Here is a 60,948-nt window from a genome sequence, read left to right on the forward strand (position 1 = left end):
TTTCTGAGCCAGAAACAGTATTCTGAATGACTGTACCACAATCTAACACAATACTATTCCCCACCTTACTTCAGACCTTCAACGTGCTTTTACGTTTTGATTCTTACACTTTCTCTCTCAAACCTCTCTCATGCCTGCAAGTTTGCTAGCACAATTTGGGTGAAAAATTACTTTCAGTCAGCCCATACAGTACTCTGCTCTCGTTCCACCTCTCCAGAAAATCCTTACCTCCTCTTTTGTCCTTGTCTCCTCTCTCAGTATCATCAGCATTGCAGTTTCTCCCTGGGATATTGCCAGTCTTCATCTCTTCACATCCTGGAAACTGCTGCTGTTCACAGTATGCACCTCAGTCCTCCTCCACCGTTGAGCAATAAAGAGCTTTTTGAGGCTGTAGCTCTTCTGTCAGGAGAGCAACATGTATAGTTTTCTGTGATTGAAAGCAATGTGACAGGCTTTTGTGGGTCTCTGGTCAGAGGGCTGGGGATTGTGGATCACTGAGGTGCAGCTTCAATTTCTAATGGTGTCACTCATTTGACTTCAGCAGTGGCCGCGCATGGAAAACTGCAAGCCATCACATCCATTAACCTGGAAAATATCTGTTTTATATTCAGAATGAAATATTAATTGTAAAAATGTATAGAGATATGGCTGAGTACTCTCAGATCTCAGGCACACACACCTTTTCATGTTAGATACACCTTTCCCTACCTCCACGTACCCGAAAGGGAGTTCAGTTAGGTTTCTTTCCTGATACAGTTGGAAAGCAGAGAGGAAGGTGCATCTTCCTGGCATCAGAGGATCATGGGCCCCTTTTGCCCCTTTCCCTGCCTCAGCAGTCACCATCGGCTGGACCCCCAACCCTTCTGTCCCCTCCTCGCTTTTCCAAACCACCACAGGAGCCACCAGGGCTACACACCTTGCAGCTGACCCCACCACTGAGTGTCTGCTGGCCAGCCAGTGGCCTTTCTCCAGAAAGGCATTTCTAACTGGGACCTGCTGACTGCAACAAGTGTTTTTCACTGGGAGGTTATGATCGCAATAAGAAAGACATCCAGATTCTCTAAAGTATCATTAAAATACCACTTATTAGAGCTAACAGTATAAAGAAAGAGAATAGTATAGTAGTTCATCTTATATCCCTTTAGTTGCTGGGAACCTCAAGTTGTGCAGCACTGGACAGGCCTCCCATCCACATGCAGCATGCAATGTAGACCCCACTGGTAGGAAGGATTAGTCCATTCTGGTCATTTGAGGATTTTCTTAAAAGAAAATAACTCAATTTGTATTTTGTACCTCAGAGAGGATGTTTGTATGAGAACTTGTTGCTGCACTGAGGTAAAGGCAAAGCCATGCAGGTGTGTAATTGCTGATACGAAGTGCGAGCTCCCTGCAGGCTCCTCCATCACCATCACCCGGCTGTGTCTGCCCTGCACGGAGGGAGATATGGAGCATGGCACAGGCCTGCAGGTGATGCTGTATGCACAGCACTGACCGACGCCTCCACAGGTTCACTGTTACATGGATCACTAATCCTCGATGCATGGTCTTCCAGTCAGGATCTCTGTGGGAGTCCATACAGGTAGTTTGAGATCTCCATCAGTCTGGATACATTTTGAAAGGGCCTCACATTACTAGCAGTTATTCTCTGTAGAGGGGGATTTAGGGTATTAATATGGAGTGTGTTGTTCATGCGGATAAGGTAAGTGTCTTTAAGGAGTCCCTACATTGACATTTTGACAATATAGATGGATGGATCAATCAAATTTTTATTATTTAAGAGAAATGAATTGCACAGACATAGGCCGAATGAAAAACCAATCAGCAAGCTTTAATGTTCAAAACGTTAGTCGGAGCTCAGCTGGAACATAATCGATACCTCTTATGAAGGAGTCTTTGGCCTACCAGGCTGCATCCAGCTTCAAAATGAAAGAACCACTGAGATTTATCTGTCATGCGTGATATCTTCTCCCAGAGGTTCTTAGTTACGAGACATCCTTTGATAACAAGATTGCTATAGTCTGACTACTAATTCCATTAAAGTCTATTATTGCACTACTATTCCACTAAACTCCAGAACGATGCTAAAGTTTATTGAAATTCTCCACTGGCTACATAATAATTGTCTTAATTTATCAACAGCAAAAACATCTCTGTCTTTTAATTTTCTTCTCCATGGATATTCCTCATTTTAGTGTCCTTGCCATTTCACTAGCTGTTTTTGTAATTTAATTTCTCTAATGAATGGAGCTGTAGCAAAGAGTCACTTGTGTAGTGTTTGGGCTAATTTAAGACTCCACTGAGACGATCAGGGGCCAACTCACAGGCCTCGCTGCAGAGCAGACCTTTCTCATCACTGCTTTTATGTCTCCCACCTCCTCCTGTCCCACAGGACCTTGGGATGCTAGCACTGACTTATAGAAAGCTCTTCTGCAAACCTAGCAAGTTAATGTCTTTACAAAACAGGAGAAATAAACATGGAAAGCCAAGCAAAACTTTTCATGGAAGTTAATAAATCATACTTACTCCATATAGCAACATTCAAAGCCACTGCTTTCTGAGGACAGCAAAGGTAACCTCTTACCTCATCAGCGTTGTGCTCTAAGAAGGATCTTTTTGACTGTTCTACCCTTGAAGTAAACATGGCAGAAATTGTCATTCCCCCTGTCAGCTAGAAGGACCATCTGGCACTGCATTAGGACAGTCTTCTATTAAATTCACCAGCATGCTAATTATAGGATGACTAGTGAATGGTTAAACTGCCAGATGCTATGAAAATATATCACTGTCTTTTTATGTGATTAGGCAAACATTTAATTAAACCTGCAGCTGCTGTGTCTGCTTTACCTACGAACATATCTAAACCATATTCACCTGTGGGAAAGATGGAGTTGTTGTCTTTCAAGAAGTAAAGCAGCTTAAATGCAACTTTGCTGAAACATACAGCATGTATACATGTGATTTAATTAGGTATGCCGATAATTTCATCAAAACTAGTTACAGACTCTTCCACTTCAGTTCTCTGGATTGTGCTTCCTGACCCCTGAATAACCTTTTAGTGCTCTTGCAAGCTTTGAAAGCTGGATTATTTTAAAGGTTTCAGCAAAGCCACGTTAGAAATGGCAATATACAGCCACAGTTAATAATAGATGACCCTACTACTGCTTCTGATTTTGAAATCCCTGAATACATAGAAACAATCTGCCAGTCATGGAGGGAAGCTTCTAGCTTCTTCTTGCAGAAGCCACCCCTGTAGCGCCCGCACTACCAAAAACTTGCCATGCAAACCCAATATTGGCATCTCCGGAGCTGTGTTCAGTGCTTCAGAGCCTGCTTGGAGTGTATGGTGTTTGACAGGGAAAGCAGAGAGAATATATTTGTGGCCATCTCTTGCAGTTTTACTTATTCTCCATGTTCATTAATTTGCATTTGGAGTGCCATGTCCTCTTAGACTCTCAGTTTTGCGTGCACACGAAGGACCTCTCTGGACTGGGCCTGAAATACCAAGAAATTACATCTTATAAGAAGCTCTAGGACCTAGAAACTGGGAAAAACAAAGCACTTGCAAAGTGTTACGTTTGATGGCTCTGGAAGTTATTCCTCTTTTCCTATGGAAGACATCAAATTTGCTGATTTTCCAGGCATGCTGCTGAAGACATTTATGAGAGAAGGTTTTCAGAGGAGGTAGAGACATGCTTTCCAGCTGACAGCAGAGGTAGATAGCTGGCTGGCTGAACTGCTGAATTTTAACTTAATGGTATTTTTGCGTAATTTATTATGGCAGGTCCATAGAGCCTTAGAAACTGATCATGATTATCTTAAACTTAAATAAATAAATAAATGATGGATCGTTGAACAAACTGGCACTCAATTTCAGGAGATGAACCTGAGGCACATCAAAGGCAAGCTCCCAGTGCCAGAATCAACTGCAGTTTTACAACTATGCTAAGCTATGCAATTATCTTAAACCACAATGATCCTGTTGGATTTGCTGGGGGAAATTTAGCATCAATCTCCTTACAAAAAACAAACAAACAAAACCATCACTGCATTTTCATATTAGCACAGCACAAGGCAGTGGCAGAAGTGAATTATCATCTATGTTCAGAAGAGCTGCTGCAGTGCTCGTTGCCTCACAAATAAATCAAAGTGTGTAATTGTTTATCTGAGGAGCTTGTGTCTACACAGCACAATGACCTGTAGAGATTGTGACCAATAGGAAGAAACTTTGATTGCCTAAAGCAGTGCTGGTTAAGTCAGCATTTTACTCTGGTGGGTGTGTAGCCCTGCTGCTTTCATTTATTGTTAGACCCATTTTTCCACTTATTCACCCACCTCTAGGGAAAAAGGACTGCAAGAGCTAACTCTAAACCAGATAAGGGATGATGATGGCAGAAAACTGTTACCAGGGCTAGAAGACAGAAGACAACAACAACAACAACGTCAAGGAAAACAACAAAAGAGGTGGGTGGCGAAAGCACTGGGAAGAAAAAAACAAGGCAAATTGTAACATTCCTTTTAAACCAGTAGGGAGAGACAGCAGGCAGCAATGTAATAGAGATTAATGATGGCAAATCAATAAATAAATAAATAATGAGATTGCCATTACCCATCACTCAACAGCATTGATCATTGTCAGAGAGAGCAAAATTTCTTTGGAGTTTGCTTCTCTCTTAGCTGGGCTGGAATCCAGGGGAGAACAGAATCAGAGGCAGCTTTCACTTGAAAGACAATTTATTTATTAGCCAGGCAGAAAATCCTATTAAAAAGAGAGGAATTTCCATGATTGTGCTGCAGTATTAATTTTCAAGTAAGTATTCTGCCAAAAAAACCCAGGGTGTTTTGCATAAGATGAAACCATAATTTTGGATGGGACCTTGAGCAGGAGGTGGGGCATGAATTTTGCTCCCCAGGAGAAGTCCCAGGAGGCACTTTGACTTGAAAGACATAAGATTCCTTCCCTGCCAGATGTATATATATATATATAATTTTTTTTTTTTTTTTGGTGGATTAAACTAACAGCATCCAATGGAAATGTCTGCTTCCTGGCAGTGAGTGAGGGTGTGTAATCTTGGGTATGACTCGTGTCACTCCCTTTCTGCTCATTTGTGCCAAGAGCTGCACATCCCAGTTCAGCACCAGCTCACAGGCGGAGGCACGCTGCCGTGCCTGCCCCTAGCCATCTCTGTGGGAGGGGCTTGCAGGAAAAGTAGCTAACAGACCTATTAGACCCTCACCTGCACAACGTGGTGAGATGAGAGATCTCGTCTGGAAGGTTTTGCCATGGAGAGGCTTTCTATGTTGTGACATGCAACAGACAATTACCTGAAAGGAGGATGGAGCGAGGAGGTGGCTGGTCTCTTCTCCCCAGTAACAAGTGATAGAACAAGAGCTAATGACCTCAAGCTGCACCAGGGGATGTTTAGACTGGATATTAGGAAAAATTCCTTCACCAAAAGGGTGGTCAGGCATTGGAGCAGGCTGCCTAGGGAAGTGGTGGAATCACCCTCTCTGGAAGTGTTCAAAACCACGTAGATGAGGCCCTTAGTTACATGGCTTAGTGGTGGACTTGGCAGAACCAGGTAACAGTTGGACTTGATGATCTTAAATGTCTTTTCCAACTTAGTTGATTCTATGATTCACCTGAGTTGAAGGTTGGGTCTGTTTTGCAATGTGAATGGACCAAACATTCTCACTTTGAGCACCTTGCAGAGCCACAGCACGGCAGAACCCCTACAAACATAGACCTACATGATCTGTTAGCCTCTCCTGTTTTGACTTGTACCTTCCTTTGCACCACACATGCTGTCAGTTACTGCATCTCGGCTGCAGGGTGGAAAATTCCATCCAGAGGAGATATATCTTCTATAAATTGCTTAATTCAGTCATAAAGCACTCATATGACCATCTCACAAGACATTTAACTGGAAGAAACCCCGCAAGAATAGTCATGTAGAGATGATGAGGTTTTAACTCTGCAGTGCCATGACCTTTTAGCTGATGGGAAAGAGCCCAGAAAGAATTTCTTGGGAATTGATTTTCCTTTTTAATGTTGCTAATAGCAGATGTTGATAATAAAGATTAACCTACATATCTCTAAATAAAAATGGCATGCCCCTACTGCGGTTCACTTGCAGGAAAACTGCTCCAAATACCTTTCTAGACTAAAAGAGAAATATGATATGCAAAATAATTATTGTAATCCATCAATTTCACAGAAACAAAGCAGAACAACAAACAATTATAATCGTAAATTGAATCATAAAATGGAAATATGCCAAACTATATCAGCTGGGCCTTTTTACTTGTCTGTTGGCAAAATAAAGAGGATTAGGGGAATGACTCATCTGTTGATTGGAAATCTACTTTAAAAGAAATTCAAACAACAACATTTAATAAGCAATAACTCACTGTGCAAAAGCTCTGTTCACTTGCAGCTTTGGTCCCCAGCTTGTAAACTGTAGATGGCCTGGAGCAGCAAACCAACCCAGCTCTGACGTCAACCCCTCATTACCAGGTTGTATCTGCTTGTGATTGCTATGATTCTAGTAAATGGGCTCATATTGGCAACAAGAAAAGAAATGTGGTGTATTTGCATAATGAGTCCAAAGGAGGGGCATGAAGATGATCAGAGGGCTGGAGCACCTCTCCTACAAAGACAAGCTGAGAAAGTTGGGCTTATTCAGCCTGGAGAAGAAAAGGCTCCAGGGAGACCCTTAGAGCAGCTTCCAGTGCCTAAACGGGCCCTACGAAAAATCTGGAGAGGGACTTTTTAAAAGGACATGTAGGGATAGGACAAGGGTAATGGCTTGAAACTATTCAGATTAGATATAAGGAAGAAGTTCTTTACTACGAGGGTGGTGAGATAGTGGAAGAGGCTGCCAGAGAAGTGGTATATGCTCCATCCCTGGCAGTGTCCAAGGCCAGGTTGGATGGGGCTTTGAGCAACCTGTTCTAGTGGAAGGTTTCTCTGCCCATGGCAGGGGGGTTGGAACTAGGTGATCTTTAAGGTCCCTTCCAAACTTGCGATCTTGTGATGAAATTCTGTTTCTGCTGTAGCTGTCAGTGACAATTTTATCCCTGGCTGCAGGCGCTGATGAGGGCTCCAAACCCTGCAGCAGTTCTGGGCAAAGCCATCCATGCTGGGGAGCTCCTGGCAAACTGCCTGTCCATCATCTCATCTCTACCTTGGGCTCATTCAGCGCAAGCTGCTGCTTTGTCTTCATCTCACAAAACCCTGATGCACCAGACACCTCAGCAAAACTGAAACTTCACTCTGCTCAGCAGTCTGGTGAGGACCTAGGTAACAGGTTTGTATACGTGCTGTGTGGTTGTGCCTCCACTATGCATAATTGCACTGTGTTGCTGTTTGGCAAGTGCCATCTGGTTTTCATTTTCTTTCACAGTATAATTCATCACCTCCACCCCCACAGATTTACACTGCAACTGCCTTTCTGCTTTCAAGACGATTTCAGCTACACTGAGTGTGTTTTGATTTATTTTAACTGAACCCAGCAGACACTACCATCTCCTTTCTCCTTTGAATTAAAAGGAATTTGCAAATTTTAGAAAGATAGAACTACTCATAAAATCTTCACTGCTAAAGTACTAAGATGCGAAGAAGACAAAAGGACCAACCGTAAAATATCTCTGCTCACCAAAATCTAGGAGAATACTCTGGAGAAACATCTTAAGCACATTAAAACCCATCAAAGCTATATAAGCAATAAGAATAATAGTGAGTTATTAGAAGATGTGCAGAGAGGAAAACATCTGTTATAGCTCAGTAGAAATTACTTGCTTAATACTTCTTGTTGTGGCTCAAATTACTACTTCTGTTTACAAAAGACTGGAATCTTCTTTCATTAAAAGCTATTTTTTGAAACTGACATTGTGAGAGGGTACTCTGGTTTGTGTTGTATGTGTATCTGTGTACAGGCAAGGTGAGAAAAAGGAAATTTAAAGCTAAGAAGAAGCAAAAGACAGAGCTGATTAGAGAAGTAACAAAAGTGAGTACCTGACAAACCAGGAAGAATGTTTTATTGTGGGTTCTTGAGACTTCAAGTGAACAGTTTTCTCCCCTTAAGCACATACACTGGAAACACCATCAGACATAGCTATAAGGAAAACTGTAAAGAGAGACTGAGCTCCAAAGAAGCAGCCCAGGTCTGGTGACAGGATTGTTTTCTTTCTCTGTAACACCAAAAGCCCACTTTGCACTTTAATTTTACAAGCTTCTCAGCTATGTCTGAGGGTTCACTTTGCACAATAGTTATTTTCATTGAGTGATATTGTGTGCCGAGGTACTGTGAATTGTGACGAGGATTACCAGGTTAAAGGGACAATCTCAGAAACATTACTTTACATGCACATACACACATTAAAAACCTTATTAAGTCTACTAACTCAAGCACGCAAAAGCCTAGGAAGTGTCAGAATTAATGCTGTCTGTGTTACCCTAAATCTGTCCTTTTCCCACATGCATCATGGCTACAACCTTTAATAACATGATCTCCAAATTAATTTCTCCCCATGGCTCCTGTCTTTTTCAGTGTCCTCTACTGGATGCTCCTCCTCCAGCTCCCCATTCCTTGGATGTCTCCAGGCTCACTGCACAGCCAAACATCCACATATTTTCCACAGGAATAACAAGTGGAAGTTACCTCATGCAGACGACATGCCCTTTGCTGAATTTAAAGCCATATTTAGTAGGAAGGCATTAGAGTTTCTCCATGTTTTATAAATCTTCTAAATAAGTGGAAAACAATATACTTTCTTAGAAGTCACTGATTTTAGCAGAAGATAAAGCAAATCCATTGCGTGGATGATTTCAGCCTGGATAGTTCACCTTTGGAGATCAAAAGCAAGCAAAACCAGCATCTAATAAAGGCAAATGTTGGAAAGTTTCAGCTTGGTGACACGATTGGCTTTCCCTATCACACAGCTGGTATTGTGATAAGCCATTGTCCCTGGGAGTTTCTTCAGCAGCCTTGTTGAAGAAGAGGAACAGGACACTGGAGTCTTGGGTCTAAACATTGTTTCCCAAGTAAGATTCCTGCAAAGAACTGGGAGGAGAAGTTCAGAGTCAGTGTTATTCCCCCTCCCCATCTATCCCCTTAGGGTGGTCTGTGAGTGAGTGGGGTTGCTTCACAGCAAGAGCCGCCTGTGTTGGGCACCTGGAGACCACTCCAGGCTGCATAGAGGCACCCATGCTCCCAGCGGGTGCAGGAGCAGCAGCCAGCTTCCTCTTTTCCTTCATTCCCTTCCTTTGTGGAATGAATGGGAAAAAAAGGGACCAACACAAGGCTCCAGGTCTGCTTTCACCCCTTTAAAAAACTGAGGCTAGGCAATTAAGCCAACTGCAGTAGCTAAATTAGTCTTAGCCCATAACAACAATGAAGCAACCCAATCCCACAATTTCTGGGTTGCCAGTGCTGCTTCAATTTTACCCTTCATCCCTCCCCCACTGTGTCTGATTATCTATACAAAAGGCTAATAAATTCTCTGCTGAATTTAAAAAAGCAGCAGCATTTGCATTTTGAACACTCGGCTGCTCAGGATTCAGCCCATTTAATTATTACGCTTCAAAGGATGTACCCAGTTTTGCCACTCGCCCTCACTGAGGAGACATGGGCTAGCGAGGGATGAGCAGTGGGATTACTGGCTGCTCGGCCTGCTGGTGTTTGTTTAAATATCACCAATTGCCATTCCTGATTTGAAACCTAATCTACACTTCAGATTTGAAATCACTATCCCAGGGATACCTCTATCCTGGTGCTAGCTCTTTAAATATATGCACCAGTAATCACATTTAATTTGACTAGGCTTGCATAAAGCTTTATCTAAGAAAAGGGATACGTTTCCAGCCTGTCTCATAGACTCATACTTTCATTAAATGCAGCTGTGAACTACTTAATTTTGAATGCTTTATATACTTGAATTCACCTCTAACCAAATTATAGTGAAAAATAAATTCTTCCACAGGCTAACACTTATGTTTATAATAAAACTTTTCAGAAGTTGCTTGGAATTTCCTATCTTTCAATTTTTCTACTGTTTCTATTATCTGTAACGAGCTCATGTCAAGCTCTCTTGGCAAGGCACAAGCTTTTATCTCATGTATTGGGTAGTGCCAAGCACTTTTTTTCCTTTTGAAATAATTATGGGATTTGAGATTTTTAGATCAAGCTGCAAATCTTTCTTCTCTGATAAAGATTTTGGGTCAAGCAGCTATTATTCCTTTCCTAGCCGAGATGGAATTTCCCCCTAGCAGAACAGTGAGAACTGAGGATGTTATAAAATCCATTAAAACTCATATAGTGGAATTAACCCAGCCAGTTAGACTGGTGCAGTAGCATTTCTTGGGACACCTGAGCTGATCTAATGGATCCCTCCCACCAAAACAGACCTCCTTTTGAAACCATGGAGGTTTCAGATTGGCTTATATGTCTTCTGAATTCTATACTGTTTTTCTTTTACCCCAACCCATTTCCTTGGCAATAGCCCCCAGGGCAGAGGCTGTCTCTGTTGCATGCATGTACAGTGCAAACACAGCAGGAAACTGCTGCTGATATTGGGTGGCTTAGGCAGTTTTATTATAGAAGCATTTGTTACTACTCTTCTCTCCCAGCATGCCTGTGACCAAACTAGATCAATTAAAATTAAAATAACATACATATATATGAACGTTAAATTCTATATACTGCATCTGCTGTATACACATCTCCTGACATATTTATCTCTATAGATGTGTTTGTGTTCAGGAGATGCAATACCTACAACCTGAAATTTGTTATGTGACTTCTGTTTCTTGAGCAAGCTGGGATTTGCTGGGGGAGGTAATATCCTTTATTATACGTAGTGAGATAGTTGTTTAAGAAAAAATTACACGAGGCCTTGCATACTCAAAAGTTTGTCTCCCATTTTAATCTGCCACAACTGCGCTAACAAGAGGTACTATTTTTTCCCTTGCAAATGTTGCTGTGCTTGTGTCTGCAGATAATTAAGGGTTTTGTAACAGTGTGTGATTGCTTCCTCTGTTGGAGAAGGAAGGTGATGCTCAGAGAGCAGCCATCATGACTGAAGGGCTCTTGGGTTCTGTGCAGAACAGGAAGGGCGCTGGGAGCAGACACGTGGTGCACTGGACCTTATATGACTGCTCTGCAGAGCTGCATGTGTCTGAGCACCTGGCAGCCTTCCAAGCACAGTCTGGTGGCTGGCTCTGCTTTAGGGGTGGCCTCTCCAAGACTGCCAGTGAGCCTGCCTTTGCAGATGAGCTGTCTTTCTTTGCAACACTGGCTTAAGAGACTTTTTTAACATAAGCCACTCCAGTACTGTCAGGGTTTCCCAACTTGCAATCCATCCTCCTCTCCTGTACTCTGCTGGGGATCTGTGTGCAGGGATGAAGACTTGTGCATTGCTATAAACTGTGTGGGGATAGAGAAAAGAGCAACTAGAAGGCAGCAGGCCAGAGAGAATGTAAGTCCATGCTGGAGGCCATGCGTGGCAGCCCTCTGCAGCTGGCTGAGCTCTGGAGGTAGATCCGCATGGATGGGCTGGGGATAGGGCTGGGTCGCCATGCTGGGAGCACTGGCCATGCAATCTGGCCACATCCAGGGTAGTGGTGGCTGCTGCGTGTGCATAGAAACTGCAGGGTCTGTAGACACCGCATGAAGCACTTGGACCACCCCGAGGGGCTTCCTCATCACCAGGGTGACCCTCTGCTCCTGGGAGAGCTGGGGAGGACCTCCCAAATGGTGCTCTAGTGGTATGCCTGAAATCTGCTATTAATAACAGCAGCTTGACTCTATTAATAGCAACAGCTTAATTAATAAAAGGTGTTTGATAAATATTGGCTGTGACCTTTGTTTCCTCCTGACTTAATGGTGTATGAGAAAGAAGGAAACCCACTACAAAGAGATTGGGCAAAATAAAGATCAGGAGCTCTGCTGCCCCATGTGTCCCTGTAAGAACACACGCCAGCATTTTCAAATTAATTGAAAGGTGACACCTTAAAAGTTATCCCATATATTTTTAATTCTTCCAGCTCATTATCTCTCTTACAGGTGATTCAAACTTTCTTTCTCCTGATTGTGCCTGGTAGCATTATCCACCACAAAGCCCCATTAAGGCAACACCCTGGAGGCATATTATAGCAACCCTTAGTTATAGAATAATCTCCCACTATTATTTTGTAGGGTTTTCATTCCTAAAAGCTCTGAAATTAGGCTGGGCATGAAGTAGGTTGCTGCAAACCTTATTACAGTGTGGAATATGCTAGGGACATTACTGTGGGGATCTGTTACAGGCTGCCTGATCAAGAGGACTCTGGATGAAGCTCTCTACAGACAGATAGGAGCAGCCTCACGCTCGCAGGCCCTTGTCCTCATGGGAGACTTCAACCATCCTGACATCTGCTGGAGAGACAGTACGGCCCGGCACAAGAAATCCAGGAGGTTCCTCAATTGTGTGGAGGACAATTTCCTCTTTCAAGCAATAGAGGAGCCAGCAAGGAGAGGTGCCATGCTGGACCTCGTGCTCACCAACAGGGAAGGACTGGTTGGAAATGTGACGCTCCAGGGCAGCCTTGGCTGTAGTGATCACGAGATGGTCGAGTTCGAGATCCTCAGGACAGTGAGAAGAGCATGCAGCAAGCTCACTGCCCTGGACTTCAAGAGAGCAGACTTTGGCCTCTTCAGGAACCTGCTTAGTAAGGTTCCATGGGATATAGTCCTAGAGGGCAGGGGTGCCCAAGACTGCTGGTCGATATTCAAGGATCACCTGCTACGTGCTCAAGAGTGTTGCATCCCGACTAGAAGAAAGTGCGGCAGGAGGGCCAGGAGACCTCCATGGATGGACAAGGAGCTGCTGAGGAAACTTAGAGGGAAAAAAGAAGCTTATAAAAGGTGGAAGCGAGGACAGGCCACCTGGGAAGAATATAGGAGCATTGCCCGGGAAGCTAGGGACCAGGTTAGGAAAGCTAAGGCCCAGTTAGAATTAAGTTTGGCAAGGGATGTGAAAGATAACAGGAAAGGATTCTATAGGTATGTAGCAAATAAAAGACAGACTAGGGACAACGTGGGCCCTCTCCAGAAGCTATCAGGAGAACTGGCTACCCTGGATTTGGAGAAGGCTGAGGTTCTTAATGACTTCTTTGCCTCAGTCTTCACTGGCAAATGGTCTGACCACACCACCCAAGTCTTGGAAGGCAGATGCAGGGACTGTGAGAATGAGGACCTTAGGCCCACTGTAGGAGAGGATCAGGTTCGAGACCATCTTAAGAACCTGAACGGGCACAAGTCCATAGGACCTGATCAAATCCATCCACGGGTCCTGAAGGAGCTAGTGGATGAAGTTGCTAAACCACTGTACATCATATTTGAAAAATCGTGGCAGTCAGGTGAAGTTCCTCATGACTGGAAGAAGAGTAATAAAACCCCCATTTTCAAGAAGAGGAAGGTGGAAGACTCGGGGAACTACAAACTAGTCAGTCTCATCTCTGTGCCTGGCAAAATTTTGGAGCAGATTCTCCTGGAAAGCATGCTGAGGCACATGAAAAATGACAAGGTGGTTGGTGACAGCCAACATGGTTTTACTGAGGGGAAATCCTGCCTGACCAATTTGGTGGCCTTCTATGATGGAGCCACGGAACTGATGGACAGGGGCAGAGCAGTTGACGTCATCTACCTGCACTTGTGCAAAGCGTTCGACACTGTCCCGCATGACATCCTTGTCTCTAAATTGGAGAGACATCAATTTGATAGATGGACCACTCGGTGGATAAAAATCTGGCTCGATGGCCGCACGCAGAGAGTTGTGGTAAACAGCTCGATGTCCAGTTGGAAAACAGTAATGAGTGGTGTCCCTCAGGGATCGGTGTTGGGATCGGTCCTGTTCAACATCTTTGTCGGCGACATGGACAGTGGGATTGAGTGCGCCCTCAGCAAGTTTGCCGACGACACCAAGCTGTGTGGTTCGGTTGATACGCTGGAGGGAAGGGATGCCATCCAGAGGGACCTTGACACGCTTGTGAGGTGGGCCAATGCCAACCTTATGAAGTTTAACCAAGCCAAGTGTAAGGTCCTACACCTGGGTCGGGGCAATCCCAGGCACTGCTACAGGTTGGGTGGAGAAGAGGTTCAGAGCAGCCCTGCAGAGAAGGACTTGGGGATGTTGGTTGACGAAAAGCTTAACACGAGCCAGCAGTGTGCGCTTGCAGCCCAGAAAGCCAACTATATCCTGGGCTGCATCAAAAGAAGCGTGACCAGCAGGTCAAAGGAGGTGATCCTGTCCCTCTACTCTGCTCTCGTGAGACCTCACTTGGAGTATTATGTACAGTTCTGGTGTCCTCAACATGAAAAGGACATGGAGCTGTTGAAGCAAGTCCAGAGGAGGGCCACGAGGATGACCAGGGGGCTGGGGCACCTCCCGTATGAAGACAGGCTGAGAGCGTTGGGGCTGTTCAGCCTGGAGAAGAGAAGGCTGAGTGGAGACCTCATAGCAGCCTTCCAGTATCTGAAGGGGACCTACAAGGATGCTGGGGAGGGACTCCTCCTTAGGGACTGTAGTGGTAGGACAAGGAGTAATGGCTTAAAACTTAAACAGGGGAAGTTTAGATTAAATATAAGGAAGAAGTTCTTTACAGTGAGGGTGGTGAAGCACTGGAATGGGTTGCCCAGGGAGGTTGTGAATGCTTCATCCTTGGCAGTGTTCAAGGCCAGGTTGGATGGAGTCTTGGGTGACATGGTTTAGCATGTGGTGTCCCTGCCCATGGCAGGGGGGTTGGAACTAGATGATCTTAAGGTCCTTTCCAACCCTTACGATTCTATGATTCTATGATTCTATGACTCTCCCCTCCTCCTAACCTCCAGGTCTCCTCCTTAATTGATTAAAGACATAATTCCACTAGAGGATTTATACATATGTTGAAGCACATGCCCCTAATATGATGAAATCTTCCTTCCTTTTTCTTTTACTGCATCCCTGTAGCGATGGATATGCGTATTTGCTTGCAGAGCCTATGAATGCTGCAGCTGGGATGTGTAAGGAGGCCCCATTTGGGAGCTAACTGTCGTTCTCTGCCTGCTGGTTCCAGCTACACCTATGCACATGAGAATGAACCAGCACAACCATCAGCATCATGTCTTGTCTGGAAATTATTAAAGCATTTGAAAGAGCACCTTCATTTTAGTTCCAAGATTTTTCAAGTGCTCCAATCTTTGTACAAAAGTTAGCCTAAATTTGTGCTCTCTCATGTTTGTCTCAGACCATGGGTGATGATGTGTTACAGAAAAATGTATTATTTCTTGCAATTTTGTTAACTGATGCAGAGGGTATAGTGCTTTTCATCTTTGGGACAATTGCAGCCAGGGCATGTTCCCTCGGGAGAACATCAAAGCTGACTAGACTGAAGTAAGGGCAACTCCAGCCTCCTTTGCTAAAACTTTTGATTTTCGGTAAGACCAATGAACTAGACTTTGTAACTCTATGTTGTATTAAAAGGTATCTTCAATACTAAAAACTTAGGATACTCGCAAACTCTTATCTTGCTTTCAAGCTAACTTCTCCTGCATAATAGATGCCACGTCTTTGCCCATCTTTATTCTCCACCCCACCTTTGCACACCAGCAGACAGTATGCCCTCACTGAGTCCTGAAGCCAAACTAGTTCAGAGAAGCAGCTAGGGAAAAGGCATGTTCATGCAGATGCCTTGAATGATGAAACGCTGATGCTACTGAACTCAGTAGCTGGATATAGTCAAGGATTTTTTACAGACTCTTCTCCCCCTTTTCTCTACAATTTCTAGTTCCATTGTAGCCTTCCTGAGATTTGAAGGGGGGAGGAAGAGCCAGGATTGCCTGCAGTATTCAAAACAAGCATGCACCAGGAGTTCACGTACATTGCAATGCTTTCTGTGCAATCATCTCATACTTTCCCAGTACCGCCCATTATTCTCTTTGTTTCCTGCTGCTGAGCTCAGAAGCTGTATTTTCATCTTTTATGAGCCTGGATAATTTCCTATATGGCAATATATATCTAAGTGTTTACATAAAATTAGACTTCTTTTTACTAATTGTACCTAATTTTATATTTATCAATGTTGTATTCCTTTTGCCATTTTGCTGCCCAGTCATTCAACCTCATTATAACCTTCTGCAACTCTTCGCAGCTTTTGTCTTTACTCTCAATCCTGAGTAGGTTGGTACTGTCAGTAAATTCTATCCCTGTCTTCCCAAGTCCATTTCCAGATCATTTATCAATATACTGAGTAGCACGGAACTAGTTTTTAATATACTTCATTTATAAATCTTTTAATTAGTCTTCCATAATTACCCCTTCTTTCTTATTCCACACAATTTCTTTATGGACACTTGGCAAGAGATGCTGCTGAGAGCCTTTTGAAAACTTAAGCAAACTTTATTAGCCAGGTGATCCTGACATACATACTCAGAGATTCTTCCAAAGACCTGTAATAGATTTCATGGTTGTGTGTCCAATATATCTACTCTTTCATTATGGTTTATGTCAATCAGCAAGATACAGCCATCAATTCTGTTGGATGTCTACAGAATCCTCACACACAGGTGTGGGTTTTGTTTTGTTTTCCTTCTTTAAGCCATATTTGCCATTTTTTTCTTTCCTTTGGTACTAAAGCAGTTCTAAGCATAAGTTAGTATTTCAGAAATCTTCTGAAAATAATGAATGACCTTAATGAAATGAACACCTGCTAGCGACTTAACAGTTTGTTTTAATAAGCCATTTTCTGACATTTCAATTTCAGCCAGATCTTCTGATTAAGACCCTGTCAAAAAATGTTAACAGCATGGAAAATTTGCGAAGGACTTCAACAGCAAGCACAGATTAAAAATGTGGTGTCTTTTGTGTTCTATTCTTCCAGAAGGGAACCTTGACTACCTAGTCACCCAAGTCCTTTGACAACTGTCAAGAGACAGTACTGTACTGAAAGCTAGCAACAGAAACAAGTTCAGACACATCAAATGAAAGGGAAATAGTATTACGCCTGTATAGCACACAGATAGGTTTAGTGCTGGCAGTTCCAGTATCCAGAGTTCCTGTCACACAGTAAATATTCTTTTGGATTTGTTTGTTTTTAATAAAAAGTGCTATGAAAACATTTTGAAAATAAAGCCTTACCAGTTTTCCACTGCAAGTCAAGTTTTCCGATCTATACAGTTTAAACAAGGAGCAGAGCAAGAGATGACTCAGTCATCATCTGTAGATGACTCCATGGGGGATAAGAAAAAAAATAAATCCATAGTCAGTCTCTAAGCTACGTGAAAACAGAAAGCATGAGGCTGAAGACAAATGAATCCAGACTAAATGTAAAGTCTTCTCTTTATAGTGACGTTTATTGACTACAAGGAAGGATTAAAATATATAGATCTTACTTATTCAAGAGATTTCTTAAGTCTTAATTTGTTTGTAAGAGATCCCATCATAGCTCAGACAGAATTAATAGGCTTATTCCTGATGTAACTGGGTAAAGTTTTTACTTCTGTTTTGCAGATCCAGTTACACAATTATATTTGGTTTCCTCAGCCTCAAAACGTGATGGTATGATAAAGTCTACTCAATATTTCATTTCTATCAGTTTTACTTTGGCTTTAATGCAGTAACAAATCATCCTGTGTGCATAAATTAATATGCTCCTACTTCAAAATTTCATATAAGCAACATGATTTGATGCTTTATAAACACTGAAAGACTCAAATATTTTGAATCACTTACCTGAAGAAAAGTCCATGTCAAAATATTTTTATGGCAACTGTTGGCAAATTTTTGCAGATGCAATCCCTCCTCCCCAAAGTAGAATAAAATAGTAATACAAAATTGAATCAAGATCTTTAGACAAAGGCCAAGAAAGGAGGAGTAGGACAAAACTGGTGAACGAGTCCCAGTAAGCTTAGCTCTAGTCTCACTCAGGATCACCTCTGCAGGGAAATATATTGGCATTGCTCTCTTGGTATAATTATGCTGCTACAGTTACACTATTATAAATTGTTATGTTTCCAAAGCAAGATATCAGGAGTAATTCCATTGGAATCAATAACATAAGAAGAGTAAATTCACCATACCCAGTTGTCTCTGGACACTGAATTACTGATTTTTTTTTCTAGGAAAAACAATGGAAATAAATAAAAGATGGGCATAAATCCAGAAATAATAAGCCAAAATGACTATAATACAATTATCTGTTTATGTTTAAAACAGTCCATTTGAAAACAGAATGGCAGTCTGGAATAATTACCTTTGTTGACTTACTCCAACTGTACAGAAATTACCAGCTGTTTACATTTGCTAGCATATTGTTACACTGAGTATGCCAAGCATTGGCAGGGGTTTGGTGCCCTCTTATGTTTCATTCGAGCAACTTCAGCGACCGCAAACACTTCTTGAGGATAGACTACTTGCGAAGGCTTCTCAGGTTACATATCGTTAAGAAAGTATCAACTAAGATAACTACTTCATGCTTCAAAAAGGTTAATAACCACTTTAGGGCACTGAATGTACAGTAACAAGCGGACCTACAGATATACCTGTGCACTGTATACTGTAGTATGTTATTTTTCTTCTTGTGCAAGTATTTCTAACGGATAGAGAAGTCACTTCTTGATCTCCTAAAAACTAAACAGATTGCTCAATAAATCTTTTCTGGAAATAAAACCTTATTCTGTATTAAGAAGTGTTTTGTTAGTGTGTTTTTAATTTCCCTATTAGTGTCAAAAGGGTGTACAGTTCAAGTATTTCTTTATACTTGGCATTATGTAACTCATCATCCCATTTTACTAATTGCTCAGAGGAAAACATCTGGATGAGATTTATCTGCCTTTTTTGATATATAAGTTAGCAAAAGAGATGGGCCACAGAAAGAGTAATGTATAAAGATAACATGGAATTTTAGATTACATTTGAATGTTGGTATTAGAAATTATTACATACCTTATTAAAGTGCTGATGACCCAGTATTTAGAAAAATAATCCATTGCAATGGAAAATGTTGCTATTAGTACAGAAATAATGCACCCAAGCCTTTTATAATGGGAAATTCTCAATTTATTTTATCAAATTATCCTACTATGCAATTTTTCAGAAACCAGTTTCAAGATGAGACATAAGAAAACCTTCAGAGAATTAGCAAGTTAGTGCACAAATTAATCATTTTCTGGTCATAGACACAAAGGTAAAAGAAGGCGAAGCATCTCATACCAGTTAATAATGAGCATCCCTTCTTACCACAGATACCCAAATGCATATAGGCAAGGCACATTTTGGCACCACAGCCTATTTCAGTAAAGCCAGACAAAACTGGATGAACGCTCCCCATTTCTAGGGGCTGCAAAAGCCCTTGTAAAAATAGACTTGAGAGCAGATCCATGCAGCAAACAAACTTGTAGGAGTAACTTACTCATCAACATCCAAAAGTGCACTAGTCCTTTACTGAACACAGAAGCATGTTCCCAGAGAGCTTCGAGTTCTGTTTCTAATGGATGTGACGAAGGAAAAATAAATAAGGAGAGGATGTGGTGAGGAAGGATGGATGTGCCTGGATCCCTTACACCACCTGGAGATGTTCAAATATAGTTAATGATATTATAGTAATATTTTCAAAAATAAATCCACCTTGTGTAGGTGAGAAATAGCTACATTGCACACAAAGCAGAGATCCCTGAGCTAGTTAGAAAATCCACACAACACACTGCAAAGCAATGTGGACTTATGCACCTAGGTCTAGAGGAAGTACTGCCACTTTTTCAGCTCATAAATATTGCTTATTAGCTCCCATTCAAGACCATGTGAATGATGGACCATAATTTGCTAGTGTATAACCCTGGAGTTCTGGTTCTCAGGCCTGCACGATGGCTGCCAGATAAGATCTGCTGTTGATATTGTGGATGCAACCAACAACAAAGCATTCCTATTTCGTGCACTAATCTCAAAGAGTACAGAAATCAGGCCATCAGGCCCCACAGCTGAGTTTCCACAGAAAATATGAATCTAACTTTTCTGGACAGATTTTCCATCTGCTGACCCACAGATTTATGATCATAGGATGAAATGTGCCCAATTAAGAAGCACTTGCTTTTTATAATGTTCACGGAAGTGGATATTTCCCATCAGAATAATTCTATTTTCCATATTCCCTTTCTAAGGAAGTAGAAAAAGAATTTTCCTCTCTTAGCTGGTAATTAGCATTAAAATAGTCCACACAGTCGACTAAGTGTGTGGAAACAGCAAAAACCCTCCCAAATACTTTGAAGAGCTAGCAGATAAATATGGAATGTGGGTCTACAGCTTTACAGAGGTAATTAGTTATTCACCATCTCATTCCTGCCATGCCATTTTCCCCATTCCATCTTTCTATACCCAGTTCCCTCTGTGCTATAAAGGGAACTAACTTAAAATCTTGTAGCAACATTTAAAGAGAACAGAACCACTCTGGATTGGGAATGGAAAGAGAGAGCATTTTTTAGGACAGAGCTTAGAGACATCTGCTAGAATATAGTGTAAGAAACTTAACTGTAGACATTAATGGAGTTGACAAAGTTCTGGATATAAATCAGTTGAAAATCCGCAAATCAAAGCAGATGTGCCACTGTTAACTGACAAAGCTTCAAGGAAATTGGGGGTTAAATCATGTGTCTCCTAGTCCCTAATGCTGATTAAAGTTCTCCTAGTAAATTGCAATTTGTTTATCTTGAGGAACTTACATGAGTTGAACTTCGATATGTTCCACTATGAAATCTTACAGAACAGAAAACTCATGCTGATATAAATCAAATCAGGTTAAGAATTGATTTAGTTAAGAATCAGTACTTGGCTGCTGTGCACATAGTTTTAATTTAGTTTGAAGTGCCTGATATCACTTTAACTTAAGCTTATTACAGACTCTACCACTTTAACTAGAGATGAAAGTTTAGATTTCAGTGCTTATGCCATTAACCACTTAAGGCAGATGCCAGTATCAGCACTGACACCACTATCCAGCAGCATCTTATTCAACATCATAATGCATCCCTATACTCCATGTTGGACAGTATCAGCATGATGATTAAAAAAAAAAAACCAACAAAACCCAAACAAAACAAAAACAAATGAAGAAACATTAAAACGAGGTGCTTACCTCACAGGAAATCATTTATACACTCCTTTCAGACACTTCTGACCTTCATTTAACAACAAACACAAGCAGGCTATGTAGAGGAGCCCCAAGATGACCCTATGCATTTAAGAACAGCAACTGTGTTTGTAAAGTTTTATATAATAAAATTAAGATGCTTATCAAAGTCATCTTACAATTGGCAGCAAAAAAAGCAAAAGCCACCACAGCATTGCTAAAATGAATAACAGCTCAAGAGCAAGTACTTCTCCAGGACTGAAGAACAGCTAGGACAGATCCTTAGCTCTGGAGTTCCAGGAGCACAACGTTCTTTGCTTGTCTGAGGAAACACAAGCTACAGAAAACTCAAGGAAATGTGGTTATAGGTCTTATATATCACACAGCTTGTGCCACGGCAGTTGTGGGAAACCATCAGCTTAAGGGTACGTATCTTTGTACTTGCTGGGCTCCAATCTCTGCGACATAGACTGCTCCACTCTTCATGTCTACATCCACAAGGTGTGGTTTGGTTTCATCTGCCATCTGGATTGTTTGGACCATAACACAGTCCCCAATAGAGCCAACCAGTGGTGCTGCCAAGATTGCTAGCCGGTTGATATTCAGCTGAGCTACAATTAGGTATTTGTAATCTGCAGTAAATCTGTGAACGACAGAAAAATATTTTGAACTATGAACTCCACATAACATCTCATGTTAACACAGCCATGCACTTTCAAACAAACAAAACCTCCTTAACAGTCAAGTTTTTGAAGGCTACAACAGACTAAATGCAATGAAACATTGAGAATTAACTTGTAAGCCTTGCCCTATACACTGCTGCTCCTTGAGACAGATTATACTACAATAAAATTATTTAAGACAATCCCTCTTCCTGTAAAAGCTGCAACAGTAAGCTCAACAACACACTACAACTTTAAAATGAAGTTCCCAGTCCTGCACTCAAATCCATGGGGCCATACAAGCCAGGATTTCCCTGTTAAGATACCACTATGCAGTACCTTATGGCCCAGTACGCTATTAGTTAAACTGGTTATTCCTTGTCATCAGGCATTAAACATTAACATTCTAATTCATTAAGAATACATCTTATTTATGTAATTGCATACTTCTAAAAGAACTGTTCAACAATACCTGACAGAATAGGGTCCATCTTCTGCAAAACAGCTGCTCCAAGACCCGAGCCATTCCCCTGTGACTTTGTCAAAAACTTGGATTCTTTTGTTGTCTCTGTCTGCAACCCATACCTGTTAAGAACAAAAATCATGGCTGTTCACAAACAGAACAAATAAAATGCATTAGTTTCTTACACGAGCAAAGTATCCTGTAGTAAAAAAGTACACCTTGGAAGAATGTAGTTTTAAATAGGGAGGTACCTCAGTAAATCTGACTTCCAGATATAAAACAAAACCACCACATAGTTAACATACACAAATTATTTTACACTACTTTAACAGAGATATCAATGCCTTCTCTTCATTTTTGTGGCTGTGGTATGGATATGTTTAGTAGGATTCCCACTCCACAGTGAGGACATATTAATTATTTAATTCTAAAGATACTGATCTGTCACTTGCTAACAATTTGTTTTTCAAAAGGAGTCTCATGTCAATGATCCAGGCTTATGACGACTGCATCTGCAAACACTCTTGATATGCCTAATACTACTCTAAATATCGAGCAACTTAAACACCAAGAGCATTTTCAGCACGTTTTGTTTAATCAGTTTTGTAGAGCTTGTCTCTGTCCCACCCTATGCTAACTGAGTTCACAAACAATGCAAGCTAGCAATACCACTAGACAGTTCCAAGTGAAGGCATCTCTTGTACTACAATCATTGAAATTTTAGCTGTTGACAACCTGTCAGTCTGATAAATAAACTTCATAACAAGGGAGCAATAACTAAGTTCATCTGAGATCTTTCATCATTATTTTAAAGTGACACATTACTACAGCATTCCCTTAAGTTTCTTAGGGATTAACAACTATTTTTAACAGATGCAGATCAACACTATGCTGGCAATAAAATCAGAGCCCATCACAATTGCTGTCTTTGAATGCATATACTCACGGTTACCCTTTAATGTAAAGCAACCATGTGCCTTCCCTTCTCCCTCCCACCCTGCCAGTTTTGGCAGGGGAGTGATTTTTATATATGCTTTTTATTCTGGTTCAGACAGCATCAGCAGAATTAGCTCAAGTCAATGATTTAAGATATTTTAGTCAATCAATTTTCCCCAAAACAGATTAAAGATCTACTACATAATTCCTCTACAAGAGCACAAGCCAGACTAAGATTAACACCTGGCAGAAATAGACTCTTGAATACCTTGAGCTGCATATAGAAAAGGACTGATGTCCACAACCTAGCTAGAGCCTTACTACCATCCTAAGCTTATTTGGAATTTCCAAATAGGAAATTAAATCCCCTGAAAAAACATAAGTTCCTGGGTAGATATTTATTACTGAACATAATTCTCCTGTACTCTCACAATGACAACCTGTTACAAATGGCAGGAAGAACAGTCTGTTGTTACATGGACATTGACAATATAACCACTGGTCAGAAGCCCCGTGTTAACCTTGGAGTCAGCTACTTCAGTAAGACCTGCAGTATGAAACTTCAGCTCATGCCCACCATCACACTGAAAACTGTAACCCCCATAAAATGAACCAGATCACAACAGTTCAATTGAAAAAGAAATGCAGTTTGTTTTGTTCAAATACATGTAAACAAGTCTGTTGGAAGATGAAAAAATTCTCTGTTTATTTTTTACCCGTCCAACAGGATCCACTGTTACACTGTGAGGAATCTTGAACTGACCAATGCCGGTCCCATTTGCTCCAGCCAGCCATATCTCTCTATAATCTAAACAGTGAGAATCATGAAAAATCAAATTTAAAAACAACACACAGTAAGAAAACAATAAATAAACCAGCTTGAAGTCATTCCCTGGCAAAGCTACCTTGAATAAGTTGTAAAAGGTGGCATTTCTAAACTCAGACTTTTTTAACACAGCACTCCAGACACATAAACCCAAGAAATACTGGAACTACTACAATAACTACTGGATTGTTATTCATGGTTTCAGGATTATGGTTACAGAAATGTAGCCACTAGTATACAAGACCCATAGTCTCTGTTAAATACTTTATTAAAAGGGGAAAAAAAATAGTAATAGTTGGATGATTATGATATTCATTTGCTTACTAAACAGATTTTTTACATTTGCTACCTGACAGTTTTGAGTCAGTTTTGCATTTTAAAAATTTACCAATTTGCAAACTAGGTATTAAGAAACCAACCGTTTCATGATAGCAAAAAGGAAAATCTACCTCCTCCACATTTTTCCAACCATAGGCAAGTGCAGACTTCTCACTCACTGCTCTAACCAACACAGGTCATCTAGTCAGAGAATATGAGCAAGCTAATTAGAACACAGAATAATTTAAGTAGAAAAGATCTCCAGACATCATCCAGTCCAATCTGCCTCTCAAAGCAGAACTAGCCTTGATAACAAATCCAAGATCATCCAGACCAACCTGCTTCTCAAAGCAGGACTAACCTTGATAACAAATCCAACTCTGTAGTTAGCTCAGGTTACTCATGAAGTTTTGAGCACCTCCAAGAGTGGAGACTACACACCATCTCTTGACAAACTATTCACTGTCCGATCAGACTCATTGTGAGCCTTTCCCTCCAAAAAATCAAGCTGGAATTGACCCCTCTTTCATCTTTTGCTCAGTGTTCCTCATTCTTCACTATGCATCTCCAAGAAATGTGTGGCTTTCTCTTCTCTGCATTCTCCCATTACCGACTTGAAGACAGCAATATGAATCCTCCTTAGCCTTCTCCCTTGAAGACTGCACAAACTCATTTTATCAGCCTTTTGTTGTTAATGATTAGGAGATTTCTTCTGAAGTGACAAGTAATAAAACAGGACCTGATTCAACAGTCTTCAAACTAATGTTAAATGACAGCTCTACCTGTTTCTCACTTAAAGTATTCTCAAGCTCTGTTATTTAAAATTCAATTGTTGATGGTCAGCTACTGCAGAAGTTCACTTTTCCATACCGTTGGATAGTTTGAGCAATCTGTTATTCATTCCTCCATCTCCATCCACAACATAAATATCTCCACTTTCTTCTACAAAGATGTCTGCTGGTTGATCAAATTGTAGGGGAATCAAACTTGAACCAGCATTACCTGGCGTGCCCAAGATCTGCATAAGTTTACCTGAAGGGCTATACTGCTTCACAGTGTGCCCATATTTCCCTGGATTAAGAAAAACAAACAAAAACATTACAACTGATTACAAAGATTTTCTTTTTTAATCTCCTGCTACTCACAAGTGATATTAATAAATCAAACAGACAAAATTCCATAGTGAGAATATGACTTTGGGTTAGTAAATCCATAGGCTACAATTTTCATCTGTTGTTTTAGGGCCACCAAACCTAGGACAGACAATAAGTCTAGCCAGAACATTTATTTTTCCCCTGATACTTCTCCTGGCAGGGGCGAGGGTAGTGCTTACTAATTTCAGAAGCAGACATAAAGCACAACTCCTAAACCTTCAGAGTGTTTTGTGCAGCACCTAAGAAGTTCGTCCGTGGCAAGAAAAGCACCAATCTACTTCAGAATTGTTCGGAAGACTTAAATGAGTTGTTTAAAGTAGTATCCGCAATGTTAGCATTTTCTTCCCCATCTAATATTTGTCATACCACCACCATGCATACCTGTTCCAACATCTGTGATCCATACTGAACTATCTGTTGCAGTGTTCAATACAAAAATACCATGAGGCATTTCAACTGTATCATTCCAGGAATAAAGGAAATAGCCTTCCTCTGAGAATACAAGTACCTTTGGCACATTGTCTCCCCTCTGAAAAGGCAAAAAAAAAGGTCTATTAAGAAAACATATTAATCAAGTAATCTTATGTTTTGAAAGTCCTCTTTGTAAGTTTTTTAAAACATTTCACAAATTGCAAGAATCTCCTGAAACTGTCTGCTAGATCTCACTTTTTCCAGCTAGAAATGGAAAGAGAGAGAAGGGTCTAAGTTTTCCATGCAAATCCTTCCTCTCATTCTAGAGTTTCAACTTAGATCAAGAGTCCAATTTTCAGAGCAGCCAAGCTCCTGCAGCTATCCTTGTCTTCATTCTGAATTGTGTTTTTACATTCTTGTTGAAAAAGATGACAAGCGTTAACACAGGTATGAAAAACTGTAACTGTACTTATTAGCAGCACTCATATTCAAGTACTCATACTGTGCTTTATAATTAAATCCCACCACTTACCATGGAGAGAATGTTTTATCCGTGACCTAGAGATACCAACACACAGAACTGGGTACAGCAAATAACTGAACTGCAGCTACTGTAACTGGCTAAAGAGCTATGTGGTTTTGATTTCATGGGATAAAAGCTGAATGAGTGGAAGATTCAGCTGCCCCAGAATCACATTTACTTTGCAGTTAAGAGAAGAAGCTACCGTGACTCAGTTAAGTTGGATCATGCATTTACACCACAGAAATTTAATGCTTTTAAAAGCACAAAAGTGTGGTGCCAGAACTGCTTTAAAAATGGATAGAGCAGAGACATCTATACTTATATTTCCACTACTTTTGACAAAATAATTATTCATATATGTACAGACACACGCATAACCCAGTCACTTTAAAGGCAAAAATACACTAGAACAACAAAGAGAGAAACATAATATTCTCACTCACTTGTCCCACATAGACCAAACCATGAAGAGAGTCAACAGCAACACAAAATGTTTGGCCAGTGAAATATTCTGGAATTTTAGGCCAGCCTATGTCCAACTTGTACATCTGTTGCTGTCCCTTCCAAGGGGAGACATAATCAAATGCTTTTAAAATCTGAAAATAGAAAATAAATACCGAATAGTAGATAAATTCCATGATGGTGGGATCAGAAGAACTAGCAGCAGAAAGCAAGCGCGTACTGAAGCATCATAAATCGATTTGTTCAATTTAAATTAAGAAGATAGATTAGAAGAAATTGGCTTGTATCCAGGGTTTTGTAATGCAGATGGGAAAATTTCAACAAACTGGAAATTAGCTAAAGAAATCCTTTGGATTGGAGAGCTCTGGAATTAGAGGGCAAAAAACACACCCTGAAATTTCTTACATTGATGTTGCTATTACTACCTGTAAATCATGCTCCAAACTGAGAAAAATAGTACAGAAGGTTCCAAATGCGACAGAATCAGTAACAACTTCAAGAAGATATGAGAATAAGAAAATCAGAATAAAGGGAATATACAGGTCAGGAAGGAAATCCACATCTTGGAAATGGGGAAGTGTAAGATATCAGGAAAGGCAAAACTTGGGACAATGTATACTTTTTAAAGGATAATGGAAAACAATAATCTTCCTCCTTGTTGTACTATTTTTCCAGCAGAAGAATGGAAGCTAAGCACAGCTGCAAGCAGAGCACTGAAGCTGAACAATCGGGCTAGAACTCAGAAGCAACAAGTGGTGACCCCGAAGGCCCAGGGACATTTAACATTTCTGTTAATTGCCTGGCCAGAAGCAGGGCTAAGTTCATTACACAGAACCACGAACAGCTGCAGAAAGACCAGGCTATCCCGAAGGAAAACCGAGAGTACTCAAGCAGGGAGAAAATCAGACAGCAGGAAGTGCAAAGTTACTTGCCCAGATATCAAGTTCGCCTTCACTTAAGCAGAGCCTATTGCTTGGAAGCCCCTGTAAACGCATCGTCCCGTGTACCATTTATCTCCGAAGGGCTAATAGCTATGATAGAATCGTTAGGGTTGGAAAGGACCTTAAGATCATCTAGTTCCAACCCCCTGCCAAGGGCAGGGACACCTCCCACTAGAACATGTCGCCCAAGGCCCGTAAAGCCACATAACCAACCCTACGCCCAGCGCGCGACGTGAGCCAGAACCGCGGCCCCGTCCCCGCGCTCCCCAAGCGCGCTCCCCAAGCGCACTCCTCCGGACCCTCCCCCGGTACCCGCCTTCGGGCGAGAAGCCGTCACAGAGCACCCCGCGCCGTGCCGCGCCTCGCCCGCCCGCTGAGCCCGCAGCCCACCTGGGAGCCCCAGAGCAAGGCGAGCAGGGACAGCAGCGTGCCAGCCATCACCAGCCACCGCCCCGGCGGCCGCTTCCGCCTCATGCCTGCCGCGCCGCGGAGGGGCGGGCCGCGTTGCCATGGCACCACGTAACTTCCCCGCTCCCCGGGTGGCCCAGGGCAGTGGGGGTGGGATTTCGTCTCTCTTCGTCGCTTCTCCCAGAGCCGGGCTGCGCGGGACCGCGCCTGCTCCGAACCGAGCGGCGGCCGCACGAAGGCAGGGCAGAGAGGGCGCGGTGGTGCCCCGCGGGAGCGCGGGGCCTCGCGGCGTGACGCCTGGGGGCTGGAAGAGGGGCGAGTCCCGCTGGAGCTTCTGCCGCTTCTGAGCAGGCACCGCTGTGGTGACCACCGGGGCCTTCGGCGCCGCGCTCTGATGTCATAGGAGCGCGACGGCGAGCGGCAGGACCGGCGGAGCGGGGTGCTCTGTCGGTGGGTGCGCGGCGCGCCCTCGTTCCTCGCCCGCTGCCCCGCGCTGCCCGGCGGCCGCCCTTCGCAAGCGCGTCGGCCTGTGGCCGCGGGGATCGGAAAGGCGGCGGCGGCGGCGGCGCGGCGAGCTATGGGCTGTGGGGCCGCCGCGCCGGGCCTCGGCGCCGCGTGCTGAGGGAAGCGGCGCGGCGGGGTCGTTCCGAGGGGCCGCGGCTGCTGCCCCTTCCTGCCTCTGCCCCGCCGGGGAGAACGGCCTCGGGGCTTCAGGCGGGCGCGGGTCTGCGCTGTGGCGGCGAGGAGCACCCGGCGGTCCGCCTTTGTCTCTGGCGCTGGGTCCAGCGGTGCAGAGGTGTCAGCGCTAAATTCCCTGAGGCTGGGAAGATCCCAGGCTGCGTTTCCCACCCTGCTGCTTTTTTTTAACATTTTTATTATTATTTTCCTGTGTTCCTAAAGTCTCTTAAGTCTTTGGCCTGGATTTTTTTTATTTTTTTTTTCCCCCCTCCAAGTTTAAGTATCTGCATTGAACGAACTGACCAAGATGGATAAGAAGTCATTTGAAACCGTGCTGGATGAAATTAGAAAGGTAACTTCTCGTTTTGCATGTTAGTTTAACCATTTGATGGTAGAATGTGCCTCTTGGTAAGCACACCAGGTCAGGTGTTTGTGTTCTTTAATAATCACTTCAGGATTTAATAAAGACTAAGTTTCATCTCAGTATGAAGAACTATAATCCTGTGCTGCTGGTGTATCCTGGTTTTTGTGTGTCAGGTGTAGCACTGTAAAGCTGCTGTGAAAACGTGCTCTTTGAAATGTTTTGATTTTTATCGGAAAACTAAGATTGAATGTCCAGGGTGCTACTACTGAGCCAACCACATGTGCTTGGAGAGCGCTCATTTGAAACAAGCACTTGAATAAGTTTATCACAATGCTCACGCTAGATGAGGAAGAAAAGCGAAAATAGCGACTATCTTACTTAGGGGTAGGGGCTGCTTTTGCTTAGCCTGGCTGGAGATGGAGACTTACAAGTATGAGTTGTCCACGTTCTGTAGAATGATTTAGGAGCTAAAACACACAAATAAGTCATGAGAGTGCCAATTTCAAAGCTGCACTCTGCTCTTGTTAGGACCCACATCTTCCTGCAGGATACAAAATCCCAGGTTTTGCTGCGTGCTGTGAACTGTGCTTGTACATCTGTTAAAAACTCACTGAGCAAAATACTGGCTAATTGTGGGAAGCAGAGTTACAAACCTGGGCTTCCTGGTGTCTGGCAGGTCTCATTTCTGCAGAGGCTTGCTTTTAACAGGAAAGCTAGAGGTTATTGGTTGGGGCAGAACCTCAAACACTGGAAGTGGAAAAGGAGTTAGAAAAAAAATCAGAACCTGTGACATTAATGGTTCCTGTCTTGCATGGGAAGTACAAACCTGAGATGACGTGTTTTGCTGTAGTGCAGAGGTAGTCCAGGTGTCACCACAGAACAGTTATATGTCCTGATAGGGCTATCTTGGTGTGAAAATGAAGGGCTTGTTTTGGAGAGGATTGCCTTATGGCAGAAAAGGAATACTTAGCATTTTTGTAATAGGTGGATTTTGTTATGATGGGTTGTCTAGGAGAGGACATTTCCATTATTTGGTCTTGGATGTTATAAAGTTGGGTTTCAGTTCAGCTTCTCTTCAGCATGAGATGCAGGGATGGCTACAGTTGTAGTAGTATTATTTTAGAGCATGCTGAAGTATAAACCACTGTTCACAAAAGCCCCAGGGATGAGTCTTTGTTATCACAACTGCACTTACTAGTATTTTTGCATAAGGTCGTGATCATAAATTCTCCTTTATAAAACAGGTATTTTCCATGCTGTGTAATCAGCTAAAAACGTGATTGCCTAAGAGATTTCATGGTGTGGACTTCTATAGAACCATACAATGGTTTGGGTTGGAAGGGACCTTAAAGATCACCTAGTTTCACACCCCCTGCCATGGGCAGGGATACCTTCCACTAGACCAAGTTGCTCAAGGCCCTGTCCAACCTGAACAAGGCTTTGAACAAAAACACTTCCAGGGATGGGGCAGCCATAGCTTCTTTGGGCAACATGTTCCAGTGCCTCACCACCCTCACAGTGACTAAGAATTTTAATGGAAAATCTGCAGGGAAAAATCAAGAAACAACCTGTACTTCGAGGATCGGTGGTGGGAGGGAGTAGTGTTTCAGATATTACTGCTGCAGTGCAGCCCTTCAGAATATGCTCTGTGGTTACTAAAGACATCAAACAAAAAGATTTCGGCGTGTGATTTTAGGCAATTATGTTTCCTGTATGCTATCTGCCTGTATTCCTGTAAGCCTAACTTACTGTTGCTCTAAGCATCAGTGCTGTGGTGCGGTAGTAATAGCTGTGCTGTTGCAGTGCTCATTTTCCACATGCTTATTTTGTGTCTTTGTTGCTAAGGCTTCATTTCTAGCTCTGTGGTATAACCTTCTTTATTATGTGATTCACAAGTCAGTTGTGTTGGTGTATTCCAGTCCTACAATTAGCAGGAACAGTTATTTAAATGTCTTAATGTGTAGTTTAGCTCCATCTTTCCCCATATATATATTTATGATTATTAACAGAATCAGTATTTTTTTTGGTTTGGGGGGGGGGCTTTTTGTTTGTTTATCCATAAATATACATAGCAGTGCTTTCTGTTTGTGTTCTTATTATAAAATCATTCAGTTCTTGATTTAAGGCAGAAGAGTGACATTTGTTCTGTTAAAGAAGCTGCTATGTGATATACCAGGCTTTTTTTTCCCCAAAATATGTGAAGAGAAGGAAGGGAGAGAAGCAAAAATTAGTATGAAGAGAGAAGTTCAGTGTGTCTGTTAGTGTTGGTGTCTTAATGAGGTACAGAAAGGAAGGGGGTTGTCTCCAACAGGATGCAAGTGAGTTTCTGTGCATCTATGCTGCTCAGAGTCAGGTTGCAGTGGTGGAAAACTTCACGTCTGTCAGCCTGGAGGGACAAGAAAATCAAAGGAAGGATTAGGGCTAGGTTTTAGAGCTATTGGGAAGAAGATAGAAATGGGTGTGTGGGTGAAGCTGGAGGTGATTTCAGAATAAGCATGAGAGCTACCAACAGATGGGGGCCTGGGAAACTGGGGAAGAAAGGTGTTTGCACCAGTCTGGGGCAGAATCCAGCTGTCTTGTACCTGTATTAGTGAGGTATTCTCATACCTGGGTACGAGAAGGCGGAGGAAGCCCTGGCTATTGGAGAGCCCACATGGTTATCAACAAAACTGACTGGCCACTAAGTCAAAAGTGGTGGCCAGTACTGCATTAAACTACTCTGCTTCCTTTGTTTTGTATGATTTCGTACTAAAGTTTGAACCATGGGAAGGTAATGATAAGACAACATCAACCTCTGGAGCAAGCTTTGCTGTATGCTTAATTCTTGATATCCAGTCTCTTCATAAATTCATGGGAGTAGGATGCTTTGCTAATTATTTTTCAGGGAGCATACAAAGATACTGTATGCATAATCATCTGTGTTATCTTGTTTAACATAAATTTGATGTAAACCTTTGAGGAAGAGTGATGATGATGATGTTCCCTCAGTACAGTTTTAACCCCCCCCCCAAAAAAAAAAAAAAAGGCAAAATGAAATAAATAAAGATTTTTTTTTTTTTTAACAGAATAATTATATTACATCTCTGCTTTTCACTGTTCTCTCAATTATCTAAGGAATATACGGTTACTTAGTATTATTGCAGTGTAATTGATGCAAATGTCACTTTGTACGGCCAGGCTTTTTTTAGATTAATAGATTAGTCTAGCAGATGGTTGTGCTATAATTGCAATTTTTGGGGGACTAATTGTGCATCTTTTTTCTTCTGTATCTTCTAGGCTGTACTGACTGAGTACAAATTAAAAGCTATTGAATATGTTCATGGATACTTTTCTAGTGAACAGGTAAAAGCCAACACTGTCATGGATTTAATGGGAGCTATTGGTTTTGTGTATTCAGAAAGTCATACTGAGGCTGATCATATTACCTTTTTTATTTATTAACTGAGGAGATTTAATTCCTCATTTTTATATCAGAATTAAATTGCTAAAAATAGTTCCAAGTTGTTTCGTTACCAAATTATTATGTCTTCATTGTTGCTGTGTGGAGAAAATTAGAGATATTTATCATAATGGAATTTAGGATTATTTTGCATGTATTTTCTAAACTGGCACATAGTAATAAATAGCTAATTTATTTTGATACTGTGTAGATTTTTTTCCTCCTTTGTTGATTTTATTTATTTTTGTGTGTGTGTATGTTTGGTGAACATGCTGTTTAAGATACTGAGAGTTCATAAGCTTTTTCAGAAAGACTTTTATTATTATTATTCTAATACGTGGGTAATTGCTGTGCATATATGCAAATATATAGAGAGCAGTAAGTATCTATTTTAAGTATTTCCATAGAAAATGTGTCTCTTGTAACGTAGAATTTTTAGGTGCCTAGTTAGAAATAAAAACAACTTTACATGCTGGTAGGCACTGATAATCAAACAGCACAGACATGTTTTTTAGCAGTATACCACTATACCCCAAAAATGGAAAGATCATATTGATGCTGTTAGCATAATTTTTTAACGTATATAAAAGATTAATTGAAGACCTTTCTGTTGCAGGTTGTTGAGTTACTAAGATACTTTTCCTGGGCTGAACCACAGCTTAAGGCAATAAAAGCTTTACAGCATGTAAGTTCTTGTGACATAATCTTGTCAAGTAAATTTGCCCACTTAATCTCATTTTAGTTTTGTGATGTCTGCTTTTGCAACTGCTGGCTCAGCCTGCCCTTATCTTCAAAGTTTCCTCTTCATCTCTTTCTTTTTCAGTGGTGTCAAAATACGAAACTTCATACTTTTAACCAGGGAATCTTTGCTGACTAAAGTATCTTTTACTTTCCTGTGTATCACAAAATAGATGTAGCCCTTTGTAACTATTGTTAACTTCCTAATTTCTTTGGTTTTGGCAAGTGCTTTTTGGAGTTTCGAAGTTAGCATATGAAGTCTTCTTACCAATGGGAAGGAGAGGGAGAATAACAAATGTTTACTGAAATATATTATATGAAGCTGTTACTGAGTTGCATTCTGAGTTTAAAATAATTGTACTGCCTTATTTTAGATACACTTTCTCTCTTTCTTGCTTATTTGTCAGAAAATAGTGGCAGTTCCGGCATCGAAAATGGTTAATATTCTCAACTGCTTCACATTCAGTAAAGATAAACTTATTGCCCTTGAAATCTTAGCTTCGTAAGTATCTCTCACGTTGTATTTCCTTAACTTGTGTTGTTTTTACTGGTGTTTGACTATGTAAAACTTAAGATACTTCTAGAAGGAAGTGCTGTGGCCAGGTAAGGTAAAGCACAAATCCATTATTGATAGGGCTGTAAAAAGAAGACGTAGAAGTAGACATTGTGGAAAACTGCATAGTTCATCTAAGTCTTGAGCATGCTGCTATGTGGGCTTCTGCCTGCTGGAAAACTGCTAGTTTGCTAATGTTTTTACAGTGGCTTCAAATCTTGTAGAGAATGAAGAAGGCCTTAAGCTTATTTCTGCTCACTGAAATGTAAAAGGCTTGAGACCAGAGTATTCTGGGAGTTGACCCTTTCACATTTGAAAAGCCCTCTAAATATTACCTACGTAAAAATGAGTTAAGTGAATCATTCTCTTAAGTTGAAAAATTTGATTTACAGATCTATAGAAGCTGTATGGATATTCCATATTTATGTTTACGCAGAAAGTTGGAGTATTTTGCTGAATACAGCTGCTTTAAAGGACCTACCTTTTACATATATTTATGTTGGAACTCTTCCTGCTTTAAGGGATTTATTATATAAAGTGCTGTTCTGTTTGGGGTTGGGTTTGTTGGTTGGTTTTTTTTGCATGAAGTATGTCTGCCTTGCCTATGAAAGCTATATATTACAGCCAGTTTGAACATTTTGGGCACATAAATTCATTATTTAGATATCATAAAACAAATAAGAAAGAGGATGTAGACATGATCTTGCTTTTGGAATTGATCTTTTAGAAGCTGTATGAATGCTCCTATTCTCTTGCAGACAAAAACAAAACAGGGTAGCCTAAAGGAAGTTCAGTGGTGCACTAAACCAACATATTTTGCTGCTTGAAATGAGACTGGAACTCATAGACTCGTTTAGTTGCTATACCTCAGATGGTGTGAGGGGAAAATGTGGTAACTTCTTTAACTGTTGAATTTCTACAGTGTAAGAGCATAGTAAGGGAGTCATGTTAGGGAAATCCTAACCCAAATCTATGTACTACTTACTTTGCTAATCAAAACTAGAGGAAAAAGTGCAACATTCATTCACATTTTAATACCATTCTTTGAGGTGTTTTGTTTTCTCTTTGTTCAACATTCCGCTGGTTCCAATTCTTCTAATATCCTCCTTTAAGAAGCCTCCCTTTTTGGACCTGTATTGTATTTCCAGTAGTTTGGGTGGGGCATGTAATGTTTGACAGCAATAAAAGTTTTGAGGTCAGGGTTTTGAAAAAGGCAGGTAGAATCAGGCACTTGCACATTTGATTGTTCTCTTTGGTGTGTCTAGTGTTATTTTGGGGAGAGGAGCAAGGAGAAAGGAAGGGTACTTTTTTGAACTCTGTATGTGAGGGTTTCACTAGCTCTGCAGAACATGGAGAGAATTGCCAGTAGCTTATTCTTTTTCATTCTAGAGTAAATAAGATGAAAATTTGTTTCTCTACCAGTCTAGCAACAAACAGTGCCAAATGGAGTAGCTGCTTCTTTTCTGTTGTCCCTGGAGTTGTGTGCTAGTAGCAATTAAAGCTTTCCAACAAACTGTTGTGATGCAAAATTCACTTTGTCAACAATTATTTTTGCCATAAAGTTTAGCCATTGTTGTCCATTGTTCCATATCGATACTTAATTCTAATACCATGCCTTACTTACAGGTATGAAGTCCATATTTAAGACTGGGATTTTTACTTTAATAATAATATTATGATCTTAACTAATTATGTTTTTCTAATGCATGTTGGTACTGGCTGAATAAATGTTGATTGCTTTTCAGTAGTCCATTATTTCTGTTAAGTGTAGGTGGTGGCAATAATTGTCAATGTTTTCATTTATAGCAACATTGTTGATGCTCAGAATTATCGCCTTATTGAAGATCTGTTCAGAATTAATATGTCAGAGAAGAAAAGATGCAGAAGAATTCTTGAACAGGTAGTCATGATACTCTAGTATCCTTGGTTCTGTCAAATATGGTGTTGTTTCCGTCCATATAGTCATTGTGGGATCAGGACTTACCATGAGGACTGCTGGGAGCTACTGGTGGAAGACCAGCTGAAAGAAGTAGCTGCAAAAAGACAATTAGAGCTATCTCATACATGTGCTAAAAAAGGGAAGTTTCTGTCAAGCATTAGGATCATATGGAAAAAGGGGCACAGAACTGCAACCAGTGCTGAAGGAAAAAGTCCACGTTTACTTTAGAGAACACCAAGTGCTTAACCCCAAGTTCAGTAGAAGCAGAGATAGTCTGAATACAGTTACTCAAAGGGGATTTTAGCAGAACCTCACACTATTTGGGAATAAGATTTGAGATGAAGTTTTGAATTGTTCCATATAGGTTGTTTCATGCAGTCTAAATGTCATGAAATAGTAGTTTATTTCTTTAAAGCATTGAATATGATAGGAATTAACGTCCTTTCTTGATTATTTTGCAGGCTTCAAAAACAGGTTGTAAGGCTCCTCATGCTATGATATCATCCTGTGGCATGATTCCAGGCAACCCTTATCCCAAGGGCAAACCAAGCCGCATAAATGGAATTTTCCCAGTAAGCATGATCCTCTGCTTTTACTTTTCACAGCATCCTTGCGTTAGGATTCATTACAGTACAACCAAAAACAGGATTCATATACGTGGAAGGAGGAGTGGAATCAAAAGCAATGTTGTTGGGTATTTTTATTACCCCATTCCACATTTATAGGGAATTTGCATTATTTTTATTTACCCGTTCTTTCTATGCTGCTTCAGGTAAAGATTTCTGCATAAATAAGACATCGTTCATACAAAGAAAACATTGTAAATTGTATCAGTATATAGCAGAATCAGCCTTACTGGTAGGTTGATAAGATGACCTAATATGGTCACTTACAGTACTGCTGCTAATCTTAGTGTAGTTCTTAAACAACCATGTGAAGTATTTCCTGTGAACCCTTAAGGGACTGCAAAATGTTAGTTATCATGTCCACAAGTCAAAATTCAGAATTCTAATTATGTCAGAAACATGGACTGCTTAATATGCATCTCTTCATAAAAGCTCAGTGTTATAAACCAAGCTATTGGAGTGCTCTTGCTTATCATTTTACAACCCTAGAACACAGTTTCTTTTCCATAACAAACATGATTGAGTATCAGCTTCAGAATATTCAAAAACTCAATTGTAGTTTAGGGGAAAAAAACCAAATATGCAGAAATCTTATAGCAAGATTTACTTCTGAAATAATACTTAATTGTTTAATTTTCTTTTGTTTCAGGGAACCTCTATCAAAAAGGACACAGAAGAGTATACTAATGAAGGAAAAGGAATAGCAGCCCGTATACTTGGACCATCCAAACCAGTATGTCTAATGAATGAATAAATTAATGAAACTTTAAGGAAAAAAAAATTCCAACCACCAGTTATTTCAATGAGGCTTTGATATAAAATGCTGTTATGTGGCAAGACTGTAGAGCAATAATTTAAACAAGGCTAAACTTCTACAATAAAGATATATGACCTAGGTTTTTTTTAATTTATCTTGAAAAGAAGCTCTAGTTTATGTCTGGGTTCTTTAATGAGTACAATGTATGTGCATTTGAAGGCAGAATTTAAATTACAGTAGTAGAAAACTAAAAGCATTTTTAGTAGTCCGTCACAAGCTAGTGGAAGTTTTAGATACAAATATATGCAACTTTTTATTACAATCGCTGAGGTTTTCCCATGTGAGCATTAAAAAATGCCTGCATCTTGGAAACTTGAATTACAACAGTGCCTTAGAGGGTTCTTGTTTCTTAACAAGACAGCTGATCTGTATTTCAAAATCTTTTAAGCATGTGGGAAAAACTTTCAGTGAACCTGATACTGCTTTGAAATAACATCCAAATGCTTTATTTTCACTTGTGTTATTGGATGTTTCCCACTAAGCTGTATTATTTTAAAGGAACAGGTGTCATAAGTCTTGGTTAGTTTTAAATGTGCTATATCTTTAAAACGAGATGTCAGTTCAAGACTGCAGCTTGTGAAGACTACGAGGCAGGAAGGAGTTCCCTTTGTGTTCATTATTATATTATAACCTGAAGGTATACTAATAGTTAGTTTGTTTCATTCTTTTCATAAAGAGTGAAGTATTTGCAGTCACTATGGATATTATGGAGAAATTTGGTATAAAATATTTTTCCAGTGAAGAAAAAGCTGCCTGTAGTAGTATCTAAATATTAACTTTTTGTCTGAGAAACATTAGGTAATGCATTCCCTACTGACTCTTCCATTTGTTTGTTTGTTTATGTAGGCTCCATCAACCTACAATCCTCACAAACCAGTTCCATACCCCATCCCACCATGTCGGCCACATGCAACTATTGCACCAAGTAAGGCTTCTGTGTGTTTTAGCTTGATGCTATTGTTTCGTTTGTTTACCTTTAAGTAGTAAGTGTCAAGTGTCAATTTCACTGACCATGATCATATCTGAAATTGGCTTGTGCTCCTTAAATGTGCTCTGGGTACTGATTTCTACTTCTTCCTGTCATGACTGCAGAGTTCATAAAAAGAGGAATATGTTGACTTCTTTTCCAACATCCACATAAGGAAAATTCACAATCCTGTGCTGATGACAGAATGTCTTTTATGGGAGGCATTGTGCATGTTAGACAAGACTAGGGCTGTGTCTTTGTTGTGACGTTTGACCAATGTTTAGGCTTTGGCTGGACAAGTCTTGTTGCTGTTGTACCAAACTGAGGATATAGTCAGACACAGCTCTGAATTGAGTGGAAATAAGTAGGAGCTTTCTGAAGGACAGTAATCTGCTTCTCAGTTGCTTTCAACATTACATTCTCTCCATCACAATGGAGAGAAAAGTTTCGTAAAGGAAAAGTTTAAGTATGCAGATTTCAGTCTCAGAAGGGACATAGTAATTGCCTTTTCCTGTGTTTAGTCTGACTATTCCTAGCCTTGTGCCTTAGGCAAGCTCTAGTCTTTCTTCATAAACTCTTCTCTCTTTCCTCTGCTGCATCAGTTTTTCAATTCCACATATTTTTGGAAGGGAGCAAGGCAATGGCCAATTCTTTGGAAGAAAAGGTTGGGGTACTTACATAGTCAGACTCTGATCTTTTTGACCAGCAGCTGAAAGCTTTTCCTAATCTTGCAATTCAGTACTGCAAAACAAGGAGTGCTCTGGTTAGGAAGTTTGCTTTTCACTGATGTTAAGGATTTCGGGGAGTTTTTAAGGTATTTGAGAAGAAAGTGTGGTAGAGCTTTTGGCATGCATGTTGAAGGGTGAGTCATCTAACCAACTTGAAGTCTTTCTATAGTCAGCTTGGAGAAATGGGTGCTACCAGTGGCTAAAGTAAGTCTGGTGATTTGTGTCCTACAGATTACTTGCTCCCTGGAAAGTGTACAGGAAATTGCAGACTAGCTCAATTTAATATTAAATAAATCCTACTCAAACTAAGTTAGGCACAAAATTTGGCCTGTGACTGGATGTAAGTATTGCTACATTTTAGGATATGAAACAGCTTTTGAGGTTTCAGGTCTTACCGGGCTGCAGCATGTTTTTTAAAAAAAACTCTTGAGACCACAGAACTCATAAGTGATACATATATTTATGTATATAATAAATGTGTTTAATGAGATTGCAGAATCTGACCTGAAACTATTGAACGTGATTGTTTTCAAGCAATGGTGAGAATGATGTTTTGTTTTCTGCCTCTTATATGTATCTTTCTGCCTCTTATATGTATTAAATGGTTTAACATTTCCTTCCTGGGTGACACAGTGATTGATAGTTTTCTGGTTTTCAGCCAAGAGTTGTCACGCAAGAAATCTTATCATTAAGTAGAACTATTATGAAAGTGTGAAATCGAAAGCACTTACAGTACTGCTCAAGTAATACCTTTTCCCCATGAAGCATAAGTTCAAGTACAATAAATATTTTATATTAAAATAACTTCCTAGCCCACTTGAATTTCTTAGCATTTAAAGAAATGTTGAAGAATGATAGAGTAAGTATTTGAGATGGGACATTTTTCTCTGAAATTTCTGTCACTAGTGTTGGAGGGCTGGACATGGTGGATGTTTGGCTCTTTTGTTAAGGCTTTAATGTTAAAGGATGAGTTGCAACAGCCTTTAAGTTAGAAATAGAAAAAGAACAAATGATGCTGCAGACACACTGAATTACTCCTCCCTTTGAGTTTTTCAGGCAAAAAGGGATTGAAAGCAATGGAAACCTGACTTTTTCAGTCTTTTTCAAGAGAACTGCCCTTACTAAAATTTGGATCACAATGCAGGTCATTCAGACAGACATCGGCAAAAGCCAGCATTCAGCCTGTGATGCTGGTCTAGCTTTTTGGTGAAGGAATGTCTTACAATCTTAAAAATGTTCTTTTAAAGGAAAAGACACTTACTGGTTCATTTAGATATGGGCCCTTCTGATGACTGAGATGTGTATTGCATTTGATATTTTAGGTGCTTACAACAATGCTGGCTTAGTTCCCATGGCTAATGTCATAGCTCCAGGCCTACCAGCTCCTCAGCCTTACACTGCTAATCAGGTGGTATCAGGTAAAGCATACATACCTTTAAAAATGTTGATAATATTTTTTTTGTAATTCATTGTTGTGAATGGATCATTCACTGCTGGAGTTTTATTTGCTTTTAAATAACAAGCTGTTGTTCTCTGTTTAGAAAATGAGGACCTTTCCAGCCAGGCAAAACCTTCTCAAAATCAAGGTAAATTGCAAATCCACAGGGGGATTTTTATGTTGATTTTATCTTTGTCATTTGTTCAGAAAATGAAAACAGCTTATTTGTTTAGTAGGATTTCCATAAGCCTCTAAGCATTTAATTACTGTTGGAATAGGATCCCTTGAGACTGGAGAAATAAAATAATCTGGGGCATTTGGCACTTAAGAGCGTTCAAACATTAAAATTAAGCCTTCTGTGTTACCTCATTAAAGTTTTGTATTCTTCAGCATATAGCATGTGAGAAATTGTGTAAAAAAAACTAAATCAAAATGAGGTTTGCAATGTAGTGCACTGAAACACTTCATTAATATCTTCGCAGTTGTTAAAACTCAGGACATAATTTGAAAACTCATTCATGTTTTCATTTCATATATTAGTTTCAGTGGGAAGTTAGGAATACAAGAGGACAGATTCTTTATTCATAATTTGTTGAAATCCATGTGTAGAATGTCTTATCCTGGACTGTTCCATCCAACTAAGTCTACCTGCACTTTTGTCTTACCCTTTAAAATCCAATTCTTCTTGTTGAAGAGAGAGTTGTGCTTTTTGGTTGTTGAGTTGTTTGGGTTTATTTTTGTCTCTTGTGTGTTTCTCTGTATGCTTTGTACACTTAGTACAAATCATAATAAATCCCATTATGAACTATTTCTTTAAAGGCTTTGATAATACTTTGCTAGATTTGACAAATAGAAACTGAGTATCTACTATTGAGTCAGGCATATTAACAAATACCCAAAATAGATAAAATGACTGTGATAAGTTCATCTCCTGTAAATATTTAGAGGCAAAAAAAAAGAAATATATATGGTTTGTCTTTTCTTCTCTATGCCCAGGGCAGGTTCTACTGAAATGTTGCTACTTCAAAGAATCACTTTATTCATATATACCCCTTTAAGTGTACATGTGTTTACAAGGTAGTTCATACAGATAAATGGATATAGCATAAGGAATAAAATCATCACTTAGGAGGAGAAATTCAGTAACAGCTCTGGGTTCTATTGCATGTGTATTTCTCTGGTGATTATCTTAACTGTGATCTTTAGGAGAGTCTTCAGCTTGGAAACAGGATGAGGAAAGAACAGAATTCAGAACTGAGCAATTGGTCTAGGGTTTTGGAAAATAATATGTAAAAGGAAGTAGTTTGCAAACTTACTAGTTTCAGATTTTCAAGATACATAAAACAGGAGTTTGTCATATGAACCCAAATATTCCATTTTTGGGTTTGTGTGCACAGATGTAGAATTTGGGCAAGAGAAATCTAAGCTGTTACTTAGAGTTGTGGGTGATGAGTTTGACTGGTTGAATCAGTGATTTGCTTACAGTTGAACAGATTATTTTAAAAGTAAAATAAAGCATGAGGATTGTTTGAGATGAATTATTAATTTACACATTCATATTCCATGGGAAACTAGAAAGAGTCATATCTAGGCTCTTGACATGCCAGTGTTCATAAGTGCAGCTCCTTTCCATTAACCTCCATATCCCCATTTGCAGTGTGCCTGTCTCTTTTTCTCCAGCTTGACTGATGTCTCTGACTTACTTTGTAGCGTTGATATAAGCTGATATTCCTAGTGGCAGGTGCTTGCCTCAATTACAGACACCTGACTAAGGACTTATAGAAATATTTCTTGATAAAGTCAAGTGCCAATGTTAGTTTAATATTGTAGTGTGATACATGAATTTAAAAGTGTACCTTCTTAGACTCTAAATCTAAAGGAAACACAGTGAAGAGAATGACCTGATTTTGAAGGAAAGAAAAATACCAGCACCTGAAATCAGCTTTCTTCAGTTGTTGACTAAACTTCTCTGAAATAATGATACATTGAATTAACTGTTTCTGAAGGAAATTCTGACCTTCAGTGAGAGTGGATGCAGAGGAGCCCAGGTGATTTGATGCTCATGGAATCTTAGATCTGTTTTGGGTACTGCCAGATGTTAGGGACCAGAGGGAGGGTGTTTACCTGTGTCGCTTAGACACTCTTACAGAGTATATGTGAGTGTCTTAACTGTCTTGCATGAGGTCGTGAAGAGGTAGTAGATGTCACAAAATGTTTTAAAGAGGAGTGGTAGCCTACGTGCTGTACAACTTGTGTGATGTGTTTGTACGTACCTTTTTGTTGTGTTTTCATAGGATCCCCTTTTCATTGTTTATATGCAGACATTGTTTGTTAGCTATTGCCTGTGTATCATATTTTGAAATGCTATATAATGTGTTTGTGTTGATTTCAAGTATTTCTGACAGTTTCAAGTATTCTTACCAGTTTTGTTTCTTTGCAGCTTTTTCTGCACAAGCGAATCAGCTCTTTACTCCTCATGGTTCTAATCCTTCAACACCTGCTGCTACTCCAGTCCCTACCCCATCACCTGTCAAGGCAATAAGCCATCCATTAGCACCCACAACTCCACTCATCTCTGGGATGAACATGTCTACCCCTGTCCTTCCTGTTTTCCCAGGACAGGTCTCCTCTTCCATCCATACATCTCAGCCATCCACCCCAGCCCCTACTGTCATCAAATCCCTTTCATTGCCTGGTGTTCCTGTCACATCTGTTCACAATGCAACCTCTACCCCTATTCCTGCAGTTTTTTCTGGGCTGGCTTCTATACCCACTGCTACACCAGCTCCGCAAGGTTCTTCCACACCCTGCACTACGCCTGCGCCTAGTGAAGCTTTCGCATCTGCTACTGCACCATTTGCTGGCCTCCCGTTTTCTGCAACCTCTTCAATTGCTTCTGCTAATAATCCTGCTCCATTGTCATCAGTTTTTGCTGGCCTCCCTTTGTCTTTGCCACCCAGTGCCCAAGGGATTTCTAGTCCTGTTCCATCCACAATTGCTAATTCTCCTGCCACTACCATCCCTGGGTCGCTTAGCTTGCCTAACCCAATTTTGTCTGTCTTAAAGGGATTTCTGACATCAAATGACACTTCATTAATTAATTCATCTGCTTTACCTTCTGCTATGACAAGTGAGCTTGCTTCTTTATCTGCTCTTGCTAATCAAAGCTCTGACCCTCCCATTTCCTCTGTCAACAAATGTTACACCCCATCAGCCACCCCCACTTCACAGCGTTCTTCCACACCAGGGCTGGCCATTTTTCCAGGTCTTCCATCCCCATCTGTTACCAATTCCAGTTCCACTCCTCCAGCATTGCCTGCACAGTCACCTTTAACAACTTCGCCATCGATTATGCCAGTCAACTGTGGCTCATCAGCCTCTCTCTTGCATGGCACAAGCCCTACTAATTCTGATCAGCAGCTCTCATCAGCCCCAGCTGCCACAAGTATCCCAGTTATGGTCAAAACAGAACCCATGAGTCCTACCCTCTCGGCCTTCAAAGGTCCTTCTCATTCGGCCAGCCCTTCTCATGGCACTGTAGGACTGTCAGCACTTGGGCGTGCATACACCTCAGCAGCTTCAGTGCCAGTCAGTTTACCCAGTTCCCTGAATCCAGCGCTGTCAGGTCTCTCTTCTTTGAGTGCTCCTCTAAACAATTCCAGTTCTCTGGCTTCCATTTCCCTCGCCCCACATGGCTCCTCTGCTCCCATTGCCCCTGTGTTCAATGGACTTCCTCCTTTTACGTCTCTAACCAGTAACTTTGCTTTTACTGGTAATCCAGCACTTACGCCACCCGTCACTCTCCCAGGGTCTTTGTTAGCTACTCCGTCTACAACTGCTTCAGCCGTGTCTGCCCCTCATGCGAGTTCCACTGCTGCCGTACTCTCAGAACTCGCCGCCTCAGCAACAGTCTCTGCTCCACCCTTCTCGCTTAACTTGTCCAGTGCCGTCCCTTCCCTTTTTTCTGTTGCCCAGGGACCTCTGGGATCATCAAACCCATCCTTCCCTGGTTTTCCTGTCTCTAACACACCCTCTGTCACTCCTGCTCTCCCTTCTTTCCCTGGCCTCCAGGCATCTTCTGCAGTAGCAGCAGTTGCACCATTGCCGGCAGCTGCCACAGCCCCATCTCCAGCTCCAGTCCTGCCAGGGTTTGCCTCGGCCTTTAGCTCAAACTTCAACTCTGCACTTGTTGCACAGGCTGGGTATGTTTCTGTTTCTGAAGGAGGTCAGAACCATTTCTTTTTCTCTTGAGCACAACACTGATTTTACTTTAGGCATAGACATTATTTTCACTCATAGTAACTAATTACAGTTAATTTTTAAAGTTAGTTCACCAATAGTTTTCCAGCTATCTTTAGAAACTGAGAGTGTAATTACGAAATAGGCTGTCCTCAGTAGTACCCATTACAACAGTCTAATCCATTGAGGTGCTGAGTGATCTTATTTCCCAGATGAAGATACTTGGCACCTCCTAGGCTTTTACAAGAATGGATTCCACGTGGGCATCCATTGACATATACAGGTAATAGCAGACAATATCGTAGATGTTCCTATGTTTTAAGGAAGTACTCAGCATTAACTTTTGTCTGAAGGTTTTTTTTTTTTTGTGTGCAAATTATAGGTGCAGTCAAGGTACAAAAATTTCTGAGTTCCTTTATTAGGTGTGCCCCGACAGTCTTGGTTTGTGTGTGCATGAATAATTTGTAGGTGGGTAGAGATTGGGCTTCTGTTTGGAAATTCTGGCCTTTATGAGGTTTAGAAAAAGAGGCGCTTTTAATTGATATAGACACAAGCTTATAGAGAGAGAAACATAAGATAACACATGATGCAGATGTTCCTAATAATAGCCGCATCTTGACATTCTTTCAGCTTGACTTCTGGACTACAGACACCGGGAAATGCAGTTTTTCCTGGTCTTTTATCACTCCCTGGTATCCCTGGCTTTCCCCAAAGTGCCGCACAATCTTCCTTACAGGAATTGCAGCATAGTGCGGCTGCACAGTCAGCACTACTACAGGTAATGTGCCTATTTGTTAATGCTATTTTGCTTCCAGTGGTCATTTGAGCATGTACTTGCGCGTTAACTTCTTGGGATTAGTTTAAGTCAGTAAATTATTAAAACCCCTAACCTGTTTGAGAACTGATACAAGGATGATGATAAAGAACAACTCATATTAACAACTTACTCAAGGCCAATGTACAGTGCTTCTGGATATTATGAGTGGGATTAAACCCATTTTGAAAACTCTTTGTAAAATGGGGAGGAGTAAAAGAAAAAAGACACACAAGTGAAATTATTGTAGGTTTGTATTAAATCTAATGAGCTGACCATGTAGTTGCAAAATTTGTGCTCAGTTCCAGTCTGATGTTCTAATACTTAGATTTCTGTGGAAAACCACTTTGTTGTGAATTACATGCCTCCCTACACACACAGTCGGATTGTCATGAATTTGTGTCTACTGTGGCTGTGCCTCTCTTGATAGTTCCCACAAATACAATTGTAATATAAGCTTGAGGTGGCTTTAGGTAATGTGTAGTTTCATCATTTCTTGTCCATGTAAGAACTTGTTTCAGTCTTCAACCTACAAAGCTTAACTGAAACTATCATCCGAGTTTGTATTTAGGTGTTTATTTTGCCTTTTGTTAAAAAAGGCCCCTCTATGGATTAAGGATTCTGGTAGGGAATTTGTCCTCTACAAAATACTAGAAGAGGCAGTTGAGTGTCTTGAATTAATGTTTTCTCTCTTCTGTGGTCCATCATTTTTTTAAATAGAGCATGTGTCTAAGTACTGTTCCACATGCAGAGTATTGTCAGATATCTTTTGAGTATCAGGGGAAATAGATTGGAAAAAGCAAATTTCTTTGTCTAGGCCACACTGCTTTTGTAGCTCAGAAATTTTTTTATTCTGTAGAAATCTATGTATGCAGATTGCATTGAAGAAACATCAGTTTTCTTGTTCACAAGTTCCAGTCACTAAAATTAACAGCTATTCAAGCAATGAAGTTCAAAGTCAGTGAAATACCAGAGCTCCTGATTAAGCTATGCATTCCAAATCATCTGGTGCTCACTTCACTGGAACATAAATGCCATTAATGCTTTCTTCATGTTTTCTCTTAATCCAATTGCTTTCCTCAGTCTGTGGTATTTCAGCGCAATTGTTGCTCTAAAGCTTAACATCTGCATATAGGTGCATTGCTCATCTCTGTTCTTTGCATACTTCAGATTATACTCTGGTTTGGCTTGACTAGGACTGGTATTGTGCCTGAAATTTTGCTTGATTTAGATTTTTGTTTGTTTCTTTGTTTTTATCATTGCTGTTTCCTAACCTCTTCTCTTCCTTGAAGGCACATTCTGCTTCTGCTCTGGAGAACTATCCAACTCAGCCTGAAGGGTTTGCTAACTATCCATCAACACCAGGAACACCATTTTCATTGCAGACAAGTCTGCCCCAGAGTGGATGGCAATGAGATAACCAGATATTTTTAAAGACTGCAGTGGTTGCTTGACAGAGCCTGATCCTATTCACTCTGAAAGCTGTCTCCACATTAGTGGGAGCATGGTCTGAACTGGGGAAAGAGGGGGGAAAACATGAGGGTAAAATGATTCCAGGAGGCTGTGTCAGATGTCAAACCCAATTTGTGGTTGCATTCAATTGATTCAGGGTCTGATCCTGTGAATTGCTGAGCATTCTTGATTCTTCTTGTAGCTTATGAGATGAATGTTTGGTGTCTTACAGGATCAGAAACATTCAAACAGATGCTTATGTAAATAGAGCAAGTGGCTGTCAAGCTGAATGGGAGAACAAGTATACTTAATAGTGTGTATAAGCACCTATCCTGTTATGTTTTGTATGGTATATATAGAATGAGATCTAGACTGAAACTAGATTCTTAAAGATGTAGATGATCTTTCATCTAGATGCACACTTCTTGTGTGTGCATAGATCAAGGTCAGTTTATGGTTCTTTGGATTTTTTTCTTCGTATGTGTGAGGATCTCCTGTTAGCAGCAGCAGTATGTTAAGGAGGGGCTACATCAGAGGGGTGTGGAGATTTTCTTATGCTTCAAAATACTGTCATGGGCTTGCTGCTGAATTGAGTACTCCTTTGTCTGAATCTGAATAGGAGAGCTAGGAAATGATGCTGTACTGTATTTGGGTAGAAGTGGATTCTGTTTTACTGGAGTATGGTTTTGCTAGCTGAGAATGTGACTTTCCAAAGTACATGAAAGCATTTTAATTTGCCCCTAAAATAATGTTCCATAACATTCTCCCTACCCCCACACCTCTCTGTGAATGAAATAATTGTACTGCGGATAGGCCACCTATCCAGCACTTTTGTCTGCAGACTTTTGTGAATGTTTACAGACATGGTTCAAGTTCTTCTCTCCCTTATACTCACAAATAAACTGGTTCTCTATATGCTTTTTGGCTAAAACCCACAACTTGATGGTGTTTAATTTATCCTGTGAATATAAGCGGGAGCAGAATTTGGACCATGGATTTTTTTTTTAGTATTTTTCCTTGGAAAATGTATGTGATTTTTAAAGGCATATAGCTAAATTAACTGTATTGGTTAGGAAGGGTTGTGATGCAGCATATAGAAAGGTCTTGCTTTGTTAGTGAAATTCAGTTGTGCATTCTTCTCATAATGTTAGTGCCTGTGGCAATGTGTAACACATCATTGAATATCATCTATTTAAGATAAACTCTTGATCGTGTTCTAGAGCCAATAGAGATGAATGATATTCAATCCTGTGGTTTTAATTAATATGTATACTATACTGTAGAAAAGCTCTGCACTTAGAGTTTTACTTTTTTAAAGATTAATTCTGCTGGGAGATGTTGCTAATGTATTTTCTTTCCAGATGTGAACAAACTTTTTTAGAACATTAATGGAAATTCCTGTATTGGTTTTTAACACAATTTTTTTAAATAAAGGTTTACAGTCATGGCAAAAAGGCTTTGCTTACTATTTGCATATTTGCCTAAAAGACAAACGAATAAACTTGGTTTTACTAAGACACTTCCTAAGGTTCGTTTCTCGATTATGCTGTTTCTTTATGGTACAGGATTGTATATCGAATTGTAAAATTGTTTTCCTAAAGAGTGGCAATAGAAATATCCTATGACATGTTTAGATTAAAAAAAATACTAGATAGTGTCCTCAATACTTTGTCAGCGATTAGGTATTCTTTCATTTTAATAATCAAATTTACATATTACTTTAAATCTAAAGATAAAAACGCATTGCACTTTAACGTTATTTTTTGAAACCGGTTGAATTCTAATGATTGTCCACTCTGAACTGCTTTTAAAATCAGTGCCTTATATCTTGACTTAAGAAATCTGTGGAAAAAAAAAAATCTCTACTATCTTTCATTACACTTGCCTTCTCATTCGTTTCATGGCTTGTTCTTTGTAGATTTGTAGATCAGTTGGAGAAGAAGAAAATAAAGTTGTTCTGAAGGGCAAATTGGGTTTTGTCCCATAGATGCGAATGTGAAGTAGTTCAAAGTCAATAAGCGTTTTGTAACCTTACTGAGGTGCTGAGTTTGATCTCCGATTTGATTCCTGGTTTCCCCATCAAGCAATCAAAGTTTGAACTAATTCATATCACTTTGTAGTAAAAAGCAAGTACCAGACATCAGCTGTTATGCAGTGCTTTATCAAAAAGTAAGCAGTTTGTACATATGTTTCTGAAAATTGAATGTCTGTTGAATGGTCATGGGGTGTGGGTTGTTTTTTTCTGTGCGAACATTAGACAGCTCAAAGATACCTAGGAGACTGTGAAGCCCTGTTTCTCCAAATGAAAACAGGTGAGAAGTAGTGTATATCTACTTCGTTAAATGCTCTTCTCTGGAAACAATCTACTTGCTAAGTGGTATCTAGCCACTCTACCCATAAAAGAGTATTTAATACACAGCTTGTGTAGTTTTACATAGAAGCATGTTAACAGTGTCAGACAAGTGAACAAATAGGTTAAGAAGTATTGAAATGTCTTGGGTATGTGTTTAGAATAGGCTCTCTGGTTCTTAGTGAGTCATACTGAGCAGGATTTTGTAAATTGAACTTTCCAGTGGTTTGGGTTAAGGTAAGTTTCAATTTCTTAAACATTTCTCCTGATGTAAAATTGTTTTTTATTGATTTTTTTTTTTTTTTTTTTTTTTTTTTTTCTTTCCTCTTCAGGAATAAGGTCTGTGTTCTCCATTGCAGCAAACTCCTGTGACCCAGCCTTGGAATTTCTGAAGGGGGTGATTTGTCCTGAGCTCTTTCATGCTTACTTGAGCACCATTTTTAAAAAGCCAAGGAAAAGTCTGCTCTTATGGCAAACTATGATGGATCTTACACTAAGCCTATGCTGGGAAGGGGTTATTGCTGTGTGACTTTGATTCTGGACTAACTATGATTTGTCATTGTTCAAGTTGCTATACTGCTATGTTTCAGCTATGTTGACAGACTGCAAAGGTAATGTATAGTGAAATGTTCTTTGAAATAAAATCTCTATTTGGAACAACCAAGAACGTACTGGGCTTGTGTTTGCAAATACAAGTTTCAGTATTTCTTTCAAGTACTTTAATTGCAGCTCTTGTGAGTATGAGAAAAACAGGACAGTCTTCTGTCCTCTTCTTCCTCTGATTTGCAAGTGGGTGTTGTGAGTTTGGCTGGGCCTGGAAGGAAACTTGCTATGGTGCGAATGTTCTTACCTTCTTGCAAATTGCCTTCCTTTCTGGATTGAGATGGGAACAATCCTTTTGTCTCTCATTTACTTATGCTCTAGCAAAGTGTAGCCTAATGGATGCCTCCTGGTATCTCCACATCTTCAGCTATTGAAAGTTGATGCCATTCCCACAAGGAGGAGTAGCAATGTGGGTATTGTTAATCTGTTAATAGGTAAAGAGGAGCAATAGAATGGTATTTAATGTTAGTCTGCTCTATGTCCTGTCCCTTCTAAATTTTGATCTGGGGAAAGGAATGACGAGCCTGAAGCAAATAGTTCAGTGTCTTTTCTGGGGGCAGATTTCAGGGCCAGGAAGGGACTAGGCTGAGAAATCTTTAGGGAATGGCCAAAGCCCAGTGCATGGGAAGGAAAGTAGTACTGGCCTAAAAAGGTTAGGAAAAGACAAACTGAAACCTACAATTTTGTTATGTGCAAATTCCATGTGAGGAGTGCCTGCTGACTTTTTTGTAAACCTGTTTGGGATTTGCACTGTTTGGGAATGGCTGTGTGTAAGAATTCCCATTCTGGTTTTAACAAACTTTGAAGTGGGGGGTGCTTGGTCTGTAGGATTAAGTCTTTGCAACTGGATGATAGTGGGAGCAACTGCACACTTTAGAGAAAAGGAAGTCTAAAGGATCCTCTTTCTAAAGGACTGGTGCCATTTGCAAATGTAGCAGTTGGTGCAGAGAAGTGCTGGAGAATGGCGTGCATAGGTAAGCACCTAATCACCATGCCTGATCTGAGCCTTTGCTTTCAGAATAGAAATTGAAGGCTTTAGCTGTGTCAGCATGCTGCAGAAATAGCTGAGCTGCTGCTGACTTGAGCCACATTCATCTGATGTTGCTTCTAAGTGAGCCCTGCTAATGTGGCATTGCACTCAAACTGGTTTTCTCTGTGGTACTGCTCTGTGACATAGGGCTGTGCCAGGCTCTTCAGCACAAGTGAACTTGCAGCCAGTAAGCTGCTTTGCCCCAGAATGCTCATGTATTTTCTTCTCTGAGTGTTTTGTGGTGAGTTATCCACATGCCCCAGTGTAACCCCAGTGTAATCTAAGGAGAAACGATTAAGATGGCCCTGCCTTTGACTTCAAATTTTTGAAATGGGGAATTGTCATGCAGCTGAAGTTAACACAGACAAATTAATAAGTAATGTTCCTGAATGCAAAAGAAAAACACCATCCGCTTTAGTCACCTCTCGAGGGCTATATTTACAGGCACCTCGGGGAATTCTCAATAAACAACAGGGAGCAATTATTTCTGCTAGATTGTAATATGTTTTGTTCATCTCTCTGACAGTATAAGTACTGTGTGGATTGTTGTATTCAAATGGCTTGGAAAAAGATTATTTTCAATAAAACTGAGTTGCTCTAAAATGCAAATGTTGGGGTGGTTTTGCATATGATGTTTTTGCTTCTGAAATAATTAAAGCCATTTTTCTAAAGCACATCTTCTAACTGTTGGCCCTTGCTGGCCTGCTAGTGGGCATCTGCTCTGAACAGGTTTGATCATGCAGCTCAGCCTGAGAAGCCCAATAATGAAGAAAATGCTACAAATTACTTCAAATGGATATTGTCACATATGTGAGATGGTGTATTGCAATAAGCATGTCGATCCTAGTGTTGCAAGATGTTTGTGCTTATGGTTTTAACGGTGATTTAAAACATCCACTCAGTGGTGTAGTTTCCTCTCTTGTACAGCTGAGAAAGGATTCTCTGGGGAGCAGTTGGCTTTGAATGACCCATCTGGGACTAATGTGACTACTGGCAGGAATGAAGACTTAAGCAAAATGAAGCTAGAGCCAGATCTTCAAAGATAATATAGCTGATGGATGCCCACAGAAACAGCCAGATCCGTAATCCAGCTGTATGTCAAACTCATAAATTACATATGAAAAGCCGCCTCTCATTTTTTCTCAAATAACAAGCAGCAGATTTGTGTCCTTTGAGAAGGCTGCTCCCTGCTGCTGCAGCTTTTGGAAATGGCTAAGTCTGAAATGCTGTGTTCGGTTTGTTTGTCAATATTAAAAAGTGTTTTGTGGAAAATATTCTTATTTGGGGAAAAGTTTTAAAACTTTGGAGCTAAAATGCTTCCACTGTAGTTTTTAGATTATCTATCACAATGACATTCGACCCGTAGTGATGGACAGTATCAAGAAGTGTGTGATGAGCTATTCTATGCAGCATGGGGACCTCAACTGGAGGCTTATTTATGTTGCTAGTGTTTGAGATCTGAGCAGTAGTTGAGCCTCATAATATTCAGAGGTGTACAGCAGAGGAGCAGTATTCAATTTGTACCCTCTGGCTTTATAGAATCATAGAATGATTTAGATTGGAAAAGACCTTTAAGATTGTGGGGTCCAACAATTAACCCAGCACTACCAAGTCTACCACTAAACCATGTCCCTAAGTGTCACATCTACACATGTTTAAATACCTCCACGGATGAAGGAGAGACTCAACCACTTCCCTGGGCAGCCTGTTCAATGGTTGACAACCCTTTTGGTGAAAAAACTTTTCCTGATAGCCAATTTAAACCTCCCGTGGTGCAATTTGAGGCCATTTCCTTTTGTCTTATTGCTTGTTACTTGGGATAAGAGATTGACAGCCACCTTGCTACAACCTCCTTTCAGGTAGTTGTAGAGAGTGAATCAGAATTCTATGAGAGTGATAATGTCTCTCTTCAGCCTCCTTTTCTCCAGGCTAAAAAACCTCAGTTCCCTCTGCCACTCTTCATAGGAATTTCCTCTTTGTTTTCTTTTTGTGTTTTGTCTTGTTCTTTTTTTTTCTCTCTGGTGACAGATACCACTGATAGAAACAGAGAAACAATTTCTGGCTTGCATTTTGTGGGGTCTAAAACCAGCTGAGACAAGAAGGCAGCCAGAGAAAACCATGGAGTTACTTCAGAGACAACCCTTATCCACAAGACTTTGTTTTTGTAAACATCTCCTCACCAGGGTAACTAACTCCCAGAGGACTCTCATACAAGTGGGGATTTCTCCTACTTTCACCCTGCTTCTCGCTTCAGCACTTCTCATGAGCACTGTGCAGCTTTGAGGTATGCTGCTGTTTCGTCTGTGAGGGGATCAGAGCTTCCCTCAAATGTGATGGATCCCCAGAAAGAGACGCCCAAGGAAAACAAGACAGAGCATCTAATTGGTAAGCCTCACTATGTGTACGTGTCTTTTTTCTCTATAAAAAGGAGCAAAACTAACAAAACAAAAAAAAGTTCATTTGATCCCAGGCATTCCTCATGTCTCCCACATAGGCTGCAGATGAAAATTCAAGATCTGCCATTGTGGGTGACACTAAATTGCCTCATTCTGCTGTGCCAGCATGCATCAGCATCTCCTTTGGGCAAAATAACCCCAGGGGCTAAAATGGCTGATTCAGCTACTCTTACACTTCCATATATAGGGATGGGATGGAAAGGGGAAAATGTAAGTTAGAGAAGGTAGAAGAATTTTCCAGCCCCAAAAAATCACTTGATGTGTTTGGATTTATTGTGATGGAACACTTGATGCTCTCTTCAAGCAACAGAACTGATGCCAAATCTAGTTATTACTGGCAATGTGTGCTGTTTTTGCTGTACTGCCTGGCTGTAAGTACGGCTAGTGTGATGGGACAAGCATGAGTCTCAGCAGGGTTGATTTGGGTGCTTGTAGGAAGCAGTAGGATGCATAGTGGTTAAAAGAGGCTGAGTCTACTCCATCTCTTTATTGCTCTGGGAGACTTGGGAGTTTTTTGTCCAGAGTTCTTTATATTCTTCACAATACAACTTGGACATGAGCTTTTCATTTGCTCTTCAAATTTGACACACATATAACAATTTTCTATATCAAGTGTGTTGATGATGTACCATGTCGAGCATTTCAAGAAAAAAGGAACTGAATCTTACAAGTGTCCTTATTCTACACTATTGTGTTTTTCTAGGGTCTTTCATTTGACTTGTGGCTAAATGGTTTGAAACTTCAGGGTAATCGGAGAACATTTGTGGTGGGGTTTTTTAACTAGGTCTTGAACATGAACATATTTATGTGTGAGTGATTAAATCTGCAGCACAGCTCTCAAAAGTAGGATGGTCAAAACCACACACAGCAAATGGTTTGGTTGTAACACCCAGGTTTGCAGTGAACATTGCCAGCAGGCACAGTCCAGCGACGCACAGAGGTATCTAAAGAAGAAGGAGCTACAGGAGGGCTGCATTGTGTCTTCTCCTCCAGGGCTGCTAGGGGTTTTCTGACGAACCTGTCAGTCCTGCTCTGCTGGTCTGTTAGCTTGTGCCTTACAGATCAGGCAGCCTCACCATGTTTCACTGTGGTGACAAGTTTTTTTTTTCCTCACAAAGTATAAAATGAATTGTTCTATATTTACCAGTTTCTATCTGCATATGAATTTTATTTGATGTTAGAAATTCCCAGTGCTACCCTATGCCTTTGAAGTAACATAACCAAAGCACACTACATCTTTCCATTTCATCAGCATGGGGGAGGTTTTCTGAGGAGACCTCTGAGCCTTCGTCCCTCTCCTTGTGTTGGGAAACAGGCTGTGTCATTCAGTTCCCTATCTCTTGATGCTCATGCCTGCAAAAATCCTCTTCTGGCCAAAACCTGGCAGCCAGGCAGCCGTTGGGGCTGTCCATGCTGCATCTCTGCTGCTGCTGCTTTTCTCATGACTCTCCTGATCCAAGGCATTTCTGCATTTAGCAAGACTGAATTGATCTTGCAGCACTCTGCTGTGGTGGCAGGACTGTCCCGTTTCACTCCTTGCCCTCTTTTGTGCATCTTCTTGGAGGACATCAGCAGCTCCAGCTGCTCTGCTCTTCAAATAGCAGCTGCTCCCGATCAGCTTTTCTTTACAAAGAGACTCCTAAATTTTTGGTATTTGAACAACTCAACTGCCGCCTTCCCTTCAGGCACTAAAATAATCAAATTATTTTGATTTCATTATAATGAAGTTTTGGGATGAGACAAGCTGAACGCAGTGGGAGAATTGCTCAAAATGCATGAGCATGCATTTTGACAAGCACTGATTTTGAAGCTTCTGGTCCTGTGGATGAACTGGTCCATCGGTATTCACCAAAATCTTCATCTAAAGACAGCAGGAGTTCCCCTCCTGATTACCTTTTCATACTAATTAAATCTTTTTTATCCAGCCATGGCATGCTGGCACAGTTTCATATCCATGGATACTCCACCTTATGATTTATTTCTCCTTCACAGCCCCCAGCTGTGTCTTTCATTTTAATTCTTTCTTACCTGTTGCAAAATGTACTTTCTGAGCCTTTTATTCTTTTTGGCAGAAGGGCCGTAAAGTTGGATGCTTGGTTAGGCCTTTTATAGCTTTCCGTGAGCAATGGGAGGGAGGAAAAGGGAGTCAATCTCTGTGGACTTTGCAATCTCTCATGATCGCACTGGGCTAGATCTACGTCCCTTAGATAAATCTCTTCAAAATTTGCATTCATTGCTGCTCTTCCTTATATTTTTTTATAGCTGACAGGCGGGAAGGAATTGGTGTCTGTGGCTGGATCCTGGTTTCCTTTTCATTCCTTCTGGTGCTTATTACCTTTCCTATTTCCATCTGGATGTGTATGAAGGTAAGCTAGTGGGATTTGGGGCACATAGAGAACACAATTATCTCTGCTGTTATCATCTGTGCTGTTATTTATGTTAATTGATTTCTTGATTTTGTTAAGACAAGGCATTTTACGTTCACTTTTTGGAAATCATAAGGGTTTGTAGTGAAGATGTGAACTGGGACTGGGATGCATGTTCTTCCATTGACTTTCTATATCACCACAACTTACTCGTTTGATTTCTTCCAATCTCAACTTCCATCATCAGTTAAGCTTCCTTGCTTTACACCAGTGAGGGAATAAATCTACAAACCTTTCTGAAGAACTCATATTTGATGCTGCCGGTGATTAACATGAGTACATGGGGACATGGGTCGCTGTATTGAGCAACTATATAACCTAAAGCCACAAAATGCCCCTTCAAGACATGAGTAATTTAAAGCAGTTTTTAGGGGTGAGTTACCAGGATGATTGCCCCAAACACCAGGCCTTGAGTAGTCCTGATACACTAACTGAAGCAGTTAGCTAGGTGATCTGAGGTGAGGCATACTCCTCTGAGTGTAGTAGTGATGTTGAGAGAGTTGTGGGTAGCCTTATTAAATCAGCGGCAATTCTTTCATATTTTGTTTGTTTTGTAACATGTTTGAGAGCCAGGGTCTGAGTTTTTCCAGCAAAGCATGAGGTGGGGAGAAGATGTAAGATGCCTAATGTTTTGCAGTTTTGTTGGTTCTGATATTATCTGTACTTGTTTTCCACATTTAATGTGGACGCCAAAGAGTAAAAAAATAAGACCAGAGAGTGGGAATAGAATTAGTTGTAAAATTCTGAATTTAAAATATTTTCCCAGGTTATCAGAGAATATGAACGTGCTGTTGTATTTCGTCTGGGACGTATACTGTCTAAGAAAGCAAAGGGACCAGGTGAGTGCATGCAGTTTTATCTGTTAAGATGCACTGTTTTTATGTAGTTACAATGCACTCTAACCACATCAAGAGTTGCAGAGGTCCATGAAGCACAGCAGAAGGTTGAGGATCTTGATACCAGGTATGGCTTTGCTGCTGAGTAGGTTGGACAATGAATGGTAGGTTGACCTCATGCTGCAGACACTGGTGGGGGACCAGGGAGGGTTACATGCAGCCTTCAGGTCTGCCAAGGGCTATTTTGAGTGACTGGGCCACTCATTCTCCATGTGCCTCACTTCCAACACTGCTTGTTGCTGCCAGCAATTTAGCTGTCTTCTGCTCTGAAAATGGCAAACATGTCAGGGCAGGGACACTGCATCTATACAGAGTTTGGTGCAGTAACTTAGGATCAGGTTATATATCACAAATACAAACCAAACCCAGCAACATGAGATATTTGTGTTGGTGTGGTTACCACCTTTGCGCAACGAAACTGGGCAAACTGGAAGCTGAAATAAGGCGAAAAAGTCCTTTTCAGGTCTTGTCCTTCCTCTTGAATAACAATCACGTGGTCCAAAGGGCAGCTAGAGCAGCTGCAGAATTCTTCTTTGTGGCTCTGGGCACCTAAGCAAGGTGCTGAGATGGGAAGACTAGTTATGTCAAGCCTCCTTCTCCAGTGAAGGGAGAGTGGGGACTCCTTCACAGGATGTGCCAGAACCTGGGACAATGTTCCTCATGTTGGAGCCTACAGGTGGTGCAGGAATCTGGACCTGGGGTATATCTTTCCTTGAGACACACATGGCTTATGATTTAAAAAGGGGAAACCAAACAAAGGCGTGGAAGGAATTTTTGTCAAAAGTCTCATGGCAGATTTGAGACCACACTTGCAATCTCCCCATTCCCAGTCCAGGGCCCCAGGTCATTAAGCTCTAATAAATTCACATTATTTGCAGATATCTGCATTTTCCTCTGTTACTTGAAAATGCAAAACTTCACTGTCATCACCTCCTGTTGCAGGAAGAACAGCTGTAGTAATAAGGTGGGCACATTTCCCACCCTGTGGATATTTCCATCTGTTTGCTTTGTGCAGGATACCTGGTTCTAAGGTTAGCTTTCAGTGGCATTTCATCTAATTATTTTTGGTTTTCAGGTATAATCCTCATACTTCCATGTACAGACACGTTCATCAAGGTTGATCTTAGAACAGTTACCTGTAACATTCCTCCACAAGAGGTAACTATTCTCTAGCAGCCATCTAAGACAAATAAAAGGTAGAGGTGATTCATAGCATGATCAAAAGTAGTGCAGATGTTTTCTAGTCTTGCAGCTGTGAATTACCATAGAATTTATCTTATTTGCTGTATATTCTGACTTTCAAACTGCTTTCAAAACTTCTTGAAGGCAAAAGATGCCAAGGAGGGAAGAGATAGTAGAGCACCATGAGTGCTCTGCTGAGGCCAACTGTCTGCTGAGGCACAGGGGACCTGTCTGGCAAAAGATGACACAACTCCTCTATGAATACTTCAATGTTTTTCAGAGTTTCTTCTTAAAATTTCTTGCACTTTGTTTTTTATTTTTGCTTTAATTTGCTGGTGTTTCTTGGAAATACTTCGTTTAGGGGAAGTAGCACAGATTTTCCAAACTGTATGCAATGTATAAAATCATGAATGGCCCTTTCTACAAGAAAGGAAGAGTATAACCATCATCTATTATTGCAGAAGAAATTGATTCAACTTATGAGATTTACTTACTATTGAAACAGTTGTTTAAAGGGTATGTACTTTGGTGGTGCTGGATAGCTTCCTTGAAGTTATTTCTCAGGGGAATGACAAAGAAACCAAAAGAAGTTCTTGGTTTCCTTGAATTATCAGGGCCTTTTCTTCACTAAGGGAACAAAAGATGTTCTCCTTCCTTAGCAAAAGATGTGTCATTGGATCCTTCTCTAATTCTGTGCATTTCTCAAACACAGATTCTCACAAAAGATGCTGTGACTACCCAAGTCGATGGGGTGCTGTACTACAGGATCCACAGTGCTGTCAGCGCTGTTGCTAACGTCACTGATGTGCACTCAGCTACCTTCCTCTTGGCACAGGCAACCCTGAGAAATGTTCTGGGTACACAGACCTTGGCTCAGCTCCTGGCAGGCCGTGAGGAGATTGCACACAGTATCCAGGTAAATCCAGCTCGCAAAATTCACTGGCAAGCATGGAGATGTGTTCTGGGGAGTAGCAAATTAGAAACAATCTCTTTCTTCAACAATGACAGCAAAATTTTCCGTTACGTTTCTTTCAGTTATACATCTCCTTGCCTAGAGTCAGAAAGAATTATTCTAAAGGTATTTCCCCAGGTTCTTGTAGAAGACTTATTTCCTATCAAAAAGCAACAAAGATTCTGAAATTATCCAGTGACTGAATAAGTCAGTTTAGCCTTTGCACAGAGGCTGCTGCAAGTCATGAGAAACTCTGCTGCTTGTGGGAAGCTCTGTCTTGATCAGACCCTTGATTGAGATTTAATCAAGACAAGGCTTGTATCTCCTGTCTTAACAACATACAGTACAGAACCAAGTTGGTTTATGCTTTAAAATGCCATCTGTTTTGCTATTTTATTTGGCAGCCAAGGAGGGAGCAGAGAAATCCAGCACCTGCTTTACTCTTTTCAGTCAGAGATGAGGCACAGTCAAATCAAAGAGAGATTGTGCACCTTTCCAGCCAGGAGAGCAGCAGTGGGCAGAGCCAGGGTCATGACGGTGACATGAGTGCAGTAGCTCATAGAGATCTGAGCACAGAAGCGCATATCAGTGCTACAGGGCTGTGCTGTGTCTTTCACTCATAGTGTACTTTTATGTGCTTTTACAGTGTTGTGCTGGTTTAGGAAGTTGCCATAGAATTACTTTGTAAAAGAGAGAAGTTTGGTCAGCATCCACCTAAAGAAAAGATGGAGATCATAATTTAGGAAGCAGTAGAGAAGCCACACAGGAGCCACTGGTGTTGATCAGCAAGTTCCATAGGTTGTGGTACCTGCTGTATGCACACCACATTGGACAGTAGGGCCCCTGGAGGGCTCCGTCTTTCTGTTGGGCAGGTTTGCACACTGACTTTCCTTCTGTTCAAGCAGCAGGGTTCATGGCATGGTTTTCTCTCTGCCCACATTGTGCTCTTCGTGATGGGTTGTGTGTTTGCCCCCAAGGCTATCCTTGACAGCGTTACAGAGCAGTGGGGAATCAAAGTGGCCCGTGTGGAGATCAAAGATGTCAGGATTCCTGTGGCCATGCAGAGGGCCATGGCAGCCGAAGCAGAGGCTGCTCGAGAGACAAGAGCTAAGGTGAGACCCAAGGCAGTGTCTACCCCCAGGCTCTTGTGTCCTTGTCCCAGGCATCCAAGTGCATTTTTTTTTCTCCTCATTGTAAAGTTGGATTTGCCCCACTATGGGTAGTGTCACAGTGCCATTTCCACTTCTCTTACTTTACAGGTTGTGGCAGCAGAAGGAGAAATGAATGCTTCTAAAGCCCTCAAGCAGGCCTCCATGGTGCTGGCTGAGTCTCCAGCAGGTCTCCAACTGCGCTACCTGCAAACATTAACAGACTTGGCAGCAGAAAATAATTCCACCATTGTTTTCCCTCTCCCTATAAATATGCTTGTGAGTTTGGGGCAGAAAAGTAAAGGGGGTTAAAGACTGTTCTATGCTAGCTCCTTGGGCAGAGAGGTTTAAATGGTTTCCCAGGACTCAAGGGGTTCCAGACTACCAGAATTAAAGTAGAAGCATGCTTGGATCCTCTGTATCAAAAATAAGAGTGAAGATAGTTGAATAATCACACATAGCTCCCACATTTTATGACTATATTTGTGAAGTTCAAGTGCTAACCAGTTTCAACTGACTCATCTCTAAGTGAAATGGAAGAAAATATGTAAAATACAATAAAATATGTAAAATGCAGTTAGATCTAATATGAAATTTTAATGATGCTTTCACCACATTTTACAGAGTCTTCAGTATAGAAATTATTTGGTCATTTGTCTGCTAAGCAATAACCTCTGAGCTTTTGATATACTCCACACAGCAAGATCAAATGGTGGTATTTAACTCATGTTCTGTAGAATGAAAAGAAAGACTTAGGCCCCTAACCTTAGAGGTATTCTTTCATAACTAGGAGAATTACTGAATAATTGGTATGTCAGTGGAACAGCCTGTTTGTCTCATATAAGTAGAAATTAACATTTGCTTTACTGAACTCAG

General features: G+C 40.8%; 3 protein-coding genes across 7 annotated transcripts; 2 read left to right on the top strand and 1 right to left on the bottom strand.

Moving 5' to 3' along the window:
• Positions 1–19,055: 19,055 nt before the first annotated feature.
• On the bottom strand, positions 19,056–29,263 carry NHLRC3 (NHL repeat containing 3). Of its 2 annotated transcripts, XM_030475616.1 has the most exons (7): positions 28,220–29,263; positions 26,870–27,022; positions 25,874–26,021; positions 25,209–25,409; positions 23,911–24,002; positions 22,268–22,380; positions 19,056–21,776 (listed from the first exon to the last, which is right to left on the bottom strand). In XM_030475616.1, the coding sequence occupies exons 1-7, from the start codon at positions 29,105–29,107 to the stop codon at positions 21,548–21,550; spliced, it is 1,824 nt and encodes a 607-aa protein (XP_030331476.1). In that variant the 5' UTR covers positions 29,108–29,263; the 3' UTR covers positions 19,056–21,547. The 2 variants fall into 2 exon arrangements, with proteins under 2 accessions (XP_030331476.1, XP_030331477.1); XM_030475617.1 differs by lacking the exon at positions 25,209–25,409.
• On the top strand, positions 29,076–50,043 carry PROSER1 (proline and serine rich 1). 3 transcript variants are annotated; one of them, XM_030475615.1, is made up of 13 exons: positions 29,076–29,267; positions 32,556–32,621; positions 33,335–33,403; positions 33,864–33,958; positions 35,816–35,909; positions 36,410–36,520; positions 37,224–37,307; positions 38,238–38,316; positions 40,409–40,504; positions 40,628–40,672; positions 42,965–44,726; positions 45,394–45,541; positions 49,712–50,043. In XM_030475615.1, exons 1-13 carry the CDS (start codon positions 29,223–29,225, stop codon positions 49,715–49,717), a joined length of 2,700 nt encoding a protein of 899 aa, XP_030331475.1. In that variant the 5' UTR covers positions 29,076–29,222; the 3' UTR covers positions 49,718–50,043. The 3 variants fall into 3 exon arrangements, 2 of the variants coding, with proteins under 2 accessions (XP_030331475.1, XP_030331474.1); XM_030475614.1 differs by lacking the exon at positions 49,712–50,043 and adding an exon at positions 46,870–48,483; XR_003989921.1 differs by lacking the exon at positions 49,712–50,043 and having other exon boundaries at positions 42,965–45,046; positions 45,394–45,485.
• A 91-nt stretch (positions 50,044–50,134) lies between these two features.
• Positions 50,135–60,659, top strand: STOML3 (stomatin like 3). 2 transcript variants are annotated; one of them, XM_030475618.1, is made up of 7 exons: positions 50,135–53,397; positions 55,731–55,834; positions 56,661–56,733; positions 57,866–57,948; positions 58,685–58,888; positions 59,902–60,036; positions 60,184–60,659. In XM_030475618.1, the coding sequence occupies exons 1-7, from the start codon at positions 53,346–53,348 to the stop codon at positions 60,382–60,384; spliced, it is 852 nt and encodes a 283-aa protein (XP_030331478.1). In that variant the 5' UTR covers positions 50,135–53,345; the 3' UTR covers positions 60,385–60,659. The 2 variants fall into 2 exon arrangements, with proteins under 2 accessions (XP_030331478.1, XP_030331479.1); XM_030475619.1 differs by lacking the exon at positions 59,902–60,036 and having other exon boundaries at positions 53,152–53,397.
• Positions 60,660–60,948: the final 289 nt, after the last annotated feature.

Source organism: Strigops habroptila, chromosome 2 (assembly GCF_004027225.2).
Source record: "Strigops habroptila isolate Jane chromosome 2, bStrHab1.2.pri, whole genome shotgun sequence".
NCBI lineage: Eukaryota > Metazoa > Chordata > Aves > Psittaciformes > Psittacidae > Strigops > Strigops habroptila.

Excerpts from the sequence above, each read along its gene's own strand:
- NHLRC3 (XM_030475616.1), bottom strand. The coding sequence starts at position 29,107 with ATGTTAAAAAAAAGCAGCAGGGTGGGAAACGCAGCCTGGGATCTTCCC. Across the intron at positions 25,410-25,873 it reads GATCACAGATGTTGGAACAG|GGAAATATGGGCACACTGTG; the intron begins GTATGCATGGTG and ends TTCTTAATCCAG. Across the intron at positions 22,381-23,910 it reads CAGTGGATCCTGTTGGACGG|GTATGGGTTGCAGACAGAGA; the intron begins GTAAAAAATAAA and ends TGTTCTTAACAG.
- PROSER1 (XM_030475614.1), top strand. The coding sequence starts at position 29,223 with ATGGATAAGAAGTCATTTGAAACCGTGCTGGATGAAATTAGAAAG. Across the intron at positions 32,622-33,334 it reads GATACTTTTCTAGTGAACAG|GTTGTTGAGTTACTAAGATA; the intron begins GTAAAAGCCAAC and ends TTTCTGTTGCAG. Across the intron at positions 45,542-46,869 it reads CACAGTCAGCACTACTACAG|GCACATTCTGCTTCTGCTCT; the intron begins GTAATGTGCCTA and ends TCTTCCTTGAAG.
- STOML3 (XM_030475618.1), top strand. The coding sequence starts at position 53,346 with ATGGATCCCCAGAAAGAGACGCCCAAGGAAAACAAGACAGAGCATCTA. Across the intron at positions 57,949-58,684 it reads GTAACATTCCTCCACAAGAG|ATTCTCACAAAAGATGCTGT; the intron begins GTAACTATTCTC and ends TCTCAAACACAG. Across the intron at positions 58,889-59,901 it reads AGATTGCACACAGTATCCAG|GCTATCCTTGACAGCGTTAC; the intron begins GTAAATCCAGCT and ends TTTGCCCCCAAG.